Raw genomic sequence first — 71675 nt, forward strand, 5'->3', positions numbered from 1 at the left:
CATGTCACTCATCTCGAGCATGATTATTACTCCTCAGTAGAATCTCATTTTGCCCTATTACCCGCAATAATTTATTTCCTAAAATAACTCTGACTCAAAATCAACATTTCTGGTAAGGTGTCAACAACAATCAATTACAACCATAAAAATCGCCAAACATCAAATGAATGTTCCTGATTGTACCATTTTTTTCCCGCTAATTTTCTACCAAGATGTCCTTTCCAATCACGTTGCAAAGCGCGTGCAAGATTAGGTGACTGAAATTAGCTTTAATTGCAGGCCACATGTGCCAGTATAAATCGGTTGGTTCGGTGCAGTTTGTGAATGTATCAATGAAGGAGCAGCCAAACTTAACTGCCTTCCAATAAACGTGCTGACGTCGATGGAAAGTACAATGATAAACTTTGTTGTTTTTGTCAAAACAAGCGGAAATGCTTTTCGAATCAGAGGAAGGACTGTTCAATGTCATAATTGAAATTTGATTGGTTCCAGCCTGATGGCAAGATTGTCAAATTGTATGTATGGGCCACGATACTCACATTGGTTGGACCGTGGACCCCGCTATTTGGTCGCTTTACCCCTCTGACGCTAAATATAGGGTAAAAGAGCCAGCAAATGCGCAATTGAAAAAAAGATTTTGTTTGTGAAAATTTTGAATATGTTTTGACTAAAAATAAATAACTAGAAAAAATAAAATATTATTCAGCCTTTTCAGGACGAAGTCAATTGTTCACATTTTTTAATGTTACCTTATTAACATATTTTAGTGTTAAATGTCAATATTCCAAGAAGATAATGTCCAGCTTGTGACGATAAACTACTACTTACTTACTTAGAAATCGAATCCAGAAGGAAAACGATCACCAGCTATGTTGGTCCGCACCGGGTTTTGAACTCCCATTTACGAGGCGGAAGCATTACCGCATGGCTCGGTCTTAACAAAAAAATTAACTAGACAATAAATAACAATTTCAAATTACAAACCTTAATATTAAATAAACTTATTTTCAAATTTACTCATAAATGGCCTGTATACCCTATTTTGTGCAACCAGTTTATGGAGCGTTCACCCTATATGGACTGTCAAAAGCGAGGTTCACTTTTTGACAAGCTTGCCACCAGTCTGATTGGTTCGTAATAGGCAATCAAACGTCAAAATTACCCCCCACTAGAGGGCGCTCAAACTTGGGGTGATGTTTTCAATATAACCTACAGCGAGTAAATTGGTTTGAAATTTGAAATTGTTTTATTTTATCATAAAATCGACATTAATAGCAAATTATACCATTTTCTGGTAAGAAATAAATAGCTTAATTGATATAAACGAAAATAGTTTTGTGATGGCCGATTTAACCTTTTCATTATCTGATTCAAAATAAGGGAATATTTTAATCAACCAAAACCTAACTAATCAATTGAGAATGTAGATTATTCAAGTGGACAAATATTTTTTAAAGTCACTTCTACCATCCATAAAAGCAGAGATCTGCTTGAAAAATGATAATTGGATTGATTTTCAAAATTAGCAATCTAACCTCATTCTCGCGTTTTCAATCCGGATCTCAGAATTTTCAATGAAAAAGGCAACTTAGCAATAAAAACAAAAAGTCAATCGATAGAACTTTTTATTTCTTACCTCCTGTTAACTTTAATTTATTCCAAAAGATCAATTTTCTTTTAAAAATCCTTAAAATAGTTTTCACTCCCCTTTGCACTTATCGCGCAAAAACGTAAACGTAACCTTGCACCAAAGTTCTCCTACTCGAATGTAGGTGGCGAATAGAGTTTTTAGCTTTGGTTTTGGGGGCCTATAGCACTTTTTTTATTTTGCTCTTAAAATTAATATCGTTTTAGCATTAGAGCAATTCCGTGCCAAGTAGGGGTTTTGCCCAAGTAACATTTTAAGCTTTATCAGAGCCTATAAAATCTATGAGTCAAAACCAACATCAAAACCACTAAGTCGTGACAGCCTCCCCAGAACCCCGATAAACCTCTGTTAAACCCCAAAAGGACCTCCGCAAAAGGTTGTCACGGCCTATTTATAAAACCTACATAGAAGTTCAAGGCTTTTCAACTGAATCCTAACAACATCCTCAAAGCCTTGGTAAATCCTTTGTTAAAACCTAAGGAAAACTGACATTTCTTACGTCTTCAAACGTTTTATGTCAAATAGGTTTTATTTTGGCAAAAAATAAGTCTTCGTCTTGTCGAATGATATAATGGTGATGGTTTGCAAAAATAGCGATGATAAATATTAGCCGGGACCGTGGTGTAGGGATAAGCGTGGGTTTGATCCCAGAAGGTCCCGGTGGCAAATTTTGAGACGAGATTTGTCTGATCACGGCTTCCGTCGGATGGGGAAGTAAATGTTGGCCCCGGTCTAACCTAGAGGGTTAGGCCGTTAGCTCAGTCCAGATGTCGTAGTCGTCTCCCTGGGTCCTGCCTAGGTGGAGTCACTGGTAGACTAACAATCTAAAGGTCGTCAATTCGAATCCCGGGGTGGATGGAAGCTAAGGTGTAAAAAGAGGTTTGCAATTGCCTCAACAATCAAGCCTTCGGACACCTAGTTTCGAGTAGGAATCTCGCAATCGAGAACAATTCTTTTTTTGCAATTCTATTGAAAAAAATGTTCAAATAATTTTAATTTTCTAAAGCTATGCTAATTATATCCGAAATTCAGCATAAATGTGTGTTTTCTTCAAAATTCATTAAAATTTATGCTTTTTATACATTTTCTGCTGATGATGGCGGTCAATAATATTCAATCAGACACGCGTTTAGCGTTAAATTTATGCATTGCTATTTGGCTGCGTAAAATGCTCTTTTAGTAGCATATGTTTTTATGTGAACTTTTTGCATGCCTAATGGCACTTGACAGCTACAACACCCTTGGTTTTAAATAAGCATGCAATAAAACCGTTTGGCATGACATTGCCATCTGGTTTTCAAGCCTCTATTAAAACTTTCATGTCCGAGGTATAAAACCTTGTTAGAACCTTATAATTAGCTTTTTTGTTGGTTGCGGTGAATCTAGAATCTAGATGCTACCATAAAACATTAATAAAATTTGGTGGTGGCTAGTTGGTTTGAAATGTTACTTGGGTGTTGTACCAGACCCTCTCTCCGATTTTAATGAAACTTTGTAGAAATGTTATCCTAGACTAAGTCACTTATTTGTATATGAAACCAGTCAGATCAGACCGATCCGCGTGATTAGACAAATCGCGTCTCGAAAAATACCACCGGGACTGTTCGGGATCAAACCCAGGCCGACTGGGTGAGAGGCAACTACGCTTACCCCTACACCACGGGTCCCAGCAATGAAGATGTCATACTCCGGTCAAATTAACATGTCTTGCTCCTGTTAAAATATTACAAAATACAGTCCAGACTCGATTATCTGAAGTCTCGATTATCCGAAGTTTGAGTATCCGAAGGTTTGTATGGAATACCTTATTGAATCATAAACAAAAACAGTTTTTTTTGTGTTTCTTTAACACAGGGATGCCCAACCTTTTGGCCCAGCGGTCCAGATCTGATTTTTCCGAAGCAGTGGCGGGCCGGAACTAATGTTTGTAAATGTTAAAAAAGTAAACATTTTTTCATACAATTTATTTGATAAGGTGTTAAATAAACTAGTGTTGCAAATAAGATTTATATATCCTGATTAAAAGAAAGAAACACAAAGATAACTTTCAAAGATGTTTTTTATATTTATGTTTATTTTGTTTAAAATTGTATTGTAAATGGTTTTGTCGATTGAAATTTTATACCCTGATTTCATTAACTTAAAAAGAACATTTAAATTTCGTCGTTGAAAGTCTTTTTTCAAGTTTGAAAAATCAACGAGACAAGACAAAAATCATTGAAACGAAATTTGGATTCAAATCATCTTAACGAAAAAACATTTTTGAAGTTGTTTTGCACCTTTTTTCAAATATTTTACAAAACATTTCAAAATGATTTTAAAGGCACGCAATTTAAAAATGTGGAGAAACATATATATCTGATAGTTTTAAATTTGTCATTCTTCAAATTTCCTAAAATAATTGAAGTTTATGGAAAAAATTGTTATCTGATTTCTTGACTCATTTTGAAACATTTTTTAAAAATATTTACAGCAATCTTTATATTCGATATGATTAATTTGCCTTTTTAAAGCTTTTTTCCAGCTAAACTTTATTATTGTTTTGCTTACGCATTTATGAAAAATCAATTCAAATCAAAATCCTCACAAATGTAACAATTCAAATAGAAGTAAAAACAGCCAACAATTTTAGAAATATATATTTGACACTTCTTTTTGCACATTTTTTTAGTTTAATAATTGGTTCTGAAAATAAATATAGAAATGATAAGAATTAAATTCAAATATAAAGAATGTGAAATAAAAAAATACAAATGCAAAATCCAAACAAAACGTTAAATTAGCAACATGGTATGTCAAAAGCAAAAATAAAACAAATAAATGTTTTTTTTTCAAAATATTGAAAAAAAAATTAATCTCATGATTATATTTTAAATTTTGACACTCAATTTATTTATTGAGTATTCCATAAACAACCTTTAGGGCCGGTAATAGAACAATTTTGAAAAGCCGTCGCGGGCCGGATAAAATGGCTTCACGGGCCGGATCCGGCCCGCGGGCTGGACGTTGGGCAAGCCTGCTTTAACATTTATTTTATTTTGATACGAATTCTGCCACTCAATTATAGTCAAATTTGAATAGTTGATAGTCGAATGCATTTTTCATTTTGGCTGCCATCTTGGATTTAAAAATTATTTATCACTTTAGAGTAGTTTGGGGTCATACTTAAGCTCAACAATAAAAAATAAGACAGCAACAAGAATTATTTTTTGTAATTTGATTGTTCGATGGTTATATTATCCGAAGTAAAATTTTCCGAAGCCTTTGGATAGTTAAGTAAGGACTGTGTTAAGAAATTTTGTTTAAAGTTCTGATGTGTCTAAACAAAACAACGATTGAATCTGCATATATCTTTTCAATGCATTCTATTTTTATTCAAAATTTTAAACAGGACGCTTAAGACTTTAATAATACTCTATTTGAGTGTTTTCAATTTTAAAATTGAAAAGCAATTCTTAATTAAACTCTCAGGTTAGTTTGAAATACGTTGTAACAATCATCACAACTTCCTACACTAATTTGATTTTGTCTCTGAAACAAATCAAATTTTCATTGTTTATTTTAGTGAAAAGCATTCAGAAGACGTGAACAAAATAATTGATAGTTCGAAAAAAATGTACTTGGGACCTTTTGAAAACTAACCCGATAACTCACGATATCTTTTTTTTGCTTGAATCGAGAAAATTACGTCTCTTTCTTGGATATGGAAATAAATGAAGTCTTTATACAAAAGTTAAGCTAGTAAAAGTTATTTTTTCTTAAAAATTTAGCTTTTTGTGCAACAACTTGCACCCCCTACCACATGCGTCAATCAGTCAAATGTGCTACGCTGGGGTCTCCCACATTTATTAGCTCTTATCTGGTAGAATAGTATAACTGTCACTTTTAATGTAAGGTCGTGTTTATCACCGCAAAGAGTGCAATATCAGATCAGAGAGAAAGATTTACCCGTAGTAAAGATAACAATGTTTTTATTTTTCGTTTTGGTTTTTTTAGGGGAAGACTGCATTTTCTTCATTTTCTGATGATTTTTTATAACTAATCAAGTGGAATGTTCCATCATAATTGGTGATCACTTAAATTAACGACCCAGGCAACGTTGATTCGGACATGGTGACAGCAGTAAAAATCAAGGATGTAGAAGAAGTGAACACGAAAAAATTCTTATGAACATTCTAGAACTTTGATAAAGACGTTTGCTGATAATTGTTAGGTTGAGTTAAATCTAAAAAAAAAATGCATCGATGCTTATTATTGAGGCTGCCCCCCTACTTGATATCTTGTACTAAGAAGCAATCAAAAAATTTTGCACACAATCTCCCCACGCAAGTCAATGGTGTCAATCGCGGCTAGGCTAGGCTTATTTCAAATTCCAAAGCACATTTGGGATTAACGCTTTTGCCACAGACAACTGGACCATCAAATTTTTAATAAATGAATGAGTTGGTCAAAAAAGAAGACAATGTATAATTGGGGTTCTTCAAAAAAATTTGCTTTCTTTATTCCAGATATCTCTGAAAATCTCAAGTTGACGCATTTTCTAATCTTGTTGTAAACTCCAAGGGGGTTTATTAATATCACATGATGATTATCATATTTTTTGTTCAGATTATCTCCTCCTTCTCTCCCTCTGTGCTGTACCAAATGACTCTATAATAAGTCAAATTGCTGCGTTATCTGATGTTTTGGGGAACTGGCCGGCTGTGTGGAGTTGAGAGCAGCCGCTTGTTGACGATTAAAAGCAGTCGACGGCTCGGGAGGTTTTAGTTCGTTGAAGTCGCTTGACTGAGCCGGTTGTACAGAACTCGTGAAGTGAACGCGTGCGCGCGCCACTCTGAACAGTGAGGTTGTTGATACGTGGACAGAGGTGGTGGGAGACTGTTTTGTGTTTGTTTGGATTCGAGACAAAAAAAAAATGAGCAGGACTCTTCGCCGAATAAAGGTTGAGCTCTTTTTGATTTTGTGACCGATGTTGGGGTGTGCACAGTGAGGGGGACTTAACTTGAAATTTAGGAAGAAACAGAAAATAACGAGCGCCATCATGAATCACGTGGCAGACCGGGTGTCCTCCGAGGGGTTGCCAAATTTTCAACAGACCCCCAGTGACGAGGCCATCATGGAAGGGATGCTGCGGGTTCGGTTCGATTACGCCCAGCGGCAGACCAAGGATTATTCGCACTTGTTCAGGTATGACAAAGGAGCAGCGAGAATGTTACTGAGTATTGATCTTCGTTCAAGAGCTGCAATCTCGGGGATACTGGGACAACAAAGCGTGACCTGCCGGTTAAATTCAGAAACGATGTACACAGTAAAACACTTATTTTCGACCATATCAAATATAAGGCTAGAAACATTTTGATAATATTATTATTCGAAAGATCGAAAGTCTTCGTTTTCTTTAAAAAGAAATCTATCGCTATCCATTGGTCCAACTTTTCAGTGTATTTGAAAATGTTTTGAAAATTAATAGAAATTTTCTTACCATTTTCAAAAAAAAAATCATAGCGTCTACTTTTCGGATGCAAACTTGATATCAAAACTCAGTTTTATCAACTACTTTGAACGTTTTTCAAATCACGACTTTTCGAAAAATTGGCAGTACTGCCAAATGTGTTTTGATCAACTAGTGCTATAAGAGGAGAAAAGCAACTCACGACAAAATTTTGAGGCCAGGAATTTTGACAAGTATGATTTTCATAAAGTATTCGCCTCCTTTTCTCTCCCGAAATCGAAAAAACGAAACTATTGGCACTACGCCCCCCGGGGCATGGCCTTCCTCTAACGTGGGATTTCTGCTCCAGCGCCTCTGACGAGACAGGAGATACCGGGACCGACGTTTTACTTCACCATCCGATAGAAGCTCAGTGGATAAGGCGGGAATCGAACCCGCGTCTCATAGCATCATCGGGATCGGCAGCCGAAGCCGCTACCCCTGCGCCACGAGACCCTTTTCTCTCCCATACCTGTCAAAGTTCTTAGCCTCAAATTTTTTTCGCAAGTTGGTTTTTTCCTCTTCAGTTACAAAATGGCTTGTTTTGTCGTCTCATTCAAATCCAAACATTAAAAAGAAGAAGTTTAGAAAAAGTTATTTTGAGCAATTCGTTTGAAAAAATAGTGATTTTTTATATTTTATTTTTTCCTGGCGAGTTTAAATCAATACCTACAATTATGCTGAAAACACCAAATCAATCAGAAAATCCGTTCTCAAGATACTGATTTTAAGAATATTGTAATATTCATCTGTAGAACCGGCTGCAAGAATTATGGAGACTATTGAGACTTGTATGTTATTGAAAATGTACACACAAAATTTCATTCAAATAAAAAAAACTGCAAAAAATAAATAATCTTGACAAACCCGATTTAATATCACCAGAGGTGAAATAGAGCCTTTCTTACAAAATGATGAAACTTGGTGCAATTAATTTTTTCAGAAACAAGATGATACCACCCAGTGAGAATTTGACCTAAAGCTTCGAATATTTTTAGGGTAAACCTCGGATACCATATTTTTTTTAATTTCAGAGGTACATAGGTCGCAAGGTGTTATAATTTTATTAAGAAAAACATATTGGATTGACATTACATATTAGAATAATATAAAGGGTACTCAGTCTTTAATGCTAGTCTATGCTTGACTTAAAAAATGTGTGATCTATTATGAGAAGCCAAAAAAAAAACTTTCAACTTTGTGCTGGCGTTTATGCTTCGACTTGACGACTTGTCGATCGAGAACGTGCCGGGACTTTGAATTTGATGTTCAGTATATGATTCTGTATTAAACCAAAAATTTAAAAGGAAAAAATAGGGTAAAAATAAGACGAAAACCACTAATATGGCTATATTTCTGGAAATACATTTTGGAAAAGCTTCAAATTTTGGACCCAAGCAGTTTATGGCATATGTTTTCGAATGGCTTTTTGTTTGAAACTGAATTCTTGTAATTTGATAGTGTTATCTGTAAAATAGTCCAAAAAATACCTCTAAAAATGGCTTCGACCACATTTATTGGTCGAAAATTGTGAATCGAAAAATAAAATGTTCGTCTCCGATCCCATGGCTGCATTTCTGAAATATAAAAATTGTGGGTTTTTGCGGGTGGTTTCCAATGATGGAAGACAAAATTTTTTAAGAGCGGATACAGACATCGCTCAAGTATTTCAGAAAAAGAGCTCTCAAAAATTAGACTTTGAGTTCCGGGTTTCGGGCCAAAATTCAATCGAAAATGCGCATTTAAACCTTCAATTTAGTAATAGGATTTTTTTCTGGGACGACTAATCGCCGCACACGATTTTTTTGGATTTCTGAGAAAAGTGTTTTTCTAAAAACAAACCTTAAACCTTTCTTTTGTAAGAAAGGCAACAAATCAAACCTGGGAGAATTGATCATGTAATGAGGTTTAATTAAAAAAAACTCAGTTTATAGATGTTCCCTGTACATAAGAATTAATCCTCTACAACCCAACCCCACCTTTAGACGAGCTTCTATTAAAAAAAATGTCAAAAATCAATTTTTCAACCCATTTTTGATCATTTAAAAGCATTGAAAAGAAGAACTTTTAAAATTTTAGACAAATTTATGGGTATTTTTTCTAGTGTCCCAGACTATGCCTCTACGCATTTTTTAAAATTTAAATGATCTGATGATCTGATGATTTTATACCAGAAAATATGAAAAACAAGCAAAAAATCGAAAAAGTGACTGTAAAAATATGGAAAAATTAGATAGGCAAAATGTAATGATAGGAGGTGGTAGAATAGGCAAATACTACCAATAACAAACATAAACTAAACAACATAAATGCAAATTAAAATACTAAAAATGAAACTGGAAAAACAAAAAAACAAGAGAAGTTAAGTTTATCGTAGAACAGAAGCTGCTCAAAATTACCTCCTGAACCAAGTTGATCGTGCACTTGGTTATTGAGATAAAGCTTAAAATAAAAAGATTGAAAATAAATTTCTAAATATTGCTTTATGAATGTATCGTGATTTTTGTTTAATATTTTCAAATTACTTTTAATGTAAACAGATCCCACATTTGTAAGGAGATGACCCCTGAGCCACTTAGAGTGTATAAGAGCAGTTCTCCCCAAAATCAGCCAATTTGTTTGAATGTTTTTTTTTCATTTTGTAAGGGATTTTGGATATTGGTTCGTCAAGACAAGTTTAAATACAAAAATATTCTAGAATCTATACATGAGAACGGAATTCAGTCTTTAACCTTTTTCCAATTTAAAAAATCTATATTATTTTAATTCGATTTTAATTACCATTTTAGCTATATGAATCAATTTTCACTATTTTTACACAAATCAGCACTTTGCGTGCACATTTTTGTTTAACTTTGTTTAATAATTTTAAATGAAATGAAAATTGAGGAAAAGTTAAAAACAAGCTCCAAATTTCATGTGAAGTTGACTTTTTGTAATTTTGTTGAATCTAGAAACATTTTTGCAGCACGATACTAGAAAAAACTTGTTCTACTATTTTCAAGACAGTTTTGAATTCAAACTCAATAACACTTCAAACTAGTTACTTAAAAATCAATTTCAACTGTTCTAAGTGTAAAATTGTCCAAATCCGATGATGTAGACTGACTGTTTGCCGATTCGCAATCATTTGCATTGAGATAGACACGATACTCTGGGAGCATTGAAAAAAGTCCTAACAAAGTTTAAGCCAAATAAAATGTTTTTTTTTGGTAAAATCTACAGAATCTAAAAATTATATGATAATTTTTTGATTATAAAAATTGACTTAAAATTTTAATTCAAACGTAGAGTATTTAGTATAGTATGCGGACGAGCTGCTCGCACATTTCTTGATTATATGCCGCTTTAAAACACGTGTTCAGCCCAGTGGTTTGCAAAAGTTATCAACACGGCAGTGATTCAATTATTGAAAATTCTGGTTATCAATTTCAAACAACCTGGAGAGCGTGATGGGGTTTGTTCGAATGTAGTTCATCACTTTTTTTTTAATTCTGTGAACAGGAAATGAAAATTGACAAAATCCAGAAAAAACTGATCAAAACCAGGCAAAATTGTGAACGATGCTCCTTTTGTGATTGAAAAGTTTTCTTCAAGTAAAACGAGAGGTGTTCATTTCTGAAATGTAAGAAAAAATAAACAAATAGAATCCATTCAGACTATTTTACTGTTTCAAACAAATCTTTAAGGATGTATTTGCAATTCAAATCAAATTCAAAATAATCGCATTTTGATTTAATCTTTTCGAGTTTGGGTATCGCTATTGTTTGGATAGAAACCAGCCAGACAGTGTTTGCCGTCTATGCGCAACGTAGCGGATATTGGCAAATGCTTCGATAAGGTCATGGTCCATCGGACCACAAGAGACGGAAGGACTGGTGATAAGAGCAGGCTTTATCGACATCAATAATTGATGTCAGTCTGCCAAGGTGCCGTTTGTTGGTGGTCATTTGGAGGAGCTGATTGATGCGTTGGAGTAATTTGGGAGGGTTTAAATGTTTTTTGGTTAAATAAAATAGATGGGGTTTGATTTGAATACCGAAAATGATGCTCTTTTTCATTTTATACAAATTACATTGGAATTTCATTAAACGTAATTCAAAAATATACTGTACACAAATGTTTGTAGGTTTTGCCTTTATACTTAATAAAAATTCAATAAAGAAATGCAAAGAACTTACGAAACTTTGAAACTCAACATCACAATTTTATAAATATTTTTAAAAAATCGACAAATGTTTTTTTTAATTGAAACATGTTACAAGAATATCAACTGTTTTTATTATTAAGTCTAAAATTTTGTGATGAATTTTAATTATATATTTGGTAAATAATATGGAAATGGCCCGAAAACAACTCATTTTAGGCCCTTTAAATTAGTTATCAGACACTCACAATGTGATCTCGTGAGCTGCGTAAGCAAATCGATGATATTGCCTGTAGCAAAAATCCCCTTATTGTTTTGATAGACCAAAGCAAAGCCATTGAACTCGGCCCATTTGAGCATAATTTAATGAATCAATCTATCAATGTCCCGATAAATTACGCAGCAGTGCGTAAACAAATAAAAAAATGGCCACGCGCTATGTGCCCGTTTATCTGGAAGATTGGCCATATGAGACGGAGGAGCGTGCGTATGATGGCTTCAAGACCCTTATTTGAAACATGTTTTGATGTTTGAATTTGGTCCGGATATTATTGACTTCATCAGTTCTTATGGGGACTTGCTAAATATTTGCCTGAATAATGTCTAAATTATCGTTCGCCGTGTTATATTTATCAAAACATATTCAGTTTCCCTTTTCAACTTCTCATTAAGCATTTTCCAATTCTCATTGCTCATTTTTCATTCCCACTTCTCTTTGCTCATTTTTCATTAAGGCATTTCTTTTTGTTCATATCTCAGTTCTCATTTCTCTGTCTCATCTCTCATCTCTCATCTCTCATCTCTCATCTCTCATCTCTCATCTCTCATCTCTCATCTCTCATGTCTCATGTCTCATCTCTCATCTCTCATCTCTCATCTCTCATCTCTCATCTCTCATCTCTCATCTCTCATCTCTCATCGCTAATAAATGTACATTTAGTTTTTCTCTCATTTATCATTCCCTGTTTTTCAATTCATATTTTTTTCAATTCATGACCGAGCCACGTAGCCCAGTGGTAACGCTTCCGCCTCGCAAGCGGTAGATCGGGGTTCAAATCCCGGTTCGGACCAACACAACTGGTGATCTTTTCCTTTCTTGAATCGATTACTTAGTAAAGGGAAGGTAGTGTATCGTCACAAACTGGACCTTATCACGTCACCTTAGGGAGGCGACCTATGGAATGTTAACATTAAGGGGTTACATACATGGGTAATTCTCTACCAACTCACACGAAATCGGGAAAAGTTGCCCCGACCCCTCTTCGATTTGCGTGAAACTTTGTCCTAAGGGGTAACTTTTGTCCCTGATCACGAATCCGAGGTCCGTTTTTTGATATCTCGTGACGGAGGGGCGGTACGACCCCTTCCATTTTTGAACATGCGAAAAAAGAGGTGTTTTTCAACAATTTGCAGCCTGAAACGGTGATGAGATAGAAATTTGGTGTCAAAGGGACTTTTATGTAAAATTAGACGCCCGATTTGATGGCGTACTCAGAATTCCGAATAAACGTATTTTTCATCGAAAAAAACACTAAAAAAGTTTTAAAAATTCTCCCATTTTCCGTTACTCGACTGTAAAAAATTTTGGAACATGTCATTTTATGGGAAATTTAATGTACTTTTTGAATCTACATTGTCCCAGAAGGGTCATTTTTTCATTTAGAACAAAATTTTTCATTTTAAAATTTCGTGTTTTTTCTAACTTTGCAGGGTTATTTTTTAGAGTGTAACAATGTTCTACAAAGTTGTAGAGCAGACAATTACAAAAATTTTGATATATAGATATAAGGGGTTTGCTTATAAACATCACGAGTTATCGCGAGTTTACGAAAAAAAGTTTTGAAAAAGTTACTTTTTGCGTTTCTCTTTGTTTCGTCGTCCGTGTCTGTCGCGGGTGACCATGAATGGCCATGATCGATGACGACCAACTTTTTCAAAACTTTTTTTCGTAAAATCGCGATAACTCGTGATGTTTATAAGCAAACCCCTTATGTTTATATATCAAAATTTTTGTAATTGTCTGCTCTACAACTTTGTAGAACATTGTTACACTCTAAAAAATAACCCTGCAAAGTTAGAAAAAACACGAAATTTTAAAATGAAAAATTTTGTTCTAAATGAAAAAATTACCCTTCTGGGTCAATGTAGATTCGAAAAGTACATTAAATTTCCCATAAAATGACATGTTCTAAAAATTTTTACAGTCGAGTAACGGAAAATGGGAGAATTTTTAAAACTTTTTTAGTGTTTTTTTCGATGAAAAATACGTTTATTTGGAATTCTGAGTACGCCATCAAATCGGGCGTCTAATTTTACACAAAAGTCCCTTTGACACCAAATTTCTATCTCATCACCGTTTCAGGCTGCAAATTATTGAAAAACACCTCTTTTTTCACATGTTCAAAAATGGAAGGGGTCGTACCGCCCCTCCGTCACGAGATATCAAAAAACGGACCTCGGATTCGTGATCAGGGACAAAAGTTACCCCTTAGGACAAAGTTTCACGCAAATCGAAGAGGGGTCGGGGCAACTGCTGTGTGAGTTGGTAGAGAATTACCCACATGTAGAAAATCACAAAATTTCATGTTTCAGAAAATTTATTCAATCCACTTAAAATATGATTTTCAATCACTCCTGAAAGTTTCATGAAGATATTCCATGATTGAACTGAGTAAGAGATGATTTACGCTCAAAATTTTGCCATGCGCAAAGTGAACTGTCAAACTTTGTGAGCGTTTTTCTCCAAACGCCGAGTTGATTTACGGGTGCCATGATATCTCGAGATGGGATGGACCAAACTGGCTGAAATTTGAGGTGAAGACTTGCAAGACATATTTCGTGTGCATGACGAAGCCCGATTTTGAAATTTTGCATTTTTAAAATATACAAAAATCAAAAACTTACGATTTTTTATATGGAAAACACAGAAATATTTTTATCTTTTTTTCAAATATTTTTTTTTGAAAATCGGGCTTCGTCATGCACACAGGACCGGTTTAACGAGGCTTCACCAAAATTTTGAGCCGATTTGGTCAAAGCAGTGTTGAGATATCGTGGCACCCGTTTTTTGAAACTGATAACTTCAAATATCTATATCTCGGCAATTATACAACCAAATGTCTTCAAATTTATGTTGATAATAGTTGAAAATATATATTTATGCCCTGAAAACAGATTTAAAAAAAGTTTAAGTGTGTGCTCAAACCAACCTCTGAAATTTTTGCCGATTCACATGTATGTAACCCCTTAACCTTAACATGTTGAGAATGAAACTGCCACTGAATCCGCTTTGTAAATGCCGGCCTCGATACTCTTCAAGGGTGTTCCCTTCAGGAACTGGGAAAGATTTACTTTTTTTTTGTTTTTCAATTCTCTATTCATCTGAACTCAATTCTCATTCCAGACAGAAAAGCCGCCTCGAGCTCATCCGGCTCGCCTTCTACCAGATCTGCGTGGAGTTCACGTACGCCGCCGAAACGGCCCTCGCCTCGCCGATCATCCTGAGCAACGGGCTCAGCCACACCTTCATGACCATGATCTGGGCCTTTTCGCCCACGTTGGGGTTCGTGTTTGCGCCGATGATCGCGACGCTGAGTGACCAAACCCGCAGCCGGTGGGGCCGGAGGAGACCGGTGCTGTTGGCGCTGGGGACGGCCGTAGTTTGCGGACTGATGATCATGCCGCACGGAAAGACGCTCGGGCTGTGGCTGGGCGACGAGGACGTGCCGGTGGAGCAGATGAGCGGCTTCCGGTGGGGCATTCTGCTGACGACGGTCGGGTTGATGCTGACCGATTTTGACATTGAGACCAGCAGTGGCGTGGCGAGGACGTACTTTATGGACATGTGCATCTTGTCGGATCATGCCAAGGTGCTGTCGACGGCGATGATCATTGGCGGGATTGGTGGAAGTGGGGGATACCTGCTGGGGGCGATCGACTGGCAGCAAACGGACTTAGGGTCGTTGATGGGAAGTAACGAAGCGACGGTATTTGCCGTGGTGGTGTTGGTCATGATCATTGGATTGAGCTTAACGCTGACAAGCTTTAGGGAAGTCCCACTGCCAGTTTTGGAAAAGGACCCCCTTCTGCGACCAATCACCCAGGGCATGTTCGAAGCGGAAAAGGCTCGTCAGCTGGCGATCTACAGCATCTCTCCAAAAGTCCCAGTGGATGTTGTGAAGAAACCTGACGGATCAGTTCCAGTTGAATTGGACGACACCGTTCAAGAGGGGGAGATGACGTTTGCGAACTTCTTCCGGAATCTACGCCACATGCCGCGGTCGTTGATGATCTTGTACCTGACGCAGTTCCTGGCCCAGTTTGGCTACCTCAGCTACTGCATGTACTTTACGGACTTTGTCGGAAGTGCCGTGTTTGGAGGGGATGTAGCCGCCCCGGTGGGATCGCCAGAGCTGGCGCTGTACGAGGAAGGGGTCCGCTTCGGTTGCTGGGGGATGGCCCTGTTCACAATCTCCGCTGCTCTCTACTCTACCATTATAGGAAAGCTAATTAAATATTTCGGGTAAAGTCCATACCGCATGAACAAATAACGTTCTAAACTTTCAACAACGTGTCGATAACTTTTTTTTCCAGTGGCCGAACAATTTTCATCGGTGGGCTGCTGGTCAACAGCGTTGGGATGCTGGCGATGGCCCTGTTCACCGAGCGCTGGATGGTGTTTGTGTGCTGTCCGGGGGTTGGCATCGCGTACGCCACCATGTACGCCGTACCATTTCTGGCCATTTCGCAGTACCACGCCAAAAACTCGGTAAAAATTAACTTTCTCTTAATACTGTGAATTTATTATTTTATTAATTGCACTTGTGTGTTTTCAGTTCGCCATGAAGGATGGCCAGTACGTCGAGTCTAGTCAACGGCGTGGGTTCGGAGCGGATGTGTCCATGCTGAGCAGTATGCTGTTTCTGTCACAGGTAACAAAGCCTCGGAGATTCCTTTGAATTGTATAATTAGCAATGCTGAAGTAGATGAAACTCACTATAAATGCAATTGCATGCATTGTGAATCAAACTGGATTACGAGTGAGAGTTAGGGGAAACCATTATTATATTTAAAAAATCGTCATCGTGTTTAAGAGGCAGTATTTGTAAATATTGCTCGGTTTGTTCTAGAGGTCGTATCGAGGTGCTCCGATTTGGATGAAACTTTCAGCGTTTGTTTGTCTATACATGAGATGAACTCATGCCAAATATAAGCCCTCTACGACAAAGGGAAGTGGGGTAAAACGGGCTTTGAAGTTTGAGGTCCAAAAAACCTAAAAAATCTTAAAATTGCTCGCATTTCCGTAAAACTTCATCAATTCCAACTCTCTTAGATGCATTCGAAAGGTCTTTTGAAGCACTTCAAAATGTGTCATAGACATCCAGGATTGGTTCGACTTTTTCTCTTAGCTTTTGCAAATTACTGTCAAAAATTGATTTTTTTAAAACCTTAATATCTTTTTGCAACAGCCTCCAACACCCATACTCCCATAGGTCAAAAGATAGGTAATTACATGGACTATAAGCCTACGGTGTTAACTTTTTGGCCAATCGCAGTTTTTCTCATAGTTTTTCGATTTTTCTAGAACAAACATTTTACAACGTTAGTTTTTGCCCTGTAGGCCGCCATAGCGGCACTTTTTGGTCTCAATTTTGTCATATTCGGAATCCTCGGACAATTTCACGTAAGTTAGAAGTATTGGAGTTGTAAATTTGATTTAAAAAATAATTAAATAAAACATTTTTGAAAAAAGAAATAGATCTTATTTACCCTGTGATCAATACGTCAAATGCTGTATCAAGTAGGCGAAAACCTGTTTTACCCCTAATCCAACAAATTGTAAAAAAATATTTTAATTCATTCTGAATGCCAATTTTTCCAATCAAATTTACAACTCCAATACTTCTAACTTACGTGAAATTGTCCGAGGATTCCGAATATGACAAAATTGAGACCAAAAAGTGCCGCTATGGCGGCCTACAGGGCAAAAACTAACGTTGTAAAATGTTTGTTCTAGAAAAATCGAAAAACTATGAGAAAAACTGCGATTGGCCAAAAAGTTAACACCGTAGGCTTATAGTCCATGTAATTACCTATCTTTTGACCTATGGGAGTATGGGTGTTGGAGGCTGTTGCAAAAAGATATTAAGGTTTTAAAAAAAATCCATTTTTGACAGTAATTTGCAAAAGCTTAGAGAAAAAGTCGAACCAATCCTGGATGTCTATGACACATTTTGAAGTGCTTCAAAAGACCTTTCGAATGCATCTAAGAGAGTTGGAATTGATGAAGTTTTACGGAAATGCGAGCAATTTTAAGATTTTTTAGGTTTTTTGGACCTCAAACTTCAAAGCCCGTTTTACCCCACTTCCCTTTGTCGTAGAGGGCTCATATTTGGCATGAGTTCATCTCATGTATAGACAAACAAACGCTGAAAGTTTCATCCAAATCGGAGCACCTCGATACGACCTGTTACACATTGGTGAAAAACTCGCTCTTAAATGGGATTCAATGGGCTCTTTGTGAATAATGAGCTTATAGATGGCTTTTAAAAGTCAATTGAATTTGATTTTCAATTCACTCTGTAGAAAAATTGGTTAACTTATCCAGTTTTTGCAAACTCAACTAAATTCAACCGATCTATTGATTGTTGGATTTGTTCTGAGCCATATTTCCACTCAAATGTTTTTGCTTGACTGATTCTCGACTAATTTCATTTCGTTCGAAGTACACAAAATCATTGTAACATTCATTTTTTTTTCTCATATTCCAGCTCATCATCGCCCTCTCCATCGGCAGCGTGATCGACGCGTTCGAGTCCACCACGGTTGTGATATTCACGGCGAGCTTGTTTTCCTTTCTCGCCGCGATTTCTGCAAGCCAGGTGCTGTACATGGAGCTTTAGTGTTTGGTGTACACCCGGCTGAACATCGGCGGGCCAGGGAGATTTGAGTCTGAAACCAAGCTTCATTCAAACTGATGACTCTATTGTAAGGTTTAACTTATTCAAAATAATGTGAAGTTATGATGTACTTTAACACTACTGTAAATAAATATTTTTATAATAACTGCCTCTTTTTGTGTCGAAAATCTCCATGCTATCTAGAAAATTCCAATTCCAATCAGTTTCTTGTACCAGCTTGCTAGTACGTTACGGTTTGTAGTTACAGCTCACAAAATACCTTTTTTCAGCTCATAAGACCTTGGAGATGCAAAAAACATCTTCTTCTTCGCAAAACATTGCTTTAACATTATCACAATAAACTTGAGCTGTGCAAGCAAAAGACTTTCGAGTTTCTCTTGAGCAGGCCTGCAAAATGTTTCCAACCCAGCGTACACATGAAGCAAACCAAAATGTCAGTTCACTGCTAGCATCTGACTGTAAGCCTACTGTGTCCGTTCAACCACTGCCGCTTGACTCGTGCCGGTCGGCTGCTGGAGAATGGGAGACGTGAAAAAATGAGCTACACTCACTCAATTCGTGTCGTATGACTGACTCGTAAAATCCTCTTTAAACACTATTTTGACTATTTTTAAACAATTGTATGGTTCTAGACTGTGTAAAACACTTAAAACAACCATAACTTATAATCAAAATTACATTTCCACGCATAAATACCAACTTTTTGTGTAAAAACTTGCTTCTTTATGTGTGTGCGTGCAACGTCGAATGAGCGTTGGTTGACTACTGCCTCGCATTGCAGCTGCTCAGTGAGCTAGGGCACTCACGACTGAGTCGGGTTTGTTTATGTCACGGTTTTGTGGTTCAGTGAATGGATCTGAAAAAATCGTGTATGCGTCGCCGATTTTCGCGTCAGGACCCCTGACATTTTCAGCTCTGCTCTTGAGAGATGCTGAAGCAAAGATGAACAACGTTGTACAGGGACCATCCAAGAGTCAGCGATTGTCTACGCTCCATTTAAAAATATTTGTTGTCCACGTGGTTTTTAGATGGCCCAGATAAAAAAAAAGACTTTTCTTTCCACTGATGGTGCCTGATTGATTTTGTTACTTTACAACAATTTGATTTGAACAATTGAAAATAAAAGAATTACTTTAGAACGGTTTTTTTGGCCATAAGGGGGGCCCTTCAAATCGGCTCAAAAAATCAGGGAACAAAAAAAATCAATGGAAAGTGCAGTGCAATCATCATAAATCAATTAAAGATGCATTTCCATGCGTTTAGAATCAGTTTTAGCATGTGAGCGACTCTCTAAGAAATCGGCCGATTTCGACCATTTTTATTTTTTGTATTTTTTGATTTGGCACAAACTTTGTGCGGGCCTTCCCCATTACCAAAGAAGCTATTTTGTGTCATTGGTTACCCATAGCCATTGTATGGCTGCTGTCCATACAAAAATGGTACGTAAATATTCAAACAGCTGTAACTTTTGAGTGAATTTTCTGATCAACAATACCTACAACTTTGCCGAAGACACCAATTCGGCAAAGTTGTAGGTATTGTTGAGGACTATTGAGAAAAAAATAGGTACACGGAAAAAAAAATTGCAGATTTTTTAATCAACTTTTTTTCCACAAAAACTCAATTTCCAAAAATACGTATTTTTTTATTTTCAAGATTTTTTGATATGTTTTAGGGGATAAAAACCCGCAACTTTTGAGCCGTAGTGATACATGGTAAAAAAATCTGCCGCCGAGTTATGGATTTTTGAAAAAAAGTGATTTTTAGAAAAAACAAATTTGACGTTATTTTTTAATGTAAAATTGAATTTTTAATCGAAAAGTACTGTACAGATTTTTGGCTAAAGGGCTCCGTTTTCAAGATATAGCCACCAAAAGTTTGATTTTAGCGAAATATTTACAGTTTTTCGTTTTTTCAAAATAGTGACCATGAGTGACCATTTCTGAAAATATTTTTTTGAGAAGTTCAGAAAATTTGCTATAAAATTGTCTAAGAGACATTGAAGATTGGACCTTTGGTTGCTGAGATACAGCGGCTTAAAGAAAAAGAAACAGAAAAATTGAAGATTTCTAAGTCTCACCAAATCAACCAACCATTTTCTAACGTCGATATCTCAGCAACTAATGGTCCGATTTCCAATGATAAAGCATGAAACATTCGTAAAATCCGATCTTTTCGAAAAAATATTTTTAAATTTTTTAAATCAAGACTAAAATTTTAAAAGGGCCAATCACTGAATATAACGCCCAATTCAAATGCTAACATTGAACATTAACATTGAAAATCGGACTATTAGTTGCTGGAATATCGACATTAGAAAATGGTGGGTTGTTTGGGTGAGACTTGGAAAACTTCGATTTTCCTGTTTCTTTTTTCTGTATCTCAGCAACCAGAGGTCCAATCTTCAATGCCTCTTAAACAATTTTATAGCAAATTTTCTGAACTCTTAAAAATTAATATTTTCTGAAATGGTCACTCATGGTCACTATTTTTAAAAATCAGAAAACTGCAAATATTTCGATAAAATCAAACTTTCGGTGGCTATATCTTGAAAACAGAGCCTTTTATCAAAAAATCTGTAAAGAACTTTTCGATTGGAAATTCAATTCTACATTAAAAAATTTCGTAATATTTTTTTTGCTTGAAATTTCGATTTTTTTCCAAAAATCACTTTTTTTTTCAAAAATTTATAACTCGGCAGCAGATTTTTTTACCATGTATCTCTACGGCTCAAAAGTTGCGGGTTTTTATCCCCTAAAACATATCAAAAAATCTCGAAAATAAAAAAATACGTATTTTTGGAAATTGAGTTTTTGTGGAAAAAAAGTTGATCTAAAATCTGCAAAATTTTTTTTACGTGTACCTTTTTTTTTCTCAATAGTCCTCAATAATACCTACAACTTTGCCGAAGACACCAAATTGATCAGAAAATTCACTCAAAAGTTACAGCTGTTTGAATATTTACGTACCATTTTTGTAAGGACAGCAGCCAAAATTATATGGAGACTTGTATGGGTGAACCAATGACACAAAATAGCTTCTTTGGTGATAGGGAAGGCCCGCACAAAATTTGAGCCAAATCAAAAAATACAAAAAATAAAAATGGTCGAAATCAGCAAATTTCGTAGAGAATTGCTCTGGTCTAACCATCGAAGTTTAAAAATATGTTGAACATAAAAAAAATCATAAAAAATACTATGACAGAAGAATTATTTTTGTTGAAGCGAGTTGATTTTTTTTGGTTCTATCTCCTCACATTTATCGATAAAATTTTAACCGCAGCTGAAATTAAGCCACCAACTGCGAGAAATAATCTTTCAAATTATTTTAATTAACGTCAACTGGGGCGAATTGGGACAGCAGTTTTAACCATGTAAGAGCACAATATTTTGATTTTTCTGGTTGGTTTCGGTTAGAACAGACTCAGACCAAAAAAATGTGTACATCCTTTTCCAAATTTTAAACCTTTAAGTGCTCCAAACACTACTGTCCCTATTCAGACTGTAGTCCTGATTCACCCCAGATGACGGTACCTCCAATACATATTATGTATTTCAAAACAAAGGTTTTATTAAGGCTTTGAGGAGGTTGTTAAGATACAGTTGTAAAGCCTCGAACTCCTATGAAGGTTTTTTAAATAGGCCGTGACAACCTTTTGAGGAGGTCCTTTTTTTGTTTTAAGAGAAGTTTATCTGAGTTCTGGGGAGGCTGTTACGACTTAGTGGTTTTAATGATGGTTTTGGCTGATAGCTTTTATAGCGTTTGTGACAGCTTGATAAAGCCTAAAATGTTACTTGGGTAATGATTGCAATACAACTGAATCGGTGATTAATGCAATTTAAAAAAAAATCCTTAGAATTTTGAGTCTATGTTATTTACATTTCAATATTGTTTTGCCCAAATTTGAGCCCCGTCCCGCAAAGCTCTCTTAGCCACAGTAGGCAAGTACCTTTCGTTACATCGAAGCTTTGTTATTCCCTCTGATGTTGCATTATACGTCCGTACGTTCAACAAACCTCGAGGAGCTTTCAGGTTGGATGCTTTAATGTGTAAGCTGATGCACCACCACTAGGGTGCCCGGAAAAAATGACCCCTTCACAGCAAATAAAGCAGTAATCCTGCTGCGTGTAAAAGGCCTGGGTGTAAAATAAAGTTTGCATTATTTTATGAAATTTTATGTAATGTTACACCCTGAAATATGTAGCACATCAGAATGGGAAACCTACACAGCTAAAAAAGTAGTAATCCAGCTGCGTGTAAAAGGCCTGGGTGTAAAATAAATATTGCATTATTTCATGCAATTTTATGTGATATTACACCCTGAAATATGTAGTCCATCAGTATGGGAAACCGACTTGACCGAAATGTCAAGCTCATATATGCCTTTATCCTAACAGATTTTCATCGGTCTGATTGCCTAGAGGGCTAAGGCGCCAGTCCTTACTGCTGGTGCTGGGTTTGAATCCCGTCGGCTGCAACTTTTTTTTTGTATTTGCAAAAATTGTACATGCAGTGTGTAATATTAAGTGTTTATTTTAACGAAGGTGATGTGCATGCTTTTGCATGCGATTTTACCATCGGATTTTTTGTTGTGTACTTGACCGAAATGTCAAGCTCACAAATACATTTATCCTTTCCATTTTTCATCGGTCTGATGGCCGAGCGGGCTGAGGCGTCAGTCCTTACTGTATGTGCTGGGTTTGAGTACCGTCGGTTGCAACTTTTTTTTGTATTTACAAAAATTTTACATGCAGCGTGTAATTTTAAGTGCCTTTTTTGACGAAGGTGATGTGCATGCTTTTGCTTGCGATTTTTTGCTGTGCTGCTCCACAAGCAGAAAACGCTTTATTGGGTTATTTTAAGCATCAGTGAAAATTTTGAGCGAATTCGGTTAAGATTTACCCATTGATACTTGAGCCTGAGGCTGGCTAAAAAAAAAATTCTTCATGCAAAAATGACTTTTTTAAACGTTCTTTAAAGTGGAGTGCATTAAATTTCCAGTGAGAATCTAACTTTTGGAAATATCTGGATGGAAGTAACGCACCCTGCAGACTGAACTGTAAGTAAATTAGGGTTTTCATTTATTTATTTCTTTCTATTTTTCCCATACAAACTTCACGTTCGAGTATCAATGGGTAAATGTTGACCGATTTTGCTCATACTTGACCCAGAGGCACCTGGGCACCCTAACCACCACACAACACACACATCAGCTTGTAACTGGAGGGATTAAAAACTCCCAACCTCCCACCTCGTGGCTGTGTACTGTTGTTGATGTGTAACACAAGTTGCTGGCGGTGTGGTATTTTGTCTATTTTTAGATTTAAATAGAATTTTGTTCAGATATTTTTTGTTTTGAATTTACAGCTGTCACAGTGTTTGAATGTGTTCAAAGTTTTTAAAATTATTGTTCATCAAATAAATAATTAAATTTAATTCAAACAAATCTAATATGGATGCACCCCAAAAGCTGTAAAAGCTTTCCATCCGTTGTTGTTGCGGTGAGACAAACCACACTCTCGACGTGGGGTGTCACATCACAGCTCAGCTGTGGGGTGGTCGGTGCCGACCTAGACCTGCAGTGCTTGTGTACAGTGATTCAGTTTTGTAATGCCGGTCGACCGGCCAAGGTGGTGAAGCTGCTGTTGTTGAACTTTCGGTGGAGTATATCCACTGCATGGAGTGTCGTCGACGAGAGCCCAGTTTCGGAACAGAGGACGTGCGCGTTTTGGGCGGTTGAGTGTGAATTTTGAGCTCTGAATTACGGATTTTGGTACAGGATAAAGTTTGCAGGTAAAGTTAAATGTAGTGTGTGAATCCTCTGGAACGTGATAAGCTGAGTGGACTTGTTGTTTGAAGATTGCCGGAACTATTACTTCAAGTTTGCGCAGAACAGGTTCTAGCTGTGATCATGACCTTGCGATGGTGTTGCATGGAACGGTTCGTTTAATTCAGTTGAAATAATGGAGAGGGCTTTAAATAAGATTTGCTCTTTTGTTTTAAACGTGAATTTGTAATAGGTTACTCAATAAGATAAAATTTGGAAACATTTCTTGTACGAGTGAATTGGACTTGGAAATTGAAACCTAATGTAAGTGCACCTTCTCTTTACTCAGCTGTTTAAAAATCGTGCAGCATTTCAATTTATAATGCACTTTTTAGCACAGTTTTTCGAGACATGATAAGAAAAAAGTCAAGTATTCCACAAATATTTACCAACCTTACTAGATCTAGAGGTTAATGTACCAAATGTAATAAAACTCATAAAACGATAAATTAAGTATTTGTCATGAGAACCAACTTCTCACCTGTTGCATTCCGGACGAAACAGAACTTTACAGCGAAACTGCTTAAGCGCTCTACAAATTCTGTCATAGTTACAAAGTTGTCTTTAAACTGCATGGCATAAAATTTATTTACATTTGCCTCGCTTGTGTTACCACTCCAGCCATATACGCTAATATCCTGATTGTTAGCCCGCAGTGGATACAACTCGTAGGACAATTGATGTCTCGCCCCCCACTAGACAGTGTTCCCTTTCTGCCCAGCAGACAGAATAATTTGATATGCTTATGTTGTTGCAGCGTTTCCCTGCTTCTACGTTGCCCACCCCCGAAGTCACCGCTCGGTTCCTGCTTTCAAGTTCACGGTGAATTGAGTTTCCTTGAACTTGCTGGAATTTTTCCTTATTTTGTGTTACTTTGGGTTAATTTACTCTGCTTTGGTGGCGTTGTGCGTAAGGAGGATCGAATTTCGTCTCTTCAGCGGGGAAAGGGAAGCAGGGTTGTTGTACCTCGTTTGGTATTAAGTAAAATAAAATGCCAAAAACAGGAAGGCACTGTTATTATTTTTTTTTTTAAATTTAGTTCTCACTTCCATTCGTTTGATCAAAAAAGCCGTTTTGGGTCATTGGTTCACCCATACAAGGCTCCATACAATTTTGGCAGCTGTCCATACAAAAATTGTACTTAAATATTCGACAAAATCTGTAACTTTTGAAGGAATTTACTGATCGATTTGGTGTCTTCAGGAATGTTGTAGGTATTGATGAAGACTATTCAGGAAAAAATGGTACACGGAAAAAATTTACGATTTTTATTTTTTACAAAAAATCAATTTCCCAAAATCCATGTGCTTAAATTTTTGATTTTTTTTATGTTTCAGGAGAGAAAAGCCTACAACTTTGAGAAGTTTGTCTATACTATTGCCGCCGAGTTTTTTTTTTAATGGAAATTTAGACGAAAACTAAATTTGGCTTCGGTTTTCAAAGTAAGATTACAGATTTTTGGATAAAGTGCACCGTTACAAGATATAGCCACTTAAAGTTTAATTTTGACTGAATAATTCTCGTTTTCGATTTATAAGAAAGTGTCCATGATTGTCCATTCCTAAACATATTTTTTTCGAAATGTTCAGAACCCAATAAAATTGCCTAGAGACGTTGAAGATTTCTAGATTAAATTTTCAAAACAACCTATCCCTCATGGGTTTCCTATGCAGATAGGACCTTTTGAAAATTTAATCAAGATTTAACCTATGGTTGCTGAAATACAGCGAATAAAATAAAAAGAAACAAGAAAATTTTAAAAAATTAAGTCTCGTCTAGAGCGTCCAATTTCCCGGGGTTACAAAATTCCCGGGAAACGAGAAATTTTTAACAAATTTCCCGGGAAATCCCGGGAATTCCCGGGAAATTTGAAATTTATCAAAAATGATTCTGAGCCTGCTTCTGATTTTATTTGCGATAAAATTGTATAGAAAAGCAACTTTAATGTTCAAAATGAGTTCGGGAGTCAATTAAGGGCTTGACTGACAGCTTTATAAAAATATATAAATTTTCTAATTTGATATGCTGTCTTTCAAATCGAACCAAATTAAAAAAATATTATTTGTATTTTTTTTTGTGAAGAAGTTTTTTTTTAAATCAAATTTTAAATCAGTTACTAAAATTAATGCTTCTCAACCATAAAAATGCTTTTAAATTTGTATCTGTGACCGTTTCGAGGGAATGTGTTTTAGAATAACATTGTCAAATAGAGTAAAAAAATAAATCATGCAGAAATTACTAAATTTACACATTGTTTACTAAATTTACACAATGTTTTTTTCCTTATTAAAAACTTATCAGCAACCTTAGTGATGGTACATTTGACGTAAAAATAAAATTTTAGCACCTTAAATCTGATTTTAACAACAAATACTATGTCTAACAAAGTCACTCCAGAATTCTAAATAAAATTTCCAATGCATCAACTTTTTAAATACTATTGAAAAAACCAATGTTCCAACAATAGTGCCTTGTGTGTTCAACCCAGTACCTACCCAGTATCGCCTTTTTTTTGAATACTTTTACAAATTTGCCGAAGACACCAAATCGATCGGGAAATTCCTGCACTATTGCATTGTAACTATTTACAGATTTTCGAATATTTACGTAACATTTTTGTATGAACAGCTGTGCCATGGTTTCAACATTTGAATGAAAAAAGCGTTTTAAAATGCATTATACTCCTGTCTATTTGTTTTGCAATTATAAGTTTCCAAAATATCTAAGTATTGACATCGGAATATTATTTAAAAAAAAATTAAACCAACCCAAACGTGTTAAATAAAATTATCAATGCAGAAAAATGTCTTTTAGATTGTTTTCAGTTGATAAAACATCCATTTTCATTAACAATTCAGAAGTTTTTTGATTTTTTTTTCTTCTTTTGCCTGATTTTGAAGGGAGAGGGTTGAGCGACATAAACTTTGAAAAATATTTGCTGACTGATATGCTTGATTTTGAAATTTTGACAATTGGGTATTTGTCCCTATTTTGGGCCTGGTACCTATTTTGGTTCTACCAAACTTAATTCAACAAAATTGTGCATTTCACCAAATCTGGCAGGAATCTGCCACTTTAGATTGATACGTGCTGTCATTATCTTCATTTTGGTGGGCAAAAATAATTCACTTTTTCCTCTCAAACGAGAATTATTTTTGTTGTTGGCAAATTGCTAGTTGCCTATAAGTGGCCGAGATATCGTCAGTTGCAAGGTTATTGCTTATTGGAAAACACTTTGAAAATTTTATTGTTTTCAATTATTTTTTTCTGGAATTTCTGATTGTTCTCCGAATTGGGTTCTAAAATTAAGCTTAAATTTGAGATATTATTGTTCATATCGATGAAGCTTATTTTGCTGAGTACAATGACCCTTTGTACGACCACATAGGATTTAAAACGGATTTTCAAATCAGTTTAAAAAAAAAAAACATAGCGGCCCTTTTTGACAGAAAAGGTCCTACATAACAGCTCGTTCCAATGGGACCATAGTTGATCCATCAAAACTTGTTGCCTTATCAATTTATTTTTTTGGATTGAAATTAAAAAGGGTGATCAGCAATGATTTCTAATCGTGTTTTTTTACCGTTATACATAAAATTAACATACAACATTGCACCATGTTTTTTTCGACACCAATCAAAAGTTTCGTTTTTTTCACATTTTCTATAAGAGCAGTTCTCTAGGATTTCGGTCATTCGATTTTTTTTTGTATTTTTTAATCCGGCTGAAACTTTTTTGGTGCCTTCGGTATGCCCGAAGAAGCCATTTTGCATCATTAGTTTGTCCATATAATTTTCCATACAAATTTGGCAGCTGTCCATACAAAAATGATGTATGAAAATTCAAAAATCTGTATCTTTTGAAGGAAATTTTTGATCAATTTGGTGTCTTCGGCAAAGTTGTAGGTATGGATACGGACTACACTGGAAAAAAATGATACACGGTAAAAAAAATTTGGTGATTTTTTTATTTAACTTTTTATCACTAAAACTTGATTTGCAAAAAACACTATTTTTATTTTTTTTTATTTTTTGATATGTTTTAGAGGACATAAAATGCCAACTTTTCAGAAATTTCCAGGTTGTGCAAAAAATCATTGAGCGAGTTATGAATTTTTGAATCAATACTGATTTTTTCAAAAAATCGACAAATTGGTCGAAAAAAATTTTCAACTTCATTTTTCGATGTAAAATCGAATTTGCAATCAAAAAGTACTTTAGTGAAATTTTGATAAAGTGCACCGTTTTGATGTTAAATCCATTTTTAGGTGACTTTTTTGAAAATAGTCGCAGTTAGGGCGTCCAATTTTCCCGGGTTTTGAATTTCCCGGGAAACGGGAAAAATATTTTTGGAATCCCGGGAATTCCCGGGATCCCGGGAAATTTTTGAATCAGTAATAAAATCTATGTTTCATTATATTTGTTATGTTTCAAGCTTAAAACCATTGAATTAGCTTAATAATATCAAATGGTGATAATCCTCACTTCAATCTAAACAAAGATGACAGTTTTAAAATAGCATAAAAGATTTTTTTGTCTTTGTGGTGTTTAGGATTTTATATCAACTACTATTTTTAATTCCAGTATGATTAATTATTTTTTTATTTGCGAATCAAATTACATAATTCTAGAGTTTTTTTTAAGGTCAAATAAGCTTTTGTCTTCCATATGTTTATATGACCTGTTCAAAAAAAACTTTGGAATTCTTTTATATTTTTTTTCTTTTATATATATTTTTATATGAAATGACTGAAACAGCTTAAAAAAATTATTTGATATGTCTAAAAAACAAAAAACGACAAAAAATAAAATGATACCAGTCAATGTAAAATTTTATATAAGTTTTGAATTCATTGTTTTACATAAAACATATTTTACAAATTATCTTCAAGTTACTACCGCCAACCGAGGGAAAATCAAAATTACAGTCTAAATAGGTACAACAGATTTTAGAGCAATACATTTGGAAGTACAAATTGTTTTGTTCTTTTCCTGTTTTAACCAAAGTCATCCAAAACGTCATGCAATTATTTTTTGCTTCAATAGCTGTATTTATTCGTTACATTTAGACGTATTTGCCCTAGATGCCGGTGTTTGATTATAAATAATTTGATACAAAATTGTTTTTTTTTTCAAATTTAAAATCGAAAATATAGGTAAATATATCCACTTAAAAAAAAAAATAATAGAGACAAAATTAAAGCACTAGACATTTTGCGGACCTGTTAATTAAAATTATAATATTTTTTCCTAAAAAGCCAATTTAATGCTGAGATTTGCTGAATACAAATTTTAATTCATTTTACTTTTCTACTATTTTCACAACCAAATCTGAATTTCCAGACCAAAATATGATTTTTTTTCAATTTCGGGAATTCCCGGGACAAATTATAGAAAATCCCGGGATTCGGGAATTCCCGGTTTTGGAAAAATCCCGGGATTTTTGTCCCGGGAATTCCCGGGATGGACGCACTAGTCGCAGTTTTTCATTTTGCCTTCCTCACTGAGGTAAGGCTATAATCCTACTCGAAAAATGAACTTTTGAAAAACAGCTCGTAGACCTATATTCATGTATACCTATCGACTCAGAATCGAAAACTGAACAAATGTCTGTGTGTGTGTGTGTATGTGTGTGCGTATTCACTTTGGTGCTCAAAATTCTTGCCAAGTTTTCTTGGCACTGGCTGATCCGATTTGAGTCAAACAAGTTGCATTCGATTTGTTTTGGTGCCCCATACTGCACTATTGAATTGTTTGAAGATCCGATAAGTAGTTCAAAAGTTAGGTATAAAAAAGTGTCAGAGTTGCGAATCAGGTGCTGGAATTTTGATGCCGGATCTCACTTAAATGCATATAAACTATGTCCGGATCTATCATCCGACCCATCGCTGGTTAGGTAATCAAGAGACCTTTCCAATGAGCCCAAAACATTGAAGATCTGGCAACCCTGTCTCAACTTATGACCACTTAAGTGATATTTATGTACTTTTTTGAAGCCGGATCTCACTTAAATGTATGTAAACTATGTCCGGATCCATCATCCGACTCATCGTTGGTTAGGTAATCAAAAGACCTTTCCAATGAATCCAAAATATTGAAGATCTGGCAACCCTGTCTCTAGATATGATTACTTAAGTGATATTTATGTACTTTTTTAAAGCCGGATCTCACTTAAATGTATGTAAACTATGTCCGGATCCATCATCCGACCCATCGTTAGTTAGGTAATCAAAAGACCTTTCCAATGAGTCCAAAACATTGAAGATCTGGCAACCCTGTCTCTAGATATGACCACTTAAGTGATATTTATGTACTTTTTTAAAGCCGGATCTCACTTAAATGTATGTAAACTATGTCCGGATCCATCATCCGACCCATCGTTAGTTAGGTAATCAAAAGACCTTTCCAATGAGTCCAAAACATTGAAGATCTGGCAACCCTGTCTCGAGATATGACCACTTAAGTGATATTTATGTACTTTTTTGAAGCCGGATCTCACTTATATGCATGAAAACTATGTCCAGATCCATCATCCAACCCATCGTTGGTTAGGTAATCAAAAGACCTTTCCAATGAGTCCAAAATATTGAAGATCTGGCAACCCTGTCTCTAGATATGACCACTTAAGTGATATTTATGTACTTTTTTAAAGCCGGATCTCACTTAAATGTATGTAAACTATGTCCGGATCCATCATCCGACCCATCGTTAGTTAGGTAATCAAAAGACCTTTCCAATGAGTCCAAAACATTGAAGATCTGAAAACGCTGTCTCGAGATATGACCACTTAAGTGATATTTATGTACTTTTTTGAAGCCGGATCTCATTTATATGCATGAAAACTATGTCCAGATCCATCATCCAACCCATCGTTGGTTAGGTAATCAAAAGACCTTTCCAACGAGTTCAAAACATTGAAGATCTGGCAACCCTGTCTCTAGATATGACTACTTAAGTGATATTTATGTACTTTTTTGAAGCCGGATCTCACTTAAATGTATGTAAACTATGTCCGGATCTATCATCCGACTCATCGTTGGTTAGGTAATTAAAAGACCTTTCCAATGAGTCCAAAATATTGAAGATCTGGCAACCCTGTCTCTAGATATGACCACTTAAGTGATATTTATGTACTTTTTTAAAGCCGGATCTCACTTAAATGTATATAAACTATGTCCGGATCCATCATCCGACCCATCGTTAGTTAGGTAATCAAAAGACCTTTCCAAAAAGTTCACAACATTGAAGATCTGGCAACCCTGTCTCTAGATATGACCACTTAAGTGATATTTATGTACTTTTTTAAAGCCGGATCTCACTTAAATGTATGTAAACTATGTCCGGATCCATCATCCGACCCATCGTTAGTTAGGTAATCAAAAGACCTTTCCAATGAGTCCAAAACATTGAAGATCTGGCAACCCTGTCTCGAGATATGACCACTTAAGTGATATTTATGTACTTTTTTGAAGCCGGATCTCACTTATATGCATGAAAACTGTGTCCAGATCCATCATCCAACCCATCGTTGGTTAGGTAATCAAAAGACCTTTCCAACGAGTTCAAAACATTGAAGATCTGGCAACCCTGTCTCAAGTTATGACCACTTAAGTGATATTTATGTACTTTTTTAAAGCCGGATCTCACTTAAATGTATGTAAACTATGTCCGGATCCATCATCCGACCCATCGTTGGTTAGGTTTGAAGATCTGGCAACGCTCAGTCTCAAGTTATGACCGCTTAAGTGACATTTGTGTATATTTTTTATTGAGAAATAGATGGAATTGGTGTCCAAACCCATTATATCACCAAATGTTTGTTAAAAAAATGAGGAAGGCGCCAACCACATAGGTGGATTAAGTTAGTTTTTAAAAAATAGTGCACATGTTTGCCCACTTTTGAAAAAAATATTTTTGAGAAGCTGAGAAAATTCTCAATATTTTGCTTCTTCAGACTTTGTTGATACGACTTTTAGTTGCTTAGATATTGCAATGCAAAGGTTTAAAAACAGGAAAATTGATGTTTTCTAAGTCTAACCCAAACAGCCCACCATTTTTCAATGTCGATATCTCAGCGTAATATTAGCCCTTTTGAAATGTTAGGCTTGATTTGAAAATTTTGAAAATATTGTTTTCGAAAAGATCGGAAAATTTTACAAATGTTTCATATATTAACATTGAAAATCGGACCATTAGTTGCTGAGATATCGTCATTGAAAAATGGTGGGCTGTTTGGGTGAGACTAAGAAAACATCAATTTTCCTGTTTTTAAACCTTTGCATTGCAATATCTCAGCAAATAAAGGTCGTATCAACAAAGTCCGAAGAAGCAAAATATAGAGAATTTTCTCAGCATTTCAAAAATATTTTTTTCAAAAGTGGGCAAACATGTGCACTATTTTAAAAAAATGAAAAACTGCGACTATTTTCAAAAAAGTCACCTAAAAATGGATTTAACATGAAAACGGTGCACTTTATCAAAATTTCACTAAAGTACTTTTTGATTGCAAATTCGATTTTACATCGAAAAATGAAGTTGAAAATTTTTTTCGACCAATTTTTCGATTTTTTGAAAAAATCAGTATTGATTCAAAAATTCATAACTCGCTCAATGATTTTTTGCACAACCTGGAAATTTCTGAAAAGTTGGCATTTTATGTCCTCTAAAACATATCAAAAAATAAAAAAAAATAAAAATAGTGTTTTTTTGCAAATCAAGTTTTAGTGATAAAAAGTTAAATAAAAAAATCACCATATTTTTTTACCGTGTATCATTTTTTTCCAGTGTAGTCCGTATCCATACCTACAACTTTGCCGAAGACACCAAATCGATCAAAAATTTCCTTCAAAAGATACAGATTTTTGAATTTTCATACATCATTTTTGTATGGACAGCTGCCAAATTTGTATGGAAAATTATATGGACAAACTAATGATGCAAAATGGCTTCTTTGGGCATACCGAAGGCACCAAAAAAGTTTCAGCCGGATTAAAAAATACAAAAAATAAAATTGAAGAAAAAAGACCGATTTCGTAGAGAATTGCTCATAAGTGAATCTCAGGAACTGCAAGCCGTAGAAGATTGGTTCTGAAATGATTTTGAAAAAAAATATCGTAGAATCGGTTGACACCATCCTTCCATTTTCTTATTAAAAATTGTTTTGAAATTTTATTGCGAAATGATTTTCTCAAGGAATATTTCTATTTTTTATAATTTAGCCTAAAAAAGATTTGATCTGATCCTGAAAAAAAAATCATCAAAAATCATTTTTTTCGATTTTTTTACGATAAATATCTTTTAAAAATAAGGCTTAATTTAGGGACCTAATTGACTTAACCCTCTACAACCCAATCCCGTCTCTAGACAGGCTTCATTCGTGGAATTCCTCAAAAAATCACTTTTTAGCAGTTTCTAATCTGTAAATAGTATTCGAAAGAAGAACTTTGACTTGTTTTTGGTGACTCTGCCATTTATTTGAATGTAATTGTTTCAGGAGTAAATAAAAAAATCAGATTGAAACTGAGCAATTCTCTACCAAAACCGGAAATGGATTTTATTTGTATTTTTTGATTTGGCTCAAACTTTGTGGGGGCCTTCCCTATGACCAAAGAAGCCATTTTGCATCATTAATTTGTCCATATAAATTTCCATACAAATTTGGCAGCTGTTCATACAAAAATGGTACGTATATATTCGAAAATCTGTAACTTTTGAAGGAATTTTTTGATCAATTTGGTGTCTTCGGCAAAGTTGTAGGTATTGTTAAGGACTATTTAGAAAAAAATAGGTACACGGAAAAAAAATTTCCCGATTTTTTTATTAACTTTTTTTTCACAAAAACTCAAATTCCCAAAATACGTATTTTTTGATTTTCGAGATATTTTGATATGTTTTAGGGGACAGAAATCCGCAACTTTTGAGCTATAGAGAAACATGGTCAAAAAATCTGCCGCCGAGTTATGATTTTTTGAAAAACTGGTGATTTTTGGAAAAAATCGAAATTTCATACATAAAATTTTTTTGACCTCATTTTTTTATGCAAAATTGAATTTGCAATCGAAAATTACTTTACAGATTTTTCGATAAAGGGCCCCGTTTTCAAGATATAGCCACCGAAAGTTTGATTTCAGCGAAATATTTGCAGTTTTTCGATTTTTAAAAATAGTGACCATGAGTGACCATTTCTAAAAATATTTTTTTTGAAAAGTTCAGAAAATTTGCTATAAAATTGTCTAAGAGACATTGAAGATTGGACCTCTGGTTGTTGAGATACAGCGGCTTAAAGAAAAAGAAACACGAAAATTGAAGTTTTCTAAGTCTCACCCAAACAGCCCACCATTTTCTAATGACGATATCTAAGCAATTAATGGTCCGATTTTCAATGTTAATACATGAAAAATTCGTGAAATTTTCCGATCTTTTCGAAAAAAATATTTTGAAAAAAATTAAATCTATACTAGCATTTTTAATGGACATAATATTCAATGTTTGGCCCTTTTAAAATGTTAGTCTTGATTTAATTTTTTTCAAAATATTTTTTTCGAAAAGATCGGAAAATTTCACGAATTTTTCATGTATTAACATTGAAAATCGGACCATTAATTGCTTAGATATCGTCATTAGAAAATGGTGGGCTGTTTGGGTGAGACTTAGAAAACTTCAATTTTCGTGTTTCTTTTTCTTTAAGCCGCTGTATCTCAACAACCAGAGGTCCAATCTTCAATGTCTCTTAGACAATTTTATAGCAAATTTTCTGAACTTTTCAAAAAAAATATTTTTAGAAATGGTCACTCATGGTCACTTTTTTTAAAAATCGAAAAACTGCAAATATTTCGCTGAAATCAAACTTTCGGTGGCTATATCTTGAAAACGGGGCCCTTTATCGAAAAATCTGTAAAGTAATTTTCGATTGCAAATTCAATTTTGCATAAAAAAATGAGGTCAAAAAAAATTTATGTATGAAATTTCGATTTTTTCCAAAAATCACCAGTTTTTCAAAAAATCATAACTCGGCGGCAGATTTTTTGACCATGTTTCTCTATAGCTCAAAAGTTGCGGATTTCTGTCCCCTAAAACATATCAAAATATCTCGAAAATCAAAAAATACGTATTTTGGGAATTTGAGTTTTTGTGAAAAAAAAGTTAATAAAAAAATCGGGAAATTTTTTTTTCCGTGTACCTATTTTTTTCTAAATAGTCCTTAACAATACCTACAACTTTGCCCAAGACACCAAATTGATCAAAAAATTCCTTCAAAAGTTACAGATTTTCGAATATTTACGTACCATTTTTGTATGAACAGCTGCCAAATTTGTATGGAAATTTATATGGACAAACTAATGATGCAAAATGGCTTCTTTGGTCATAGGGAAGGCCCCCACAAAGTTTGAGCCAAATCAAAAAATACAAAAAATAAAAATGGTCGAAATCGGCCGGTTTTGTAGAGAATTGCTCAACTTTAAAATATTTAATATCTGGTGTACTTCCGCTAAGGCCAGAATAGCTCTTGTTTCAAGAAATCACGACATCTTAACCGTGTCTCAACCGACGTCTTGAGAGCGATGACCCTTTTTCCAGTTTGCCTGACATTCTCGGTGTTACTTCTCACGACCTGTCTGGGCACCTAAATTGCATCTAAATCATGCAAATCTCCATCATTCGATCCCCTAAACAACACTTAAGCCGATCATATCAAACACTTTTTTTGCTGTTGCTGCAACAGGATTAACAGTATCGAAAGTGACGTGACCAAAATCATCTTCTGGTTGCCTAAACGGGTAACATTAACCAAATTTTGAAACGTCGGTCGGTAGAAGAACTTGTTGTAAGGATTCCTCGAGCTGCCGGTTCAAACCAGAAGTGGACGGGCATATGCCCGCAGACAAATTGTTTCCACTGCAATGACCGCGCCCCCGATTAGTGGCTGACCTGTCAGAACTCTCAAGTCCGGCACCGACCGACGGAACATGAGGCAGAACCAATTTTCGAAGGACCTAAGGAAATTTGATCCTTCTTGGAGAGGGGGGGGAACAATTCACCTTCGCCGGTGGTTTTATGTCGGTTAAACGGTCCTGAGGTTGCGTTGGTCGGGGATCCTTAGACCAACCGTGGTCAATCTTGGATCAGTCTCGGTGAGCCCGCGGTGACGATCGGATCGAATCCGTCCGATATTGAGTTCAACTGGTCGCAAATTGTCGGAAGTCTTTGTCGATTGTCGCATAACTTTCAGCATAGAAATTGGATTAAGTTGGCGGCGCCAAGTCGGAGAATCTGGCTGCAAGCAGTGAGTGCCTTTGATGTTCCATCACACTGTAGAATAGCTTTGCTTTGAGGAGTAGTGCATGGCTTCCGAGAACTGCCGGAAAAAATTTGCTTTGAAGATGCAGTGTGTGGGTGGTGCAGCTTATGATCTAATAGTAGTGTGCATGTTGATTAGGGACGGCTGTTGATCAAAGTGAGGAATGTAGGAAATTTGCGTTCATAATTCAAACTGGAATTTCATCCCGGAATACTTTGCATTTGCATATAGCGCAGCATACCTACAGTGTAATTTAAACAGATAGGTAGAAATTACAAATTGCAATTAAAGTGTTGATAGTACACCCAAAATAAAATCGCTGCACAGAAAAAAAAAGTAGAGTTTTGGAATGTTGAAAATTGGGTAGGTTGAATATTACCTTTTTATTTGAGTAATATTACATAAAAAATGTGTTAAAATGTGAACCTGATGAATATTCATCAAAAACTTCAAATTCATCATTTTTTTAGCCACAAAATCTGTCACCATTTCCTTATGAATATTACCATCATTTTTTTTCTGTGTGGCATTCCGAAACGACCAACCTCCTGACATATGTTGTCAGCTTTTTTGCTAACCGCTAAAGAGATCACCTCATCATCCCTGTTGTTAGACTGTTTTCAATACAGAGAGGTAAAGGTTATTAAGGACATGATGTGCAAAAATTTATGAATAAAAAGTGTTGAATAGGGTGACAAGAACAAATGAAAATTTTGGAAAATCGTAAAATTGGATTTTTTAAGGTAAAAATAAAAAAAAACTGTGCCAATGTGAAGCCAAATCGGTTAAGGGTCGCTTTTTATCGTTGAAGTTTGTATAGGAAAATACGAAGAAATGTATAGGGAAAAGCAAAAACTTCAAAATTCCACCAAAAGATGGCGTTAAATGTGTCAAATCATTGTCAAGTGTGAAATTCTTATGTAAAATTGTATGACAAAGAAATTTGTCGAGAACGCAAAACGATCCGAATTAATTTATGAAGATGATGATTATTTCTTTCCGTTAACTAGAAAAAAAATCATGCAATAAGTCATGAACAGTTTATGAAATAAATTGATAAAAATTGCGAGTGTTGAATTCCTAAAAGCAATTTTTTAAGGGCAATCCAAGGGATTTTAACACTTTGTCAGTGGTTCCGAATTTTATAAACACTTGTTCAAGATTTTGTAAGCTGATTTTTCTCTGTGTAACTGCTCATGTTTGACACAAACAAAACCTCACCTAATTAAAATAGCTGCATTACTGCCATGTTAAAAGGAATGGAAAAAACTGTGGATTTAAGATATAATTTTTTTATGTTTTCAAAAACTGATTATGTCGTAAGATTGCAAAAACTAGCAAAAATATTTCAAAAATGTTTTGAAGCTGCCCATGTGTATCAAGGAACAGTTCAATTACTTAACTCTAGTAATCAAAATGCAATATCTCTGAAACTACAATAAAACACTGATTAAAATTGGAAAACCTTTGCAAAATATTCTCAGGCACATGATGGCGAGGTCTAAAGTTCAGTTAAAATATGCACTTGATGTCAACATTAAGCGAAAAATTTTCATTTGCGTGACAAACACTGAAAAAGTGTTGCCAATCTGTCTTCCAATTTTCTTTCAAATGAGTAAAAAAAATGAGTCCTGAATTAAATATCTACGATTTATGGTTACAGAGATATTGCAGTCTGAAAATGGAGGTTTTTCATAATTTTCGTTGAACTTTCTAAAAATTGGCCCCCCTTTGGTCCAATTTGTATGAAAATCGAGATTTTTGCTTGTTTTGATGGTATTAACAACCCCACCCAATTAGAGCATGAACAGAAAATGTTGATTTCGAGTGCAGTGTGCGTTTGTTGGAATGACCTAAAGCTTCATGTGAACAACAAGTTTTTATGAGTAGGCAGGTAACATTTTCTGAGAAAGTTACATCTTAGAATGAATCATCTTTAAAAATCTAGGCTTAACCCTAAAAAAAATGTAATATTTTACATTTTTATGCATTTTCCTTTAACAAATTTGGGTACTAGCACAATTTCAGTTTTCTACATTAAGGTAAAATAAAACGGCAAAAAAGCAATATTGCGTCATAATATTTTGCACCATCCAGCTTTAGCATTTTTTTCCAGACATTTGACAATTGAAAAAATTGTGCCATCGATTCAATTGTGATTTTTTCAGGGTTGATTTCCATTCTTCTGTGCATCTGAGCAAAATTTACTATTTCCGAAAATTATGATCCTGAAATAATGAATTTCTTGGATATTGATTGCACAGTAAAAACGTGTGTACAATTGGAAAGGAAAATTTTGGAAAGTTGAATATTTCTTTTTATATTATGTAATTTTGCCTAAAATTTATGATGAATAAGTGATATAACATTAAAGTGGTAAAATTACACATTTTCAATGGTACAATTACACATTTTTTTCTGATTTAAAAGATGTATCCCTTCTCCGATGTAAATCAGTATTTTTTAAATACTGCATAGTTGTTTATAATTAAAAAAACTTATATAATACAGAGCTCCGATTTTTTAAAAAATGCTTTTATTAATTTTTTATTGATTTCTCCAAGAAATATACCAATCAATATGTATGTGAGAAGCCAAAAATGTAAACAATCAGATTTACATAACGGTAAAAACTTGATCTTGATGTTAAATTTATGCAACACATTGAAATGTTTACTTCGTAAGTTAAGAGTGAACAAATATTTCTAATTTTCCAAAACATGCTACCTCATTGCAGCAATTCCGTATGAAAGTTAAAACTCTATATGGCCCAAATAATACAAATATTTTTTTTATTTTACCATTGGGGGATCCTTGCCAAGTTAATTTTTTTTTTTCGGAAAAAGCTAAATTTTTGTTTTTTTAAATAACACCCCTATTTATTTTAACCAATTTAACTTCTTTTGAATGCAAATGAATTATTAATATTTTAACATTTAGGTAAAAACATTATGAAGACTAAAAAATCCAGTCTAGTATTTGAAATAGTCGTATATACCATTAACTTTCACAAATTTCACCCATTTCTGAGTAGGGCTTTAGGACCCTATGTTAATTTGTATGTATAGCGGTAAAAAAACACGATTTAAAACCATTTCTGACCACTTTTTTTCATTTTAATGCAAAAAAATAATAAATTGACAAGACAACATTTTTTCGAAGAATCCCCTTGGAACGAGCTGTCAAATAGGACCTTTTCTGTCAAGAAGGGCTGCGAAGTAAATTTTTGGAAATTGATTTAAAAATCAATCCTTTGTGGTCGTATAAAGGGTCCTTGTACTCAGAAAAATAAGCAATAATAATATCACAAAAAAAAGTCGAAGTTGACTTCATAGCTGTCGGCCACCATTGCTAGTACCAACCACTAGTGTCTTCCTTTTTATCTACAAGGACTTCGCCACCCTGGGCTCCTAAGTGTATGAAAGCATGGCGCGGAGTGACGGCGCCGAATACCCATATTTACACAAAGAATTTTAGAGCGCCCGCCGCGGGATTCAAACCGGCGACCCCTGGATTGTGAGTCCAGTGCGCGGTCCGATTGATCTACACGGGCGGGTAATATCACAAATTTTAGCTAAATTTTAGGTCCCAATTATATTCAGTTTTGCACAGAAAAAAACTAATTTTTGGAAGGTTGAAAATTGTATTGGTTAAATAACCTTCGGGAAGTCACGTGTTTTCGCCTTTCTTACAAGTGCCCTTACAAACTGTGTACAAAGTACACGTACGCGACCTCCGGTGGGATAATACCTCTTTTTGAGTAACTTTGCATGAAAAATGTGTAAAAATGTGAACTTGACAAAAAATTACCAGAAACTGATGAAAATTCAATAGTTCCTGATGTAACACACATTGTTTTTGTTACAAAATCTGTCACCATTTCTTGATGAATACTGCCATCATTTCTCGTTTCAATGTTTCATATAAATAATTCAAATTTTAGGCTAGATTTTTCAGTCTTCGAACTATTTTTTCATAAAAGTCCAACTAATAACCTTTTATTTGCAGCCCAAAGATCTTAAATCGGTTGAAATAACAAGATGTTAAACAATGTTTGGTGTTATTTTCGAAAATTTAAATTTATAAAAAAATGACGTTTCTAATTATTTGGACCAAGGAATCTCCTAACCAATTTTGGGTAATTTAAAAAAAAATCGTTCCAACCTTCATATATGCAATATTTGAATTGCTTAACCTTTGTAAACTATTTTTGAATTGATTGATTTACAATTTTTTAATTAATTGATTTTCGTCAATTTAGACTGAAAGAGTGACATTACAATTTTTTTCTGACATAAAAGAAGGTTGATGAAAATATGAGTGAATCAACTTGTACATCACCACAAGCTGTGCTTCCAAATTTCTAGCTTAATTGATTTCGCTTTCCTGAATGCGAGACCATCATGATTGATTATATTGCTTATTGAACTGAACTTTTCCAGCAAGTCCCGCTTATCACGTTCGGTGGAGCTACCGTTTTGCCATAGTAAAACTTTCCCGTATTAGCAAAATATTTCCCCAATTTAATGGCTATCGCGCGCCCAACTTCATAAAATAGTAATTAGCGAACCCTGCTGCTTCCACGTAGTGTACTCCCAGACATTGTAGTGCTCGGTAGCTTTAGCTTGCCTTCCCAGTTCGCAACTCCAGAATGGCCACCTCAAACCCTGCTTTCGTCCCGGATGGTACTCCGGCCGACTACGATCCGAAAACCCGCCCCAAGAAGCTCCCACTAACCGGCGCGGGTTTCCCGCCAAAGCCACCCGATTACAGCCCGGCTGCAACGATGACCACGGAGAAGAAGCAACCACCGCGGGACAAGTGGGGCAAGGATATTGAGTTTCTGCTGTCGTGTATCGCCCTGTCGGTGGGGCTGGGGAACGTGTGGAGGTTCCCGTTTACGGCGCTGGAGAACGGGGGTGGAGCGTTCGTGATTCCGTACCTGATCGTGTTGCTGCTGGTTGGAAGGCCGATTTACTACCTGGAGATGTTGATTGGGCAGTTCTCGAGCCGGGGTTGTATAGATGTGTACGATGCTTCGCCGGCGATGCGCGGGATCGGGTATGGGCAGACGTACTCGACGTTCATCGTGATGACGTATTACGCGTCGTTGATGGGAGTTACGATGCGGTACCTGGTGGCGTCGTTCGGGGATCCGCTGCCGTGGAGCGAGTGCAAGGATAGCTGGAATGCCACGTGTATCGATTCGAGGCTGGCGGTGAACATGGTTGAAGGGGATAACGCTACGAAGGTGTCCTCAGCGGAGCTGTACTTTGTGTGAGTAGTTTGAGGATCGGTTCTTTTAAAACACTAAGGAGTTTGATTTTCAGTAATGACGTCCTCAAAGAAGCTGATTCCATCGATGACGGTATCGGCAGCCCGGATTGGCGCTTAGTGTTGTGCCTTCTGATCCCCTGGACGTGCATCTGCCTGACGCTGGTCAAAGGGATCAAGAGCTCGGGGAAGGTTGCTTACTTCCTGGCGATCTTTCCGTACGTGGTGATGCTGGTGCTGCTGATTCGAGCGTGTACGCTCGAAGGAGCCGGCGCTGGTATGCTGTACTTCATCAAGCCCCAGTGGGATCGGATCTTCGAGGCCAAGGTGTGGTACGCTGCCGTAACGCAGGTGTTCTTCTCGTTGACTGTTTGCTTCGGCAACGTGATCATGTACTCGTCGTACAACCGGTTTTCGAACAATGTGTACAGGTTTGTGAGATGGTTTATACTAGAAGATCCTTCTTATAACGCTTGATTTTTCTCTAGGGACGTCACCATCGTATCGATCATGGATACCTGCACCTCAATGCTAGCCGGGCTGATCGTGTTCGGCGTCATTGGTCACCTAGCGCACGTAACGGATGCTCCGGACCTAAGCAAGGTTGTCCGTGGAGGTGCCGGACTCGCGTTCATCACCTATCCGGACGCGATCGCCAAGTTTCAGTTCTGGCCGCAGTTCTTCGCGGTAGCATTCTTCTTGATGCTGTTCGTGCTTGGGATTGGAAGTAACGTTGGAATGGCCACGACGATCATGACCGTTGTTCGGGATCGATTCCCGCATTTGAAGCCATCGTTGGTGGCGTTTGTGATCGCGATCATCGGCTTCAGCATCGGGATCATCTACACGACTCCTGGCGGTCAGTACCTGTTGGACTTTTTGGACTTTTACGGCGCATCGTTTGTGGCGCTGGTGCTGGCTGTTTTCGAGATGATTACCTTCGCGTGGATCTACGGGGTGGGAAGAATCTGTCGGGATATCGAGTTCATGCTGGGTATTCAAACCGGCTTGTACTGGAGAGTCTGCTGGGGCTTCGTGACTCCAGTCATGCTCGCAGCTATCCTAATATACCACGTGGCAACGTACAAAGCTCTGACCTTCAACGGTTACGTCTACACGAACGGGATGTACGGTAAGGTCTACAACAATATCAAGCCTCGAAGCTCCGTCAATAACCACACATTTCCAAACAGCCTTCGGATGGTGCGTGTTCGCCGCGGGAGTCCTGCAACTTCCGGCGTGGGCCCTCTACGCCGTGCTGAAGCGAAAGGAAGCCACCTGGCAGGATCGGATAGCGAGCTGCTTCAAGCCAACCCACGACTGGGGTCCCGAGGATCCCGAGCTGAACGCCAAGTACCACGAGTCGGTGTACAAGTACGAGCAGACGCTGCCGGCGGGGCGGAGTTTGGGCCGGAAAATGCTCGATAATGTGTTTCATTAAGGGCGGGGTTCATTGTGGGAGACTTGCCAGTGACTTTAAAACAATTTCTGATTATGACTAGACAAGAAGATGAATCTTTGTGCCTTTTGGTTAGCTAATTGACAGTATTGAAAAGATTTGCGTAAGATATAGTAAATTTAAGATGGTAAAAACTTGAAATTAACTCTTACTGAATTTTAACTTTAAATAAACATTCAAAATCAAAAGTATCAACACTTTTTCTCAACAATGTAGATCATCATTTGGCACGGTACCTCCATTCAGCGACCACGGTCATAAAATGTCGAATGTTTCAAGATAAGTTCGCATTTTTACGGTTGTGAAACGTACAGCTTTAATTGCAGGTCATTTCGAACTCAGTATTGGGCAGGATTGAACCGGTTTTTATCAGCCATCAACATTGCTCTTTGACTTTTGAAATTCGGGAGTGATGTTTTAAGAATTATTTAAGAAAAAGCTTTGAGGTTATCCTGTTACTAAAAATACAGTTTTGTAACCTTTGAGATATTCTAGGTCATCCAAAATATCGTTTCTAAGTCATTTGATAATTAGTTGCTAGATCATTCGAATTTTTCTGAAAAGTTTATACGAAATATCAAGTTAGAATTCCTACTTTTTAGCCTACAATCACATCCTTAGAGTTACCGTTAGTAAGGAAGGGTATAATGCAAATCTGTATCAACCAGGGATGAAATAATGAGCATGAGCATGAGCATGAGAGACCACCCAAGGTTACCCCTCCGTTGGTGAACAGAACCGTAATATCCTTTCAACACGACCGATCATAGGCTTCAGCGATCTAGTAACCGCGTAACCGAGTAACCGCGAGGTCCCGCTACTCACAATCGAATTTTGACAGCGATACAACGAAAATGGAAGAGATGGAAATGCAAAAACGAGTCTAAGCGTCCCCGTGGCACTAAATTAATCTAATCTAATCTAATCGAACACAAGCGCAGCCAGTCCGAAGAAAGCATCCGGGAAGAACTTATGGTTAGATTACGCCTCAAGTTCCTTCTTGTCATTATTATTAATGATTGCAGTACTTTCGAGAACCCCCGAAGTGTATTACACTCATTAAAGCGGCTTGGCCTACTGCGTTGCATAAACCGCATGAGACATATTCTATGAACGGATCCCACCTTCATAGAACCATCAAGGGAAGAAGAAGAAGCCGGGGACATACCGTACCAACCGGTTCGAGTTATTTATAGATTATAATGGTGTGTCGTGTGTAGGGGAATCGTTGGGGAAAGGATTGTTGTGTTATATAGTAAATGACCTTGTGACATTATTTCACCACTACGGATTAATTCACTCAAGGAGTATAAATCCCTTGGTAGCCGAATGGCTAGAGCATCCGACTTTCAATCCAAAGGTGTGAGTTCGAATCCCACCTGATTCTATGCGTTTTTTGTTCATATTCAAAGTTCATTTACAGTCGAAAAATTTCAAGGAGACCGGTCGGGAATCAAACCCTGAACCTTCCGCTTATGAGGCGGGAGCCGTAGCCATTAAGCCACGGGCCGGTCATAATACTAGTTTTGTCAGATGGTCAGCACACTAATCATGCCATTATTTAATTATAACAACCACGCACCCAAGCACACAAACAGCGACACAAAATAAATGAAAATCAGCATGCAAAAACAAGACAGCGCTTCCCCGTGGTCAGCGCACTAATGATCCGTCCCCGTGGCACTAAATAATATCCTAAATTTCAGCGTGTCTTTCGATAAACGATTCTATAGAAATTACTTTTTCGCCGTGAAAATTTAACCATTATTTGAAAACTTAATGCATAATTAACCCGACGCAGTGCTTTCTGATCAACGATGGGCATTTAAAGTCACAAAACAATTAATGTAATCTTAATTAAAGCACAAAAACACCAATCACTGAAAAAAAAAATGACGCCCGAAACACGAATAATCCTGCAAGGCGTGTGCTCTGCTCCCCCGTCCAAAATCGACTGAAGCGGGCAGGGTTGTTAAAATATCAAAATATCAGCTCTCAGCAACTATCATGCCTCAAATACAACTGCTCTTCTCTCCTCATTGAAACTCTCAGCGCAGAACATAGCCGAACACATTTTCGTGTTTACCCACTCGCGATTGACATTTTCCTTTTCTCTCTCATTCCCGCTTCCACGACCATCCTACCGCAACAGCGTTTAACCACAAAAGCCGTCGCAAAACCAACTTCGCAAACGCAATTTAACGGGACGTCATGCGTGGTCGGCTCCTAATCTCCATCTCGCGTTCTCTTTTTGCAGTTTTCGGAGAGATTGAGAGACTCAGCGGTGAGAACGCTTAGTCGAGGAAAAGGGGAGGAGTGATAGAGAGAGAATGACATCGCTGGGAATCACGAGACACAAGAAGAGATCTCACAATCTATAGTGACGGCCGCTATGCTCTCGGATATTTTTGGTGCAGAGATAAGCAATTGATAGCTTTTCTATCAGTCATTTGCAACACTGGAAGCGGGCAACACAATAAACACTAATCACTGAAAAAAGTATCAACTAGGGATGAAATAATCGCAAAAAAATAATTTTCGCTTGCAAACTTTATCACACGCGAAAGAGAGAGAAGGCTAGTCACTCAAAAGAATATCGCTCCCGAACTTCTCAAATAAAAATCAATCTGTTGAAGATTTGTTTTGAATTTCCTTGTTAGAACAACTTAAACCTAATTATTTCGCTTTGTTTACACACATAGCACATCTACAAAAAAGTGACAGATTATTTTTCGACCTGCAATTGTAGTAGTGAAATAGATGATCCACCGAATAATCAATCAACAAAACGTTTTGTTGGTTTGAAAATCAAGATTTTTGTTGAATCAACGCTAAACGTCAAAGCAACTTTTTCAAAACAACAAAAGATTTTTGTGGAATTGAGAAAATCAAGGTTTGTTTCAACGCAAAATCGCCGTTGATTATATTCAACAAACATTTTGTTGAATCAAACCTCGTACAGGCTGATTCTACAAAATATTTTTCTGCGTGTTTTATCGATCTTTCGTGCTCGAGAGAGGAGAGCCAAGTTCTCTTTCGATTTTTTCTCTTGATGAGCGTCAAATGAATTTCTTTTGATGATGATTCTTCCATCGCTGGTATCAACATAATGGCGCATAGAATGACTCTTTGGAGTTAATACCTGCTAGTCTACCGCTGTACCAAGCAAGAAGTTGGTGGTGACTCCGACCCATAACCTTCAGCGAGTTCGATAGACTACATTGGTTCTCAACGAAGGTTCCCAAATAAAGTACTTATCAATACGAGGCGGTGTTTATTGCGAACTTCAAAACCCCATACCGGCCCAAATTCAGGGAATAATTAACTGCCCTACACTGATTGCAATCGTTTCAGGTTGTACTCGGTAAGCTATTGTCGTCAATCCGGGATTGATTTGGTTGGTCAGTTTGTCAAAGCACCTGGTATTGGCATTTCATCCCACAGACAACTCTGCCTTTCCCAGCTTTCTCAGCCAACCTTCCAAAGCTTTCCCAACAGCTGCCTCCGCTTGTCTGTGACCACGCTCCCATTTCTAATCTTTTTATAGCGGGGGATAAAATTACCAGACGATTTTGACGCGCTTTTGATAAACTGGATCCCGAATAAGTCAATTTCCTCCATTATCAGGCTTTCCGGGGTTGGTGGACACATTTTTGGAAACAGCTTTAAAGCGCTCGCCCGTTCGGTCGAAGGACCCAGTTGGGCTGATCGGTTGGTAGCGTTGGGACATTGAATGGTACGGTCTGCTCGTTGCAGCTTTATGGAGAATCGGCTACGCGAGCCAAGCTTTGGAACCGAGGACGAACGCGTTTTGGGTGGTTGAAACTTGAGGTGGCTTGCAGTGCCAGGATGGCCTCATCAAATCCGGCTTTCGTGGCAGATGGTGATGCGGAGAAATCTTCACCAGCTACTAAAGATGATCCCAGCATGGATCAGAAGCAACCCCAGCGTGACAAGTGGGGTAAGGACATCGAGTTCCTGCTTTCGTGTATCGCTCTGTCGGTGGGGCTGGGGAACGTCTGGAGGTTCCCCTTTATGGCGTTGGAGAACGGCGGAGGAGCCTTTGTGATACCGTACCTGATCGTGTTGGTTCTAGTGGGACGACCTATCTACTACCTGGAGATGCTGATCGGGCAGTTCTCCAGCCGAGGTTGCATCAAAGTGTACGATGCTGTGCCGGCTATGCGAGGGATCGGCTATGGCCAGGTGTACTCTAGTGGAGTTGTGTTGGGATTCTACGCTTCCTTGTTGGGACTTACCACGAGGTATCTGATTGCATCGTTTTGGAATCCACTTCCGTGGAGTGAGTGTCAGGACAGCTGGGAGGCGAATTGCATCGATTCCAGTCTGACGGTATCCAAGGGTATTGGGAGCAACGTTACGATGACGGTATCTGCGGAGCTGTACTTTGTGTAGGTATCAAAAGTTCCTTCATCACATCATACTAGCTCAATATTGACTCCTTCAGTAAAGACGTTCTCAACGCTGCTGAAAATCTGGACGATGGAATCGGATTACCAGACTGGCGACTAGTGCTATGCTTGCTCGTCCCTTGGACATTCATCTGCCTGGTGATGATCAAAGGAATCAAAAGCTCCGGAAAGGTGTCCTACTTCCTGGCGATCTTCCCGTACGTGGTGATGTTGGTGCTACTGATCCGATCTTGCACATTGGAGGGTGCTGCCGACGGAATGCTGTACTTCATCACGCCCCAGTGGGATCGAATCTTCGAAGCCAGGGTGTGGTACAACGCCGTAACGCAGATGTTCTTCTCGCTGGCGGTTTGCTTCGGCAACGTAATGATGTACTCCTCGTACAATCGGTTCTCGAACAACGTGTACAGGTACGAAAGCTCGTTAGTACCAAAAAAATCGTTCTGTAACCTATGATATCTTCTAGGGACGTCACGATCGTATCCATTTTGGATACATCTACCTCCATGCTAGCCGGACTGATCGTGTTCGGCGTCATTGGTCACCTGGCACATCTTACCGGTGCGACCGAACTGAACACGGTCGTCCGCGGAGGAGCCGGACTAGCGTTCATCACCTATCCGGATGTGATCGCCAAGTTCACGTTTTGGCCGCAGTTCTTCGCGGTGGCGTTCTTCATGATGCTGTTCGTGCTGGGCATCGGGAGCATGCTGGGACTGGCCACGACAGTGATGACCATGATTCGGGATCGGTTCACGCATTTGAAGCCTTCGCTGGTGGCGATTGGAATTTCGGTCGTTGGTTTCAGCATTGGGATCATGTACACAACTCCCGGAGGTCAGTTCCTGTTGGACTTTTTCGACTTTTACGGAGCTTCGTTTGTGGTGCTGGTTCTGGCTGTGTTTGAGGTTGTGACCTTTGCTTGGATATACGGAGTTGGGCGACTCTGTCGGGACATCGAGTTCATGTTGGGTCGTAAGACTGGGCTGTACTGGAGAATCTGCTGGGGTATCGTTACTCCAATCTTGTTGATAGCTATTCTTTTATATCACATAATAACGTACGAAGCATTCACCTCTGGTGGGTACGTCTTCAGCAGTGGGATGTACGGTATGTTACTGATTTCATTTAAATCTAGAAGTGAACTTCAAGAATCCGATTAATTCAACAGCATTCGGATGGTGCGTCTTCGCCGCTGGAGTCCTGCAACTTCCAGCTTGGGGCACCTACGCGGTGCTTAAACGAAACGAGGCAACCTGGCGGGACCGGATACTGAACTGCTTCAAACCGACACACGATTGGGGTCCTGAGGATTCCGAGCTGAACGCTAGATACCACGAGTCAGTGTTCAAGTACGAGCAGACTGTTCAAACAAATCGAAATATTTTTAAGAGATTTATAGATAATGTATTTAGATAAGAACATGTTAAAACAAAAATAATAGCTTTTCCGGTTATCAATCAGTTTTGAAACGTACCGCGTCACAATCTGGAAATGCGGGAACCGAAACTGGTTCTTTCCCAGCCGCGGGCCACAATCGTATCTTATCACTCTGGGAAAGTTGACTGTGCAAATCACTGTGCTTGCAGGTTGGTTTCCAACCAGATTTGGCACTTCATCGTCGCAGGACAATCGCACGAGTAACTCTCAATGTTGGATATCAGAATCGTTCCGACCAAACCTACCTCCACTTGTCTGTGGAATCTTACGATTCTTATCATTTTCTACAGCACTAGGCCAATAAAACGTGCCGATTATCACACTCTGCCGTATTGAAGGGCTTTCAAATTAGCCGATTTCCTGTGTTATCAGGTGTTCCGGGGCTTTTGGGTGCTGGTTTTAAGCCTTTGATACCCAAACGGAGCGATCCAGTTGCGTTGAATCGCTTGTACAGTGCGTAATCCCCGCGCCTGAACTACTACATGGAGATTCGTCTTCGGGAGCTGAGTTTCGGAACGGAGGACGTGCGCGTACTGGGAGGTTGAGCAATCTGAAGATCCTGAAGTCAAAATGGCCTTCTCAAACCCTGCTTTTGTCGCGGACGGTGATTCGGAGAAACCTTCGACAATCAACTTAACCTCCAAGCTACCTGAATTCAATCCTGCGAAGAAACCTCTTCGTGACAAGTGGGGCAAGGACATCGAGTTTCTGCTGTCCTGTATCGCCTTATCGGTGGGACTTGGTAACGTCTGGAGGTTCCCGTTTACGGCGCTGGAGAATGGTGGTGGGGCTTTTGTGATTCCCTACCTGTTTGTGTTGTTCCTAGTGGGGAGGCCAATCTACTACCTGGAGATGTTGATTTGTCAGTTCTCCAGCCGGGGTTGCATCAACGTGTACGATGCGGTTCCAGCTATGCGCGGGATTGGCTATGGGCAAGTGTACTCCACGGGTGTCGTGATGGCGTTCTACGCTTCATTGCTGGGTATTACCACGAGATACCTGGTAGCTTCTTTTGGGAATCCACTGCCGTGGAGCGAGTGTCAGGACAGCTGGGATGCCAATTGTATCGATTCTGGCCTTGCGGTATTAGAGGGAGCTGGAGCGAACGCTACGATGGTGGTTTCGGCTGAGCTGTACTTTGTGTTGGTAGTTCAGATAACATTTAAGATAAGATTCTGAAGATCTCGTTCTTTCAGCAAGGAAGTTCTGAACGCTGCCGACTCCCTTGACGACGGCATCGGAACTCCAGATTGGCGATTGGTTCTTTGCCTATTGGTACCCTGGACCTGCGTCTGCTTAGTTTTAATCAAAGGAATCAAAAGCTCCGGTAAGGCATCGTACTTCCTGGCGATCTTCCCGTACGTGGTGATGCTGATCCTGTTGATTCGATCTTGCACGCTTGAGGGTGCTGGCACTGGAATGCTGTACTTCATCAAGCCTCAGTGGGATCGAATCTTCGAGGCCAAGGTGTGGTACGCTGCCGTAACGCAGATGTTCTTCTCGTTGACGGTTTGCTTCGGCAACGTAATGATGTACTCGTCGTACAATCGATTCACCAACAACGTCAACAGGTTTGTGTAGTGACCTACGAAAACCCCAAATGCACTAATATCCAAACGTTTTCAGAGACGTAACAGTAGTCACCATACTGGACACGCTAACCTCCATGCTAGCCGGGCTGATCGTGTTCGGCGTCATAGGTCACCTAGCGCACGTTACGAATTCACCAGATCTTAGTAAAGTGGTCCGCGGAGGAGGTGGCCTAGCGTTCATCACCTACCCGGACGCGATCGCCAAGTTCACGTTTTGGCCGCAGTTCTTTGCGGTTGCGTTCTTCCTGATGCTGTTCGTGCTGGGAATCGGAAGCATCGTTGGAATGGCCACGACGATCATGACCGTCATCCGGGATCGATTCCCTCACTTGAAGCCATCGCTGGTAGCGATCGGAATCGCTATCGTCGGATTTGGCATCGGGATCATCTACACCACTCCGGGAGGTCAGTTTCTGTTGGACTTTTTGGACTTTTACGGAGCATCGTTTGTAGCGTTGGTGCTGGCAGTTTTTGAGATCATTACATTATCGTGGATCTACGGAGTTGGGCGGCTTTGCCGAGACATTGAGTTCATGCTGGGAATTCGAACCGGGCTGTACTGGAGGATCTGTTGGGGCTTTGTTACTCCAATTATGCTGATTGCTATTCTGATATATCATATTGTAACTTATGAAGCCTTTACCTCCAACGGGTACGTGTTCTCCAATGGGATGTACGGTAAGATCTTCAAAAAAATCAACCCTTCAAGATTCTTAAGACAACCTTCATTTTCAAACAGCCTTCGGATGGTGCGTGTTCGCCGCTGGAGTCTTGCAACTTCCGGCCTGGGCCGTGTATGCGGTGTTGAAACGGAAGGAGACCAATTGGAAGGAACGGATTTCGAGCTGTTTTAGGCCAACCTACGATTGGGGACCAGAAGACACCGAGCTTAACGTCAAGTACCGCGAGTCGGTGGAGAAACATGTGCAGACCCTGACTCTGAAGCAAAATTTGTTGCGAAGGATTTATGACAATGTATTTAAATGAAATAAATAAATGATTATTGTTTAATTATGATAGATCCCATTTTTGTGTGTCACAAAATATCCTTAGAACTCCCAATATTTTTTCAATTGAATCATAATCTTTCAAGAATCGGTTTAAATAGCTTATATTTTAAAAATTCTAAATTACGATGAGAATTTGCTTTTTCAAAGACAGTTATTCAGTTTTCGAAAAATCATTATGCTTATTGATTTACAAGTAAATTCATATATTTTTAAGCATAAATGTTCAAAGACAGGCAAAATAGGCTTCATCCATAAAGTACGTCACGCTAAAATCAGCCAAAATTTACCCCCCCCCCCTCCTCCCCTTTGTCACGCTTTTCCTATACTTATAACATGCAATGTCACACATGCTCAGACCCCCCACCCCCTCACCCCCTAGAGCGTGACATAATTTATGGATGATGCCATATCTGAAAACTGTATTTTCATGTTTTATGTCAAACACAAAAAAGTTAATGATTATTATTGGTTTCTGTAGAATAAGTCAAAAACTTATAAGAATGATACCTCAACAAAATTAATAGATTAAAAATACTAAAAGTACTGAAAAAAACAATGTATTTAAAAAAAAATATGCGACTCATGACAAGAATACGACTGTTCGTAAAATATCTAGGTAAGTTCTTCAGCATGGATTTAAAACTAAATAGTTCGGTTTGCATACCTGCAGGCGTTTTTAACAGATTTTTAATTTTTAATATTCGAGATTTTTTATTCAAATGATTGCACTAATCAAACACAAGAAATACTTCAAAGTAATCCATGATGCAATCTAGAAGCACTTGAAGCTGTAATTACCGATTGATTGCTTAATCAACTTGAGGGTGAAACATTCCGCAGTAATCAATCAATCTTTCAAACGTTCCGCCAATCAGATTGTGCAGCACGCTTACATTTACGTTCATTCATGAGGAATCAATGACATTTTCTATATTTCCAATTTTGATAAGGAGATGTTGAATATTTATTAAAGTACAATTTTTAAATACAAAATTTTAAATATTTTATCACATAACAAATGTTTTACAATTCAGACCATGATTTAGACATCGTTCCAAACTGACACGTGACCACTCTCTACAACAATAACTCAATGTCTAGCTAGGCTGAGTATGCTATTTTGTTTTGATTTCTAGTACTCGTAACTTTCGATTGCCGATTGTGTGTCAAGTGGTCGGGTACTTTTCAAAGTAGTAAAATTTTATTTGTCTTGCTAGAAAGTTTTGGATTATTCATAATGAATCTCTTAAAAGAATTTCTAAAAATGTAATTGTATCCACATTTATCGTATAGCAACATGTTCTTCTACCATGAATTCCTCAAATCACGACCCTCACAACAAGCCGGAGAAGTCCTCCAGACATTGTGGTAGATAAATGAGCTCATCATAGTGCCTTTTGCATGCCATAAAAACTTACTTTCTGTCACGTCTCCCAGCACTTGATGGATATTTATCTGCTATTTGACAAGGGTAAACACAGCGTTCGGGTTGGTTTTAATAGAATAGCAATAGATTGCTGAAGGTTTAGTTGTCGCATGTTTTTATTTTGATTTTGTGCGAAATCTTGAAATAATAATATAAAAATGAGCAATTCGATTGCTTATTCTTTTTCCATCGAAACATTTTTCGATCAGTTTAGTATCTTTTAAGCAATTCCGCAAATTTTGCGACTCCGATTCCGGAATCTCAGAATTTACCGAATTTAAGAGCGAGTCCACGAACAGGGCATACTCCTTTGTATGGGACGTCGTTTGGACCTCACCAATCTGCCTGAAATTTTCAGGGGTTGTTTGTACATATAAAATTAGCATCTGGCCAAAATATGAGCACTCTAGGTCAACGGGAAGTAGGGTAAATCGGGACACAAAGTTTGAAGGTTCAAAAACGTCAAAAATCTTAAAAGGCTATAACTCAGGCAAAATTCAATTTAATTTCAAAATTCAAAATGCATCTGAAAGGGCTTAAAAAATGCAACAAAATGCAGGGTAGAGCATCCCAATTGGTTGAATCTAAATGGAGTTATTGGCATTTTAGTGAAAAAATAGCATAATTTTCAAACTCAAATAAAAAAGTGTTCCATCCAGATATCAACTCGGTTCGACCTGCAGCTTGTAGGGGACATCTGGGACTACCATCTGAGACTGAGACCGCTTTGGGTAAGGCAGTTTAACATATTAAATAGACACTTTTACTATTTGTGAAATTTTTGGTTGTACATTTTTGCTCGGGGGGCCCCTTAGATCAAATTTTCCGGTGACAATTTTGTCATATTCGTGTTCCTGAGAAAATTTCACAATAGAAACATGCATAAAAATGTTTATTTTCATCCATTTTAACCCTTTAAAAAATGAAAGTTAAAAAAAATCTTCGATTCACATTTATTGAAAATCAAGTTCGTTTCCAAGGATACTAGATGACACCAGAAAAAAGCAGCTTCTTATTTTTTTTTTACTTTCATTTTTAAAGGGTTAAAATGGATGAAAATAAACATTTTTAATGCATGTTTCTATAGTGAAATTGTCTCAGGAACACGAAAATGATAAAATTATCACCGAAAAATTTGATCTAAGATGTCCCCCGAGCAAAAATGTACAACAAAAAAATTCACTAAAAGTAAAAGTGTCTATTTAATATGTTAAACTGCCTTACCCAAAGCGGTCTCAGTCTCAGATGGTAGTCCCAGATGTCCCCTACAAGCTGCAGGTCGAACCGAGTTGATATCTGGATGGAACACTTTTTTATTTGAGTTTGAAAATTATGCTATTTTTTCACTAAAATGCCAATAACTCCATTTAGATTCAACCAATTGGGATGCTCTACCCTGCATTTTGTTGCATTTTTTAAGTCCTTTCAGATGCATTTTGAATTTTGAAATTAAATTGAATTTTGCCTGAGTTATAGCCTTTTTAAGCTTTTTGACGTTTTTGAACCTTCAAACATTTTGGCCAGATGCTAGTTTTATATGTACAAACAACCCCTGAAAATTTCAGGCAGATTGGTGAAGTCGATGCGAGATGGGTATGCTTTGCTCGTGGACTCGCTCTTAAGAGTGATTGCGACTCTGGGTCTTCAAAAATTACCCATCTCCACTGCCCTGATAAAGCATAAAATTTTCCTGCCATATTTTTTGAAAACATGGTGATTTTTAAGGGTTAAAAACAAGACTCACGATAGTCTCAAAATAATTCCTAAAATAATTTAATTTGTTCTGAAAAAGTATTAAATCACAATTTTGCTAAAGGTTAAATTTCAAATAAAAACAGTATTTTATTCAATAAACCTGAAAATTTCTACAATTTTGTTACTTTGATATTACCATTACCTTCACTGCCCATGATTGCATGAATTTCCCATATGCATTTTCATCGATTTCGAGGTATTGATGCAGTTTGGTTGAAAATTGTGTGCTCTTTCAAAAATGCCTATAACATCCAGTACTTTGTTCTAGAAATCAGGAGGAAATCCAGTTTTTTCGCGAAAACTTAACACGTAGCCTTATGTATGGGACAAACTTCAAAAGCGTTTTTCTCAGATTGCTGTTTTTGCATATGGGACATTTATGCGAATATGGGCAGTTCATTCGATATAAAAAAATATCTCAGTATATTTAAACAAATTTGAAAGTAAAACATGACAATATTGGAGAATGTTTGAAACTTACTGGATTTTGTATTCAGAAGTAGAACACAGCCAGTGTTGCGTTCCTCAAGCGCTCACGCGCTCGTGAGCGCTCACTTTTCGCTCATTCGTGAGGAGGAGCGCTGCGCGAGCTAGCTCACGTTTGCCCGCGCTCACGTTTGCTCCGATTTTTTCAGCTCGCGTTTGCCCCACGCTCGCGCTCGCGCTCATTTCTCGCTCACGGAGCGCTCACTTTGGAAGTATCACGAATTGTTTTACGTTTTCAAGACAGTTTTTTGTTTTTCAATCCTAGTTAGATTTTTTACTTAAGGCGCAGAATGTCAGTGGAAACATCACTTAGGAACATTTTTTTTATAGATTAATTGGAAAAGTTTATTTTCATTAACCATGTTTTTGAATAATAAATTGGATTCACAAGGGTCAAATCATATTGGAGACCTACAGTCAGAGTTGAAAATACAATATATTCGAATTAATCGGCCTTACCTTAATAATAGTTAAGGTAAGCAGAGACAATTGCTGGGGGAATGGTACAAGCGCGTAAACAAAAAGGACTGAAACCCTTAGGAAAACTTACAAAACAATGAAATAATTCAAGAAGATTTATGTTGGGGTAAGTTCGATTCAATGTTATGTGCTTGATTAATTATAAATAAACGGTTATAAAATTAAACTGTTTTACGTACCTTAACAGTTTGTTGGCTACCATTACAGAATGAGCAACCATTAAACAAAAGTCATTCCGTTTAATAAATCGTTCAGTGCTTGGAAATGGCTGATCACTTTTATTAAGTTAATCATTCTCATTCTCATTCTAGAAAATAGGGTTAAATTGTTGAAACAGTTCTCTTTTACCCATTTGAATGAAATAATATAAATTGTCATTGTTATGTTTTAGTACATAAAGGGTGGCTCATCTTCCGTCAAGTAAATTATATTTAACACTTCCGCTACCAAGCCTCTGAAAATATTCAATTACAGATTCAATAAATGATTTTTTGAATATGGACATTCTATAAAATTCTATCTATTCTTGTTTGTTTTTGCTGCCTGTGCTAAGATAGTTCTTGAAACTTCGTTTCAAACAGGCAGATGCTACAACCGGGAAAAACAACTACCTACTTTGGCTCACCAGCTCACGTGAGCTCAAAACGCTCCGGTGAGCGTGAGCGAGCACGAGCTACCTGATAAAAACTCACGCTCCAGCTGGAGCGAGCACACTTTCCGTGAGCGCTCGCTCATTCGCAACCCTGAACACAGCAAACATATTCTAAAATAAAAATTAATTTGGAATTATCTATCAAGAAATAGTTTATACCAAATTATAAAAATATCACAAACTTAAACGCGAAAGAGTGACTCCTAAACCTTATTCGTCTGGCTTAAATGTTTCAAAAATATTTGTTTTGCCTAAGGAATTAAGCTAGCTTATGTCCTTAGATTTTTTTCTAAAATTTCTTATTTGTACATATAAAATTTAACTTTACTTTTCTTTTTCAAAAAAAGCAAATAAATGTTTTATGTTTTTCAACTCACCATTCTGGTCGGACCCGAATGACTCTTGAGTTAAGTGGTCCTTAAACGCAAATAAATAAAAAAAAACTCACCATTCTTAATAAATTTTTCAACAAAGTTGATGGCAAAAAAGATTAGTTATACATAAATAAATCATTGAAAAACTTACCAATTTGCAAAAAAATTAAAAAAAAAAATCTTGTGCAGTCCAGACTCGATTATCCGAAGTTTCGATTATTCGAAGTTCGATAATCCGAAGGTTTGTATGGAACTTCGGATAATCGAACCTAGAAAAAAAATATTTTTTTCGTATTTTTTCATTTTCTTACTGTTTATACATCAAATTTGAGTTCTGCGAACCAAGTTTAGTCAAATTTGAATGGTTGATTGCCTGTAAAAATTAAAAATGCATTTTTTTTTCAATATTTAATCATCGCCATTTTGGCCGCCATCTTGGATTTAAAAATCCTAAATCACTTTAGAGTGGTTTAAGGGTCATACTGAAGCTCAACTAAAAAATAAAGGTCAGCTGGCAAGCTGAAATTCAATATTTTTATTCGAGTAATAAATCTGCCTTTATCAGATGTTGCCATTAGTTCTTGGCAGATCAACACCCTGATTTGCTTGATAATATGAGGATTTGTCCTAAATACTGTTATTAGAAGCCGGTTTCTCAGTTGCGTGACATACGATGGTCCTAACAGGTTTTGAGTTGAAAAAAAAAATACGATAGGGAACTTAGAAATTTCTTGGATTTGATAAATAATTCAATTAATTTGTGTTCATAGTTTTTTATTAATGGTACAGTTCGCATCATATATATTCTGAATAAGTTAAAAACAAAATAAACAAAAAAATAACAAGCTTTTGCACCTCCCCTAGTGCCGCGGTCAAAATCAGTTCCGAAACATTTCGTCGCCACCGTCATCAGCGTCAGCCTGTCAACGGATCTAAACCCCCACTTTGGCAGCAGGTTCTGCACACACCTGAGTCGTATCGCGCCGGCTAAACCAGTTTGTGTTGTCGGTTTCATTTTTTTTCGTATTTTTTTCTATTTTTCGAAAAATACATTCACTTAGATCTCGTATACAAGCGCTCAAACAAACAAAACAGTGCCGCCGCTCTATATTGGCCCTTAATTGGCACTACAAACTCACAAACACAAACATGAAGGCGGGTGGCGGCGTCGTCCAAATACTATAAAATTCACACCGGTTTGCGTGAAGCGGCGGCGTCGGCGTCGGTGTTGGATTCGGCGTCTACGGACGTCATTGCTGCAGCACTGGCTGGCCACTACTTGCAAGTGGAAATGCAATTTTTTATGGTCCGGTAGGCTGCACTTTGGTGTACTAATTCGTGGGGTAATTTGACGATTTTTACTCCTAACTTTTGATTTATTCCATTTAAAAAATAAGCAAAATATAGAATGAGTTTAAGTTGAACAATAGTTTTAAAAACATAAAAATTTTATGTTAATTATTTGTAACAAAGAAGATGCAACTCTGTAAGGAAAACAACAGCCAAAAAGTGAACGATATTTATTGGTATGCAACAAAATTGGTCAATTTTGTCGGCATTTCAGGGCATGGCTGTACTGAGCCCGAATCCCAAATATGAGCTTGGTTAGTTGCGACAGGACCTGGCACTTTGACTTTGAAGTTTAAATGGGATTTAACCCGTAAAATCGGAGCTGTTTGGTTCATGCAGTTTTGAGCCCCTTAACGATTTTTTGCATTTTTCAAAAACCTTACGAGCTCATAGTTAGTGTTGCAGGGAACAAATTTGCCGAAGAGTGCGAAAAGATTTGTTAAATATTAAGAATGTTGCAGAATGAATAACACCGCCGCTGAAAACTCTAACTTTTTCTTGAAGCTTGTTCCCTGGAACACGAACTATGAACTCGAGAGATTTTTGAGAATTCCAAAATTTTTAAGGGACTCAAAACTGGCAAAAACCAAAACACAACGATTTTACAGGTTAAATCCTATTCAAACTTCAAAGTCCAAGAGCCAGGTCCTGTCGCAACCAATCAAGCTCATATTTGGGATTCGGGCTCAGTACACCTAGCGGATCATGCCCTGAAATGACCCGTTTTGTTACATCCTAGTATTTATATAAAACCAAAAAACGTCTTGATTTCAATTCAGCCAAATATATCGAATCACTTTCAATCCATCCCAAAATGCACAATTTTGCAAAAAATTATAAGCAAGCTTTAGTTTAAATCTTCACATTCGTAAAAGTATGATAAATAAAACCTGTTCTTAGTTTATATCAACTAAATGTTACATTTTTAAAATGTAACTGAGGTTTTATTTAAGATTAATATCCTTTTTTTTATTTTCTACAATGTTTATTATTCATACCTCAACCTTTTTTACACTGTGCAATGGCTTAGAATTTCAAATTTATATTTTTTCATTAATTTTTAACAGAGCATCAAAAAATCAAACTTTAAAACCCCAGGTCTTTTGTGGTCTCTACACGGAGAGACCGTGCCCAGAAATTTTAACAATTAAAATTGTTGATTTTACTTTCGTAAATTTTAACAAAAACGTACTTGTCACTGCCAATTTTCAGTTAAATTAACCAAAATTTAGTATTAATTTAATAACCTGTTTGTTGAAAATGCTAAAGGCAAAAAGCTAACAGATTTCCCGAACTCGAATGAACGTGCTCGACTGTTAGCTTTGGTTTTAGGAAAATCAAAAAATTTTTTGGTTGAATATAATTTACATTTGGTTGAATATTTAAAAGATGAACTTGGGTTTGTTTACGTCTGTCATTTGAAGTCAGGATTCGAACGAGAGCGGTCGATTTGTTGAGTTTGTGTTGTTAATTATGAAGTGAGAGGATGTGAAAGGTGAAAATTACACTATTTAGCTAATGTTGAAGTGGCAAATCAAAGTGTTGCAACTGGGGAGGTGGAATTGGTGAGTAGGTTTGTTGATGATTTCTTTGCAGGTGATAAACTATGAAGAGCAAGAGGTCGACCTTCGCCATGAGGACCTCCAATGCGAGTGAGTTGAACACGTTTTAAGAATGTTTGACGGAACGAGAGGGCAATAGAAGGGAAATGCGGGCCGACTCTTCACGGATAGAGCAGCCCGGGCAAATTTAACAAAATGTTGGTTAATCCAAGTAAGTATGGGTTTATTTTTGCACAATAATTTATCTTTTGTGATTCTTATTAGAAAACTGAATCTTCGAAAAGCTTCGTGCTTACGACGGATAAAATCTTAATGAACCGTTATTTTTTTCAGATCAATTATAAAATACATAGAAATGCGTACACATGACAACATAAAAAATAAAGATGAAGTAAAATATAAAAAAATAAAAATATATAAAATATATAAAAGAAGATAATTTTTATCTTGAAAGTTTTGTTGCAATACGACTGCTCAATAAACTAGTAAGTAAAACTCAAAATATTTTTTTCAGGAATCGGAGTACGTTGAATAAATAGTATCAAATGCAATAAAAGTTTGTTGCCAAAAGTAATTGTTAAATAATGCAACCTTGGTAAGTAGCATTATTGATATTTCTTCTTTCCTCAATATAATTACATTTATTTACGTTCTTTTTTTCAGTTTATAGCCGAAATTAAGAATTTTGTATTAAATTACTAATACATTTCACATGTCTATTTGCAGCAAAAGGTTCACTTTGGTGAAAATTCTGTGTCCAACCACAAGAAAAATAACTAAACCTGAGACCATTGTAAATGATGATGACTTATCGGATGATTTCACAGTGATGGTAAGTGGATACAACACTTAATTTTATACAACATAATAAAAATATAAGCTTAAAACTTGGTGAAAATTTTGCTCGATTTCTATTTTTCAGGAATTCATATTAAATTAAACATCTTTTTTAAATATGTTCAACAAAATTTGTAATATGCTTTTTCATTATTTTTTAGTTTAATGCAACGCAATTTTTTTAAACATTAATCAAACTTTACATGTTTTACAGTTAAAAAAAAGTTTTGTTTTGATGCTTTTTAATAGTAATTTAACAACTTCTTGCAAAAAAAAAACAAATTAGTGCAAAACGTTAAATTTTTTGGCAGAATAAATGCGAAAATAAAAACACTCAGCATTAATTTGTGAGGCATTATTACAAAATTTACTGCAAATTCAATAAAAATATTGCTAACAACGGCTAATTATTGACTACATGTACGAATATTTTTTTGTATTCAAGAAAGTCAATAGTTAAAATATAGCTAGAAATTCGGCCCAGCCTATATCGTTAGATAATTAAAGAAAATATATATCAACACTTACATAAATTATGTCTAATTAAAAAATGTTTTGTTATGAACCACTAATAATTTGCTGCATGCAAAAATATTTCGGTTGATACAACGAAAAAAAATTGTTGAAAAATAGTTGAAAAATATTTCCCGGCCAGTTTTTAACAGAATATTCCACAATATTTAAGCTGAAAACAAGAAATTTTTAGTAAATTTTCTGAAAAATATATTCTAGCAGTCGACTGCTAGAATTTTTTTCGGCCATTTAACCAAAAAAAATGGCAATTCCAAGTATTTTTTTAGTTAATTTTAATTACCGGTGGTCAGCAATTTCGGGTTAACAAAATCAACAATCGATTGTTGAAAAAAAGCTGTGTAAAAAATTAACCCATACTTTTAGTTAAATTAACCAAGATTTTCTTAGATTTGCCCCGGCCGGTCTCTCCGTGTATTGCAAATTTCTGCTTGAACCTAGGAGTTCGAAGGTTTGAATGGGGAGTGCACCCAAATCTCTTTCTACTCCAAGGAACCTTCCAACCCAGGGTTCGGAACTGATGACCTTTGGATTGCGAGTCCAACCGCTGACAGCAGTTCCACCGGAGCAGGCTTGGTTTGGTGTGTTGTTTGTACTGATACAGGGGAGATGACTCCTAAACTTTAAATGATTTAACGGCCTAATTACAAACAAGGCCGGGACCGACGTTTTACTTCCCCATCCGATGGAAGGTTGGAGCAGATGGGAACCGAACCCATGACCATCCGTTTACAAAGTGGATAGCGTAACCATTCGGCCACGCACTGCTGCACAAAAGAGCGTAAACTTTCTTAAACAGAAAAACATCCTTAAACAAAAAAATAAGCAAAGATCTCAAGATAAGTTGAGATGATTGTGTTTTGACAATTTCCTCTTACAAGCATTACTTGTGCTTAATTAAAACAATAAATATTCTCGTTTCATTTTTTATTTATTCAGTAAATCCTTGCAGCATAAAAAAACAAACAAAACACCAAGTAAAATTAAAATCCATTTAAAGACGATTAAAACTATTTCAAAAACTGTCAATCCAGGTGCAAAAGGAACTCCTTCACGAGCTTTGCTAAACAAATCACTTTCACTTAGCTTGGTCATCTCATGAAATGTTGTTGCAAGCACCTGCATCTCCGTTTGTAGTATCGCTTTGTTGCGCTTGTTGTAACTATCACCGGAAATCTTTTCAAGACGGTTGCGACAAATTTGCATTTCATTATCGATGGCTTTCAAAAATGCATCTTTTATTGATTTTATACGGGAGATATCTTCATCGTCAACGTTTTCTTCTGCAAAATCAATAGCTGCAAGTGTTTGGAGAAGCCCTGATTGAACCTCGTTAAACTTTTGACCGATTTCAAATTTTGAGAATCTAGGAATATTTTGAACTTGGCTCAAGAAAACATTTAAAAAATTGTCAAAAATTCCTGTGATATCCTGTTCCACTTCTTTGTTCAGATGCACACAAACTAATTGGACCATTCTTTCCCCTGGTGACGTACATCCAGGTGAAACAATTTTGTCGCGTGGAGCCTTTGTCAGGATCGAGATGTATTGCAATTGAGCTCCTAGCTTGATAAATTCAACGACACGATCCAACAAATGATTGACAACGCTGCGTGGATCCACTGTTAGCTCAAGTTCATCAACTGTTTCGAAAGTTGACATCACTTGCATCGGTTGGTTATGAAGAACCGCTAGTAATGAATTCCCTACAAAATAAAAAGCAAATCCAATAGCGATGACTGCGACAACCAGAAGAATGGTAAGGGGACAGTTGTTGTTCGAAGCATGATTTCTATACAACCGACGTTTTTGTTCATAATCTGACTCCTCTGAGTTTGAGTCATGCTTTAGAATTGGATGATGGATTTCTAAAAAAAAAACATGTATTTAAAATAAGTATCCAGAAAAACGTTTAAACGTGTAACTAACCTTTTCTTAAATGTTTTCCACTCCGTTTTCCAAAGATTGTGGAATGTTCCATAATATAGCTAAATAGCTTAAGATCAGCTGAAAAATAAAAAAAATAAAAAAAAGAGTAATTCTCTACCAACTCACACGACATCGGGAAAAGTTGCCCCAACCTCTCTTTGATTTGCATGAAACTTTGTCCTTACTTTTTTCCCTGATCACAAGTCCAAGGTATGTTTTTTATGTCTCGTGACGGAAAATTTCCCATTCAATGACATGTCCCAAATTTTTTTACAGTCGAGTTGTGAAAAACTGGAGAATTTGTGAAACATTTTTTTTGTTTTTTTTTTTCGATGAAAAATAGGTTTTCGGCATTCTGGGTACGCCATCAAATCGGGAATCCAATTTTACATAAAATTTGGAAACTTGCAAAGGTTCTTAAGAAACCTCAAAAACCAATCCCTTCTTTGAAAGATGGTGATAATATTCTATTGACTAAAGGGGAGAAAGCTCAAAAACTTGCACAGCAGTTTTTGAGTGCTCATAATTTCAACTTAAATGTTTTGAGTTCTATTGAAGATCAAATTTCAATAGAATTTCAGAATATTGTTGAAAAAGATTTTTTTCCGATAACGTTTTTAATACGGATCTGAACAAAATAAAATCTATTATCAAAAAATTTAAAAATATGAAAGCCACTGCATAGTGGGAAAAAAGGGCCCAAAAAATTACCGCAACATGATTTCGTGCAAACCATCGATTGCTATGCACCAAAAGCTTCGTTTTTGCACCAGGAACAATAATCCGATGAAAAATCGCACTGCACGGACCGGTGGCCGGAGTACAGGCCACCGGAAGATCCGGATTTTTGGAAAAAGTGTCAGATGTATCCAATTGTGAACTGATAAGCTTTCTTCTTCCATGAATAGTCATGCAAAACAATCCTAGAGTAATATTAAATACCATATGACCCATCGGAACCGGTTCCACCGATCTCCGGTGGCCACATCCGGAACCGCATTAGGAAACAGCGTAAACTAGTCATGCGACGTATCATACTTCTTGATTTTGGATGGGGACATGAATTCTACACTCCTCTTTAAAAACATGAAGTTTGATATGTCGCAAGAGTGGTTTCAGGAATTTGCCAAATATGATATCCGGATGTGGCCACCGGTGAACCTGGGAACCGGTCACCGGAGGCAAAAATACCTTTTAAGGATACTCTCCATCCAAAATCAAGAAGTTTGATACGTCGCATGACTAGTTTACACTGTTTCCTAATGCGGTTCCGGATGTGGCCACCGGAGATCGGTGGAACCGGTTCCGATGGGTCCTATGGTATTTAATATTATTCTAGGATTGTTTTGCGTGACTATTCATGGTAGAAGAAAGCTAATCAGTTCACAATTGGATAAACCGGACACTTTTTCCAAAAATCCGGATCTTCCGGTGGCCTGTACTCCGGCCACCGGTCCGTGCAGTGCGATTTTTCATCGGATTATTGTTCCTGGTGCAAAAACGAAGCTTTTGGTGCATAGCAATCGATGGTTTGCACGAAATCATGTTACGGTAATTTTTTGGGCCCTTTTTTCCCACTGTGCACTGGTGAGGATGGTATGTTTTACATTTTAATTAAAATATTACTCGAAGTAACTTTAAGTAGATTACTCAAAATGTTCAACAAATGTTTTGATTTCCATCTACTTGGAGATGAAAAAATGCCGAAGTAATTCCTATTTTGAAACCGGATAAAAATTCTGCTGAAGTTTCAAGCTATCGGTCCATTAGTTTGCTTCATCTTTTAGTAAATTATTCGAAATAATAATTCTTAATATAATGATGACGCACATAAAGGAAAATTCAATTTTCGCTGATGAGCAGTTTGGATTTCGTCTTGGGCATTCAACTACTCATCATTTGTTGAGAGTTTCAAATTTAACTCGAAGCAACAAATCTGAGGGCTATTCTACTGGCGCTGCTTTTCTGCGTAAAGGTTTGACTGCGAAATTGAAAAGGTTTAATTTTCCGATTTATATCGTAAAAATTATTCAAAATTATTTGACGAATCATACTCTGCAGGTATGTTATCAGAACAGCAAATCTGATCAACTACCTGTACGTGCTGGCGTCCCTCAAGGATGCATTTTGGGTCCAATTTTATACAATATTTTTACTTCTGTCTTGCCTGATTTGCCCCCAGGATGTCAGAAATCACTTTTTGCTGATGATACAAGCATCTCCGCCAATGGTAGAAGCCTTCGTGTCATCACAAGAAGATTACAAAAAAGCTTGGATATTTTCAATTCTTATTTGAAAAATGGAAAATTACTCCAAATGCTTCAAAAACTCAACTTATTATTTTCCCTCACAAACCAAGAGCTGATTTTCTTAAACCAGTGTTGGTATTCTCGCGCTCTCGCGAGAAAAAATCCTCTCTCTCGAGTTCTCGCCGCGAGCCTCGAGCTGCCGAGAGAAACTCACCGATTGCCCGTGCTTTCCTCCGCTCGCGAACGGGCTTTCTCGCAAGCCTGAATTGTCCGTTCACGAGAAGTTGAAACGAACCAAAAACAACACAGCGATTGAAGTTACACCTCTATACCATCGCCTGGTTCGCATTCATAAGCCTGATAAACAAATTGCTAGCTTGGGACGAACGGCTAGCACGAGGCGCTCGCGAGCGCTCGCGGTGAGAGAACGCGAACGAAAATGCGAGCGCGAGCGAGAAGAGAAAAGCACTACAAGTTCTCTCCCTCGCTCGCGAGCGAGAAATGCTTTCCTTCTTCTCGCTCGAATTCCAACACTGTCTTAAACCAAAAAGTCATCACATTATAAAGATGAATGAGGTAATTTTAAAGTGGGAGGATCAAGTGAAATATCTTGGACTTGCTTTTGTCAAAAACCTTACTTACAAGGACCACATTGAAAGTATACAGGTTAAATGTAACAAATAAATTAAGTGTTTGTATCCACTTATAAACAGGAATTCTTGACTTTGTCTCAAGAATAAACTGTTAATTTATAAACAAATTTTTAGACCTGCTTTGCTTTATGGTGTGCCGATATGGACAAGCTGTTGGTTAACCAGGAAGAAAAAACTTCAGAGGATTCAAAACAAAATTCTGAAAATGAATCTGACACTTCCTCCCTTCATCAATTAGCCGAAGTTGACACTTTGGATGTTATGTCCTGTATGATAATTGATGCATTACGACAAAAATCTTTGCAAGAAATTGAATCGCTTTGTGCAAAATGGGGGACTTAACCAATCGTTACCAAACTTTAGGGATTTGTTTAGGACTCTAAAAGGATCTGAAAAATAGCTGTACCCACTAAATGTGAACAATTTAATTTTTCCATACAACCATATTACACCATAATTACTCAAGTCAAATTATTCGGTAGTGCAACAACTGTCAAATCACCCTAGTAGGTACACAAACGGCGCAGTCAGAAAATTTTGCGTCGATATTTGGACAGTCAGGCCCACCGAACATCGGATCTAGTACGCTACCGCAAAGCCTCACCACCGATGGTCAACCCATGCCGCACGAGAGATCTTCCAGCAGGTCCGTAAAACGACGCTGACCGTAAGCTCAAGCCCGCCTGAACATCTGCGACTTTGCGCGAGTTGACTGTGTGCTGTTGGGTGGCGTTGACGCTGATCCAACATCAGGTAGATCGTTCAGTCCCATTCCAGCTGTCGGTTCGACAGGTCGAGCTTTTCGGTTTTTCGAAGGTGTAAATATTTCGGATTTTCTTCTTCTTCAAACGTTGGCGCGAAAGCATTTGGTTGATCGCGCGAGAAAGTCGTTACCGTTGACGACGGTTCGAGTCGGTTACGGGTCGGAAAAGCCCCATTTTGGCCGCGTGGAATTTCCCGCCCAGAAAGCCGATCACCGGATGCACCATGGAGAACAAAGCCTACATCGGGGATGATGTCAACGGTAGAGCGGTGAAGGTTCTGGGGTTCACCGCGAGTCACGATCTGCAGCCGCAGGCTGCTCAACAGGTTTGTTTTAAGTTGCTGAAAAGGAGCGTTAGTGGTGTGGATTAGTAGCAGCAGCCCAACGCGCGAACGCGTTTGTTGGAAGAGATCGTGAAAATATTTTCATTTTCGTTTCGACTTAACGCTACAGTGTGTGACTACGGTGTGACGGCTTAGTCTATGTATGATGGATTATTTCATCGGGGCAGCTTTTGGGGCCTGCCCAGATGAGTGGGAAGACGGACGACGCTTGCATGCTGCAGTCTGCCTGCGGTGCAGTTTAGTGCATGGGCCAGGGAAGTGAAGGCAAGAAGTGTCTGCGGAACAGTGACGAATTCCATCCAACCGAAATGAGCGGTTGGCACGTGGTTGGTGTGTTTGGGACAGAATGATGGCGATCTTTTGGTGTGAGTTCAGAGACGCTTTTTAGTGGTTATGACTGGGAGTGCAAATATTTGGACCGGATTTTATGAGAGCAAGAGAGTTGTTGTTTCATTAGCAAGTGTTGTAAAATGCAGTTGTACTGTTGTAACCTGAACAATGGATTGTAAACTATATTTAATATGCTTAAATTGATTTGATTTTTAAGTACATAAGAACATTTTCAAGCTTTTCACAATTTTAAAACTTTGGTACAAAAGATCGGAAAAAGACGTTCAACGAAAAAAAAAATCGTAGATTTAATGATATTTTGTATATTTTTACAGTAGCCCAACTTATAAAGTGTAGGTAGCTGAGATATATTTTTTTAATTCATAAATTTATTTGTGACCTCGACTATGGCTAATAAGCGAAATTGGCCTAATTGTCTTGTTTTTTGAAATAGTATATTTATACTTGAAAATCCTTCTAAATAGATTGCCATTGATTTGAATGATCTTTCAACGCTTTTTCAAGAATTATAGCAATATTCAGCTGTTTAAAAATTACGTCCTAGGCAAAGTTTTTTAAGAGTGTTTTTTTTTTTTCAAACAAATCATCTAATTTTGGCCTTGAAGCAATCAACGAAGTAAATGTAAATATTTGGAAATTAAATATTTCTGGTGCCTTTTATTTTATTATTTCACTCGAAATATTCTTAGCAAAATCAAAAATGAAAAACAACAAAAACAAATTCATTTATTGTATTTGTTTTGAGCTTAAGCTGATTTTAATTTTCATTCCATAGTATTTTTGATCATTTTGGGAAAAATAACTGGGAAAATACAAAAAAGTATCTTGAGTTTGAAAATTTAATTTCATTTAATTGTTAATTGATAAATAAATTCTCTTGTTGTCCTTATTTGCCTTTGCCAAGACATGGTCAGAAGTGCAAATCAACAGATTTTTTCGACTTTGAATAACTGACCAAAACAACTGTTTTAGTTTCGTGGTATTTTTTTTAATATTATTGGACTCTTGAATTTAATCAGGTACATCCAAGAAACGAAACAACGTATTTTTGAAGTGTGAGCATCGCATTTTTTTTAATTTTGTAATTTATTTTATTTAGATTCCTAATAAATTAAATTGAATTCTTCAAAAACATTATTCATTTACCGTAAACCGGTGTGACTTTGATAGGATTTCAATTTGTTTTTGGAATATTTTCCCACTGTTAAGGTTTTTCTCAAGATTATTATTTTTAGAACATGTACTGGGGTAGGCCTCACAAAGTCCATGCACTATTTTTGAAAAAAAGTTTTTTCAATAGTGTTTGGAAAAATAGTTACGTTAAAAATTCTTAGTTTAAATTCCGGGGTGACTTTGATAGTCATAGTTGTTCTTGTTGAAATCAGATTTAAGGTGTTCAAACTTTATTTTTACGTCAAATGTACCATCACTAAGGTTGTTGATATAGTTTTAAAGAAAGAAAATCAATGTTTATATTAAGTTAACTAATTATTATTATTAGTTTTATTAAAGACACTTTACCATTGCAATGGCATTCGTGTCGTTTAGTTAACTAAGTTTATAAGCTTTTTAACAAAATACATATAAATTTCAGGTAAAATTGTTAAAATGTTGGAATTTTTCCTTAAATTCGTTAAAACTAGTTTTGTTTATAAAATTTTCGATTAATATTGCATTTTATACTAAATTCAAAGCACGAATCACAAGTTTTCACATTTTACATGAAATTTGTTCAACTGAAATTCCCTTCAATTTGGAGATTTTATTGAATTGTGTTTTAAAAACACATATTATTTATTAATTACAAACTTATTTTACCATCTCCTTGTGAAAAATTGTCCAAAGAATCCGAAAATGCATTCCGTTTTCCGATTTAAAATCATGTTCATTGAGAAAATTATGACACTTTGAGAAGTTTAAAATAATGACTTTCATCAACATTTTCTTAGTTATAGTTTACTAACTATTTAAACTTTTCAAATTTTTATGAAAAGTTCTTCTTTAGGTTCTTTGAACACTTCTCTACCCCGGTCAGTATGTTTTTCTTCCATTCCGTATGTATTTTATTTGTATTCTTCATTTTGCGGAAAAATCTGAAACCTATCAAAGTCACCCCGTTTTACGGTAGTTAAATTTATAGTTTTTTTTCCTATTTTGTATGAAATTTCGTAAACTTTCACATGATTAAGTCCAATATCTTGTTGGTTTCTATGTAAGTTAGGCAATTGCCAATTTTATTTTCATTTTTTTCCCCCAAAAAAATCATGTGACAATGAAAAGCTTTTGCTTTTAAAATAGTTTGTTGCCTATTGAGAATGCATTGTATAACATATATTTATGCATTTTTGTTTAATTAAAAGCTTGTTCACCTTTTTAGAAAATATGATTAAATTTTGAAGCCACAGTTCAAGAAAAAAATGATACTTTGCACATTTTTGACAGTATCATTATTGTAATACTGATATTATACTTGTTGCTTAACAGTTTTTTAAATTACGCTTGAAATGTAACTTTTTTTGCTCCCCATTCCTCAACTTCAAACTAGAGCTGGACAAAAAGGTCAAGTATTTTAAATAAAATATGTTGAAGCTTAAATGAATAAGAGAAACATATTTTTGAAAAAAAAAGTCTTTTGATTCGAGCAAGCCTAAAATAATAAATGTCGATAACATTGGTTCTTGGGGTGAGATTGGGTCAACACTATTTTTAACGATTTTCGCAATTTCTTATCCAGGCAAATTAATTCTATTTGGAGCGTTATTTTTGGGACATTTTGAGGGAACCATGCTAAAAAAAAAAACATAAATATTTGAAACAATTGACTTCTAACATTGCAGTTAATCAATACAAAAAAGTTAGATATCATTGAATGGTTTTTGTAATTAAAAAATTACGAGAGATGTATCGTGTTTTGATTTCCAGTGAAGGAAAAAAAATGTTACTTTTACCCTTCTGTCGGTTTGCAAAATGTTAAAGAATGCATGGAGATATTTTTGATCTTACGCAATTTGAAATCAAAATAGTTTTTATCCAAAAGTTTCCTGTTAAATTTTTTCAAGATATTAAGAAGAAAATGTTCTTTGTGAGTTAAATCTTTTCAGAAGTATTTTCAGCTAAAATATGGAGATTAAATAACCATGAATGGATTACCCAATAGTGGGACGAGGATCAAACAAATTTGGTAATGACCTTAGTTAAAAAAAAATCATGCTGCATCGTTCATAACTTACTAAGAATATAATCAGTTGAATGATAATTTTCAAAATTCAAGGGATATTTTTCATTAAAAAAATTAAATTGTAATAAAAAGAAAAATGTGTTGTGTTGTAGTTATATAATTTACGGCGTAGTTCCTACAACTGTACAACCATGCTGAGGGCACTTATATCATCCGGCGCCACTTCATTGTTCCGACAATTGAAGAACCGCTCACGTCTCGAGTGTCGTCTTCTGCGAACCCAGTTTGAACCAGATTATAATGCAACGCAATCAGCAATATGCAATATTGATGCGGGTTTGCAATTCAAACGCTTGTAGAGCGATGGTATTTAAAATGTGATAATAAATTAACCTGATTGTTCCTCAGAACAATGCAGAAATTATTATTTTTTTGAAAAAAAAAAAGTCAGTTTTAACAAAATAATGACAAAACATGCAAATCTGCACCATCAAATGCTCTAAATGCTCTGGAAAATCCACAGCATAAATCGTGTTGTATCTCCACCCGACCCCCCCATCAAACTCAAATAAGTGTGGCCTTTCCCGAACCAAAACAAACGGCGGCGCTGCGCGATGAGTAATGCTTGATATGTTGAACCAACAACAACGTGTTAAGCGCACTAGGCCGCTCGGTGAAGGGATTTCCCGCGCACGTGAAACTCGTTTCTTGTAGGGGTAATTCGCCAACGGTTGAACGCCCTGGGCTGGGAATTCCCAACTTGGGGTGTTGGGAGATTCTGAAAAAATGGCACATTTGCAAGAAAAGTTGTTGGATGTTGACCCCAGAGCATACCTTGTATTGAGTCTAGTCTCAGTGTTGGTATTTGAAGTCTGCTGCAACAGATCAGCCGTCGGCGGTGTCAGCTTGTCTAGCCAGTGAAGCATTACCGACCGAGTTATGCAATCTGCAGGTCGTTTGTTATGGGCTTGGGGGTAAACTTGATGCTTCAAGAATCGTTCACTGAACTACTGAAAGTGGAATTTTGAATTTTAGAAAGTGTGAACTGTCTTAAATACCAAGTGATGCTTAGTTGACCCCACGCTCCCCAAGTGTCCAACGGTGTGGTTCCCACACTTGGCATAGCGATCAGCTGATGGAAGCTTCTAGCAATTAGTGCGATTTGCAAGCCACGTTTCGTACTGAACCATAATGAGGTCGTAGCCTTGATCTACCGA

The 71675-nt window shown here is 36.8% G+C and overlaps 5 protein-coding genes across 8 annotated transcripts in view; all 5 read left to right on the plus strand.

Annotated features, from left to right (window-relative positions):
* The first annotated feature begins 6402 nt into the window (after positions 1-6402).
* On the plus strand, positions 6403-18351 carry LOC120428606 (proton-associated sugar transporter A-like). The gene is made up of 5 exons (XM_039593628.2): positions 6403-6835; positions 14690-15808; positions 15880-16054; positions 16122-16217; positions 18057-18351. Exons 1-5 carry the CDS (start codon positions 6690-6692, stop codon positions 18186-18188), a joined length of 1668 nt encoding a protein of 555 aa, XP_039449562.1. The 5' UTR covers positions 6403-6689; the 3' UTR covers positions 18189-18351.
* A 5450-nt stretch (positions 18352-23801) lies between these two features.
* On the plus strand, positions 23802-43254 carry LOC120428603 (sodium-dependent nutrient amino acid transporter 1-like). 3 transcript variants are annotated; one of them, XM_039593626.2, is made up of 5 exons: positions 23802-23999; positions 40919-41607; positions 41661-42035; positions 42093-42736; positions 42798-43254. In XM_039593626.2, exons 2-5 carry the CDS (start codon positions 40982-40984, stop codon positions 43043-43045), a joined length of 1893 nt encoding a protein of 630 aa, XP_039449560.1. In that variant the 5' UTR covers positions 23802-23999; positions 40919-40981; the 3' UTR covers positions 43046-43254. The 3 variants fall into 3 exon arrangements, with proteins under 3 accessions (XP_039449560.1, XP_052563218.1, XP_052563217.1); XM_052707258.1 differs by having other exon boundaries at positions 41090-41607; XM_052707257.1 differs by lacking the exon at positions 23802-23999 and adding an exon at positions 36148-36315 and having other exon boundaries at positions 41090-41607.
* A 3000-nt stretch (positions 43255-46254) lies between these two features.
* LOC120428602 (sodium-dependent nutrient amino acid transporter 1-like) lies at positions 46255-48937 on the plus strand. The gene is made up of 4 exons (XM_039593625.2): positions 46255-47475; positions 47532-47906; positions 47963-48606; positions 48668-48937. Exons 1-4 carry the CDS (start codon positions 46913-46915, stop codon positions 48913-48915), a joined length of 1830 nt encoding a protein of 609 aa, XP_039449559.1. The 5' UTR covers positions 46255-46912; the 3' UTR covers positions 48916-48937.
* A 285-nt stretch (positions 48938-49222) lies between these two features.
* LOC120428601 (sodium-dependent nutrient amino acid transporter 1-like) lies at positions 49223-51528 on the plus strand. Its single transcript, XM_039593624.2, has 4 exons — positions 49223-50078; positions 50133-50507; positions 50563-51206; positions 51268-51528. Exons 1-4 carry the CDS (start codon positions 49507-49509, stop codon positions 51513-51515), a joined length of 1839 nt encoding a protein of 612 aa, XP_039449558.1. The 5' UTR covers positions 49223-49506; the 3' UTR covers positions 51516-51528.
* Positions 51529-66576: 15048 nt separating this feature from the next.
* Positions 66577-71675, plus strand: part of LOC120428608 (sodium-dependent nutrient amino acid transporter 1-like) — a 7387-nt gene continuing 2288 nt past the window's right edge. Inside the window, exon 1 of one of the 2 annotated variants that reach the window (XM_039593632.2) lies at positions 66577-66911. In XM_039593632.2, coding sequence (XP_039449566.1) covers positions 66810-66911 — 102 coding nt within the window. In that variant the 5' untranslated portion in view covers positions 66577-66809. Of the gene's footprint in view, positions 66912-67040; positions 67295-71675 lie in introns of those variants that run through there. The other variant, XM_039593633.2, reaches the window with a different exon arrangement.

This window comes from Culex pipiens, chromosome 2 (assembly GCF_016801865.2).
Source record: "Culex pipiens pallens isolate TS chromosome 2, TS_CPP_V2, whole genome shotgun sequence".
Classification (NCBI taxonomy): domain Eukaryota; kingdom Metazoa; phylum Arthropoda; class Insecta; order Diptera; family Culicidae; genus Culex; species Culex pipiens.

Bases quoted from the DNA above. Each gene is read 5' to 3' on its own strand.
- LOC120428606 (XM_039593628.2), top strand. From the start codon at position 6,690: ATGAATCACGTGGCAGACCGGGTGTCCTCCGAGGGGTTGCCAAATTTT. The intron at 6,836-14,689 runs GTATGACAAAGG...TTCTCATTCCAG, and splicing joins GATTATTCGCACTTGTTCAG to ACAGAAAAGCCGCCTCGAGC. The intron at 16,055-16,121 runs GTAAAAATTAAC...GTGTGTTTTCAG, and splicing joins AGTACCACGCCAAAAACTCG to TTCGCCATGAAGGATGGCCA.
- LOC120428603 (XM_039593626.2), top strand. From the start codon at position 40,982: ATGGCCACCTCAAACCCTGCTTTCGTCCCGGATGGTACTCCGGCCGAC. The intron at 41,608-41,660 runs GTGAGTAGTTTG...TTTGATTTTCAG, and splicing joins TCAGCGGAGCTGTACTTTGT to TAATGACGTCCTCAAAGAAG. The intron at 42,036-42,092 runs GTTTGTGAGATG...ATTTTTCTCTAG, and splicing joins TTTTCGAACAATGTGTACAG to GGACGTCACCATCGTATCGA.
- LOC120428602 (XM_039593625.2), top strand. From the start codon at position 46,913: ATGGCCTCATCAAATCCGGCTTTCGTGGCAGATGGTGATGCGGAGAAA. The intron at 47,476-47,531 runs GTAGGTATCAAA...TGACTCCTTCAG, and splicing joins TCTGCGGAGCTGTACTTTGT to TAAAGACGTTCTCAACGCTG. The intron at 47,907-47,962 runs GTACGAAAGCTC...GATATCTTCTAG, and splicing joins TTCTCGAACAACGTGTACAG to GGACGTCACGATCGTATCCA.
- LOC120428601 (XM_039593624.2), top strand. From the start codon at position 49,507: ATGGCCTTCTCAAACCCTGCTTTTGTCGCGGACGGTGATTCGGAGAAA. The intron at 50,508-50,562 runs GTTTGTGTAGTG...AAACGTTTTCAG, and splicing joins TTCACCAACAACGTCAACAG to AGACGTAACAGTAGTCACCA. The intron at 51,207-51,267 runs GTAAGATCTTCA...ATTTTCAAACAG, and splicing joins GTTCTCCAATGGGATGTACG to CCTTCGGATGGTGCGTGTTC.